The 70925-nt window shown below is 37.9% G+C and overlaps 5 protein-coding genes across 8 annotated transcripts; 1 reads left to right on the top strand and 4 right to left on the bottom strand.

Moving 5' to 3' along the window:
* Positions 1 to 28968: 28968 nt before the first annotated feature.
* On the top strand, positions 28969 to 32144 carry LOC149380827 (NAD(P)-binding Rossmann-fold superfamily protein). The gene is made up of 9 exons (XM_089601971.1): positions 28969 to 29353; positions 29747 to 29859; positions 29981 to 30034; positions 30113 to 30197; positions 30584 to 30689; positions 30822 to 30908; positions 31008 to 31105; positions 31777 to 31886; positions 32004 to 32144. Exons 1-9 carry the CDS (start codon positions 29044 to 29046, stop codon positions 32064 to 32066), a joined length of 1026 nt encoding a protein of 341 aa, XP_089458097.1. The 5' UTR covers positions 28969 to 29043; the 3' UTR covers positions 32067 to 32144.
* A 665-nt stretch (positions 32145 to 32809) lies between these two features.
* On the bottom strand, positions 32810 to 35273 carry HY2 (phytochromobilin:ferredoxin oxidoreductase, chloroplast / phytochromobilin synthase (HY2)). Of its 2 annotated transcripts, none has more exons than XM_089602150.1 (8): positions 34900 to 35273; positions 34471 to 34587; positions 34093 to 34187; positions 33892 to 33985; positions 33672 to 33803; positions 33500 to 33604; positions 33289 to 33399; positions 32810 to 33206 (listed from the first exon to the last, which is right to left on the bottom strand). In XM_089602150.1, the coding sequence occupies exons 1-8, from the start codon at positions 35131 to 35133 to the stop codon at positions 33018 to 33020; spliced, it is 1077 nt and encodes a 358-aa protein (XP_089458276.1). In that variant the 5' UTR covers positions 35134 to 35273; the 3' UTR covers positions 32810 to 33017. The 2 variants fall into 2 exon arrangements, with proteins under 2 accessions (XP_089458276.1, XP_089458278.1); XM_089602152.1 differs by having other exon boundaries at positions 33289 to 33339; positions 34900 to 35266.
* A 6845-nt stretch (positions 35274 to 42118) lies between these two features.
* On the bottom strand, positions 42119 to 43435 carry LOC149380825 (F-box protein At4g18380-like). The gene has a single exon (XM_089629748.1). The coding sequence runs from the start codon at positions 43336 to 43338 to the stop codon at positions 42274 to 42276; it is 1065 nt and encodes a 354-aa protein (XP_089485874.1). The 5' UTR covers positions 43339 to 43435; the 3' UTR covers positions 42119 to 42273.
* Positions 43436 to 44447: 1012 nt separating this feature from the next.
* AGT (alanine:glyoxylate aminotransferase) lies at positions 44448 to 48557 on the bottom strand. Of its 3 annotated transcripts, none has more exons than XM_089630358.1 (6): positions 48360 to 48557; positions 47797 to 48017; positions 47430 to 47729; positions 46749 to 47115; positions 46110 to 46320; positions 44448 to 44828 (listed from the first exon to the last, which is right to left on the bottom strand). In XM_089630358.1, exons 2-6 carry the CDS (start codon positions 47999 to 48001, stop codon positions 44691 to 44693), a joined length of 1221 nt encoding a protein of 406 aa, XP_089486484.1. In that variant the 5' UTR covers positions 48002 to 48017; positions 48360 to 48557; the 3' UTR covers positions 44448 to 44690. The 3 variants fall into 3 exon arrangements, with proteins under 3 accessions (XP_089486484.1, XP_089486483.1, XP_089486485.1); XM_089630357.1 differs by having other exon boundaries at positions 47797 to 48013; positions 48360 to 48528; XM_089630359.1 differs by having other exon boundaries at positions 47430 to 47714; positions 47797 to 48013; positions 48360 to 48527.
* A 1756-nt stretch (positions 48558 to 50313) lies between these two features.
* Positions 50314 to 64774, bottom strand: CHR5 (chromatin remodeling 5). Its single transcript, XM_089601662.1, has 31 exons — positions 64397 to 64774; positions 62929 to 63765; positions 62718 to 62785; positions 61751 to 62179; positions 60886 to 61122; positions 60665 to 60748; positions 60454 to 60513; positions 60266 to 60369; positions 59652 to 59703; positions 58998 to 59061; positions 58542 to 58635; positions 58357 to 58444; positions 58111 to 58245; positions 57732 to 57920; positions 57591 to 57658; positions 57128 to 57221; positions 56787 to 56911; positions 56655 to 56718; positions 55985 to 56197; positions 54901 to 55143; positions 54656 to 54766; positions 54422 to 54508; positions 53583 to 53765; positions 53342 to 53422; positions 53000 to 53245; positions 52591 to 52746; positions 52296 to 52473; positions 52026 to 52207; positions 51508 to 51858; positions 51306 to 51399; positions 50314 to 51136 (listed from the first exon to the last, which is right to left on the bottom strand). Exons 2-31 carry the CDS (start codon positions 63647 to 63649, stop codon positions 50790 to 50792), a joined length of 5148 nt encoding a protein of 1715 aa, XP_089457788.1. The 5' UTR covers positions 63650 to 63765; positions 64397 to 64774; the 3' UTR covers positions 50314 to 50789.
* Positions 64775 to 70925: the final 6151 nt, after the last annotated feature.

Below are 70925 nucleotides of genomic sequence, written 5' to 3'. Positions count from 1 at the left end.
CCGACGAAAGTCGTCGGCATCACCGCTGTCGGTAGTCTAGCGGCCAACGAACACGTGTTTTTTCGTTTCGCCGTTACTTTTCGTTCGAAAATTGGAGAAACGCAGCATCGTTTCCACCTTAAACAATCGCTGTTTTATTTACTTCATAAAGAACAAATCTCAAAATAAGTCTTGGAAAGTTGGGAAAATTCGGGAGAAACGGAGGCTCTATGGCGATTTTCGGTCAAGGCGGAGGCATCCAAAAACCGGCGACAATCGCTTCCGCCGATGTCGTTTCGGCACACTGTAGTTGAAAAACTTGAATATGTCGGCGAGAATCGATGAAGGTCGGGAATAACATATCGACTTTGTGTTGCGTTGTTTTCAATTTTTTTAGCAGAAGAATAGAAGAGCAATGAAGAAGAAGGGGCTAAGAAGGTTGGCTACAAAATTAAAGTGATAATGATATATTTGGATAAAACATAGACCTATCTTTCTGGTCCATTTCATTTTAAAAAATATGGGCTTTCAAATACATTGGCCGAGAGTATGTATATTTTTAAATATATGGGCTGGATTTTATATATATCAGTAATCAGTGAATGATGGGTAGATATTTTATAGTGGAATTTGCTGCTGAAGTCACAACAACAGCACATTATTTCATTTGTATCACAAATGAGTCTAAATTACATTCGTGTCTTTATTTTGCATATTTGTCACCTATACAATGTCTTAATTACCCTTGCCAACTGAAACACACAGTTAAATCCGTCCCTCTCGTCGCCTTGAGATCTTTCACACAAACACACAGATAACTTTTCTCTATCAGAATTTTCACAAACATTTGATGCGCAATGGTGGATCGGAGAAGATGAGCCGATCGTGCCTGGGAGCGGTGGTGATGGCGGCTCTGGCGGCATCGATGGTGGTCCTTCCGTTGGTGTTGCCGCCGCTACCTCGCCGCCATTGATGCTTCTCTTCTTCCCCGTCGGAAAACAATCACTCCTTCGTCCTCTTCTTCCCCGATTCCTTCTCGATCTGGCTCCCGAGCCTCACCGTCGACCAGAGCCCCGACGTCCTCGCGTTCTCGTCGCCGTCGCCGGTGGTCTCCGCCGGAACCAGGCTCTTCCTCGCCGACGACGCCGATCGGAGAATCCTCTTCTCTAAACTCCCGATTCCTTCTTGATCTACCTCCCGAGCCTCGCCGTCGACCACAGTCCCAATGGCCTCGCGTTCTCGTCGCCGTCACTGGTGGTCTCCGCCGGAACCAACCTCTTCCTCGCCGACGACGACGATCGGAGAATCCTCTTCTCCAAACTCTCGATTCCTTCTCGATCTGCCTCCCGAGCCTCGCCGTCGACCACAGCCCCGACGGCCTCACGTTCTCGTCGCCGTCGCCGGTGGTCTCCGCCGGAACCAGGCTCTTCCTCGCCGACGACGCCGATCGGAGAATCCTCTTCTCTAAACTCCCGATTCATTCTTGATCTGCCTCCCGAGCCTCGCCGTCGACCACAGTCCCGACGGCCTCGCGTTGTCGTCGCCGTCACTGGTGGTCTCCGCCGGAATCAGCCTATTCCTCGCCGACGATGACGATCGGAGAATCCTCTTCTCCAAACTCTCGATTCCTTCTCGATCTGCCTCCCGAGCCTTGCCGTCGACCACAGCCCCGACGGCCTCGCGTTCTCGTCGCCGTCGCCGGTGGTCTCCGCCGGAACCAGGCTCTTCCTCGCCGACGAAGCCGATCGGAGAATCCTCTTCTCTAAACTCCCGATTCATTCTTGATCTGCCTCCCGAGCCTCGCCGTCGACCACAGTCCCGACGGCCTCGCGTTGTCGTCGCCGTCACTAGTGGTCTCCGCCGGAATCAGCCTCTTCCTCGCCGACGATGACGATCGGAGAATCCTTTTCTCCAAACTCTCAATTCCTTCTCAATCTGCCTCCCGAGCCTCGCCGTTGACCACAGCCCCGACGGCCTCGCGTTCTCGTCGCCGTCGCCGGTGGTCTCCGCCGGAACCAACCTCTTCCTCGCCGACGACGACGATCGGAGAATCGTCTTCTCCAAACTCCCGATTCCTTCTCGATCTGCCTCCCGAGCCTCGCCGTCGACCACATCCCCGACGGCCTCGCGTTCTCGTCGCTGTCGCCGGTGGTCTCCGCCGGAACCAGCATTTTCCTTGCCGACGACGCCGATCGGAGAATCATCTTCTCTAAACTTATGATTCCTTCTCGATTTGCCTCTCGAGCCTCGCCGTCGACCACAGCCCCAACGGCCTCGCGTTCTCGTCGTCGTCTCCGGTGGTCTCCAGCGGAACTAGCCTCTTCCTTGCTGACGACGAACTCACAATTGCCGCCTTCGCCGGAGTTCGGGATCGCGGAGATTCTCCGGATCCGGTGGTGGTGCTCGCCGGAGCAGGCGATTTGGTTATGAAAATATTTCATTGAGTCTACTTTGTTCAGATGCTTGATTGACATTCATATCTATTTCTTTAAGTCGGGGGGTCAATAAGCTAATTCCAGTGGATGTTTATTTGCCGGGAGGCTCGTCAATGTGCATTAATATTCATTATTTCTTGAATTACTGGCATTGTATGTGTATATATATAGGGAAAATGGCGGCAAAAAGATCCAATGTTTTCGGGTTATTACACTTATGTACCCAACGTTTAAAATTGGTGGGTAAATTACCCAAACCCAAGAAGTTACTACTCCGTTGGTACATTGGACGTTAAAAATAAACGGAAGGCGACGTGGCTGCATCTTAGGATACTTGTGAGAATTTTTTGTATATTAATTACCTAAAAAATCAAATAAAACATTGTAAAAAAGAAAAGAAAAGAATTAATGGAAATAAAAAAGATTCCTCACGCCCAGGTCCTTCCTCGAGCTCACCAGATAAACCCCGCTCAGCTTCCGGGCCCCGGCGGCGTGGGCCCGCCGCCGGACCCACCGGCGAAGGCGGGCCGTTGCACCAACGCCTACGTGTCCTCTTTCCCTCCGACCCCGACTTACGTCCGCTCATCGCCGCCCCAATACGCGGTCCCCACTTACCACTCGCCGCCGCCGCCGCCTCAGGCGATGTACCAGCCAGCCAACTCGTACGTGTACTCGCCGGAGCCGCAACAGCTCGCCGGAGCTTACCCCGGAGCTCCGATGGGCTACCCGTACGGAATGGTGTATCAGCAGGCTTACTACCGATAAACCCCGCTCAGCTTCCGGGCCCCGGCGGCGCGGGCCCGCCGTCGGACCCACTGGTCCAGCCTCGTTGGCGATATATGGGAAGGCAAAAGATCGACCTTGGTCGCGACGAGGACTATCTTCGGGAGAAGAAGCCTCTTCTTGCTTGCCTCGCTCTCCCCGAGAAGCTTGAAGAGAGACTTGGCAGCCCGTTTCGGGAACGACCCATCGAAATCCACGCAGTCCACGACCACGATGATCACCGCGCTGGCGTTCTCGGCCCGTTTCGTCATCCGGGTCGAGATCAGCCTCTTGAAGTCGAAGTCGGGGATCAGATTCTCGGCCGACTGGTTCTTCACCGCCCCGTAGTTCCTGAGAGAATGACACCTGCCTTCGCCGGTGGATCCAGCGGCGGGCCCACGCCGCCGGGGCCTGGAAGCTGAGCGGGGTTTATCTGGTGAGCTCGAGGAAGGACCTGGGCGTGAGGAATCTTTTTTATTTTCATTAATTCTTTTCTTTTCTTTTTTACAATGTTTTATTTGATTTTTTAGGTAATTAATATACAAAAAATTCTCACAAGTATCATAAGATGCAGCCACGTCGCCTTCCGTTTATTTTTAACGTCCAAGGTACCAACGGAGTAGTAACTTCTTGGGTTTGGGTACTTTACCCACCAATTTTAAACGTTGGGTACATAAGTGTAATAACCCGAAAATATTGGGTCTTTTTGCCGCCATTTTCCCATATATATATATATATATATATATATATATATATTGTGCTGTTAGTCCACTTCAAACTGTTTGAAATTTGTTCATTGAGTCTACGTTATAGTGTTTAAATAAATCTATATTAGTGCCTTATGAATTTTTATGTAATTTGACACGTGAGCCTACTTTGGTTATGAAAATATTCCATTGAGTCTACTTTGTTCAGATGCTTGATTGGCATTCATATCTATTACTTTAATATATATATATATATATATATATATATATATATATATATATATTGTGTTGTTAGTCTATTTCAAACTGTTTGAAATTTGTTTCTTAAGTCTACTTTTTGGTGTTTAAATAAATCTACATTCGTCCCTTATGAATTTTTATGTAGTTTGATACGTGAGTCTACTTTGATTACGAAAATATTACATTGAGTCTACTTTGTTCAGATTCTTGATTGACATTCATATCTGTTAGTTTAAAACATATATATTTTGTGTTGTTAATCCACTTCAAACTGTTTGAAATTTGTTCATTGAGTCTACTTTTTGGTGTTTAAATAAATCTATATTAGTCCCTTATGAATTTTTTATGTAATTTGATACGTGAGTGTACTTTGGTTAAGAAAATATTCCATTGAGTCTACCTTATTCAGATGCTTGATTGACATTCATATCAATGAGTCTACTTTGGTTATGAAAAATACCGTTGTGTCTACATTGATCATGTGTCCAAAATCTAGCCAGAACTCCTAGGATAATACTTTTCATGCAAAATATATATTCGACATTCAGCTATAGTCCACCAAATTGTTCACAAAAAAAGAAAGAGAAATGAGTACTTATAAACTTGATAATTCATAAATAGTTTTGTCAATTCCCTCCCAAACCTTAATCTATCATCAAATTCCCTCCCAAACCCTAATCTCTATAGCTTAAGCTCCGACTACCGCGCCGATCGCCGCTCCGACTAGGCCACCGCCGCCGTAACCCTCGCCGGAGCTCTCGCCGGAATCACAGATTCAGCCTTCTAGTCTACTTTTGTTTTTTTAAAAATTTAACTGTGGTTCTACTTTCTTCTTCTAGTCTACTTTTGCTTTGTAAATATTTAACTGTGGTTCTACTTTCTTCTTCTAGTCCATTTTTGTTTTGTAAATATTTAACTATGGTTCTACTTTAAGGGTATTTTGGTCTAATAATAAATGAAAGTGACTTATTTGCAACACGTTTTTTGGTGGTGACATAGATGCAATTTTGTTCATAATAAGTGACTTTGGTGCAAATCAAATGTGGTGTACTTATATATATTTACACATGTATTCCTGATATATTTTTAGTGATGGTTACGATTTTTATATATGATACTGATAATATCTCTTAGAAAATTGATACAATATATATATACACAATTTTTCAAAGAAATAAAAGTTATATACAATGTATTCTTTTTATATACGTATAAATTGAAAAATATATGTATGTATATATTATATGTATATTTTTTTAATATATTCTGCAATATTATTTCCGTTCGGTTTTCCATCGACACTTCAGTTTTCCATCGAAAACGGCATTTCATTTTCTCTTTTCCACATTTTTTCGTTTGGTTTTTCATCGTTGTGTCGATTTTTCGTAAGTCAGAAGCCTTGAAACAACATCGAAAACGGCATTTAAATCCTTTATTTTAACACAACAAAAATAATGAATTATAATAAATAAAATAAGAAAATGAGCAAAATAGCCAACTTAAACATTTGACATTGCTAAATAGTCAATATTTCGTAAATCTTAGGTAAATAGCCACATTTATGAAGTGGCCCAATCAGAAAATTTTATGCTTTTCAGGTTTGTCCTTTTATTTTATTTCCAAATTTTCTTTTAAAATTAAAAAAAATCGTTTACTTTCAAAATTTAAACGAGATTCGGTTATTTAAAAAAAATTGTTTACTTTAAAAAAAAATTGCAACTGAATTTTCATTGTGTAATCAATTGTAAATAGTTGTAAATGGTAGTGTATTCGACTATACATAGTTGTAAAAAAAAAATCAGTTGTAAAATAAGAGTAACTGTAATAAAGATTAGAATAGACAATTTTTTTTTCTGTTAGATTGAATTTTAGTTTCGGCAACTTTGTTTGATTATCAATTTATTTTTTTTGCAATAAATAAGATTAATATTTAAGGTATTTCAGTTTTAAATTTGAATTATAAGTTAATCTAAAAAATAAATCTCTATTGATTAGCATTTAGTTATGGGATTTCGTGGATTTAGTCTTTAATGATATATGATATTTGGTTGAATATTGGAGTATACGTAGTTAAGTCATACAAATCTTTTTATTTTAGGCAGTTTAGTTTCAAAATTGAATAATTCGATCAATTTAAAAAATAAATCTCTATTTATTAGCATTTAGTTATGGAATTACGTGGATTTATATTACTAAATGTTATAGATTGACACAACTTTCCAAAAGTTGGGATTACGTTTTTTTTAAAAGTGGTAATTTTAAAGTAAATAACTATAAATGAGTGTTAATTATTTGAATCTTTTGAGTATTTAGAATATATTGAATTTTTCATTGAAAAATAAACAAATATTTACACTATTATGTCGAACTATTTATATAAACTTACAACTATTTAAAGAGGACGCAAAATTTTTTAAAGAGACTCAATGGGCCTATTCTGGGAAGATCGAAACTAATCTCCGCCGTTTGCTCGATGGAGGTGTGCCTCTCCTCAATGAGTCTATGCAAAGAATACCGTAACTGGCCTCGACCTCATCGGATCCCGCAGTCATCGCCCTCCATCTCGGCCTCGTCGGATCCCGAAGTCTTCGCCTCAGTCATATGTCGAGAAGACCACCGGCCTCGTCGGATCCTACAATCCTTGCCCTTCACCTCAGCCCTCAACTTCGGCCTCATCGGATCCTGCATTCTTTGCCGCCGTCTACAAGTGGTACAGCATTAACACAAACAAATTTCACATGCATTCAAATTTTTTTGACAAGTTCTAAACAATTTTTTTGATTACCTGTGCTTTTTTTTCTTGGTGACTGTAGAACTTCATCGTCTCTAAGATTCTCGTCAACGGTGAGTAATCTTTGTCTTCTTGTTCTTTCTCTTTTTTTTTAAATGTAATGAAGTCGAGTGAGGAAATCGCACGTGGTTAGGGGTGTACAAAAATTGACCGAAAATTGGTTAAACCGATAACCGAACCGATCCGGAACCTAAATTCGGTGCCACGTCATCAAACCGAAAATTCGGTTCGGTTAACCGAAACCGAATTTAAGAATCGGTTCGGTTATCGGTTTTGAAAATCCAAAAATTCGGTTATCGGTTATTTAACCGATTTTTTTTATCCAGTTTTGAAACCGGATAACCAGTTTTAAACCGGATAACCGATTTGAACCGGATAACAGATTTGGATAATTATAACATCTTTAAAACTGGTTAACCAGTTTTGAAATCGGTTAACCGATTTTGTTTAAAACGGTTATAAAATCGGTTATCGGTTTTACAAAACCGGTTAACCGAATTTTCGGTTAACCGATTTTCGGTTTTTGACCAATTCGGTTCGGTCATTGGTCCAAAATTTTCAAAACCGAAAATTCGATTTTGGTTTTCAAATTGGTCCAAAACCGAACCGAACCGAACCGATTTCACCCCTACACGTGGTAATTGATTTAGTCAATTTTATTTCCTCAATTTGCGCGATATTTACCGCTCGATTCGGTGGTTTTTTAATTTAAAATTAAAACAAATTATGTTTGAGCGGGAATGATATGTGTGGGTGTTTTTGTCAATTTACGCTTGTAAATAAAATAAAGTTGCTATTTACTTAAAATTTACGAAATGTTGATTATTTAGCAATGTCAAACGTTTAAGTTGGTTATATACCTAATAGACCCTAAAAAAAATTAAATTAATTTTAGGCCTGAAGTGTAATGTATGTCTCCATTTAATTTTTAATATTTCCCAAGAAATTAGTAAGCCTATCAAGCTGAATAATTAAAGGTATTATCTATACATATGAAGCATACATGCTTGAATTAAATGTAGAGGTGATGAGATGAGCAGTATTTTTTGCAAGTGTAATTTCGATAATTTTTTTTTTTTTTTTAAATGAATTAAGTTTTAGGCCTCAAAATGAACTATGTCCCAAACCACGAAATACCAAATTGACTAAGGTGTGTACATGGTATGCAACTGGTTTAGAACTAAACAAGAATAATAACACAAAAAGGAATATGTATATATATATATATGCAATGTTCTTCTCATATGAAAAATAAACAGCGGCGATCGATCGAGCCAGTACTGAGTTGGAAAATTAGTACTGGTGCAACAAAAACAATAGATATAAACATATACGCGCAGAAGTTAGTGGACGAAATACGGGCAATGGCGATTGAGGTTGACGAGGGCGAAGCCGAGTTGGGAATTGCGTCGGAAGGACCAGAGCTGAACGACGTCGTTTGGGTGGAGGGTGTTGTGTTGGACGACGGAGTTCCAAGCCTTGGTGAGGTTGCAGATACGGTTGTTTCCCATCTTCCACTGCTTGAGTCGGAGCGAGTACTCTCTGAGGTCCTCGTCGACGACCAGAACCTCGAGCCCTTCCTTGCGGTCTCTGACCCGAGAGGCCTCGTCTTCCCTCAGAACCAGCCCCGGCAGCGAGAGCCGCCCGTGGCCTCGGCTCACGTCCGTCTCCCTCAGCGCCTTCTCCATCGCCAGTCTCACCTCGTCTCCCCCGAGCCCCCCAACCACTCTCTCCCTCAGACCCGCCGGCATTTCCATTCTGTTGTCCTTTCTTCTCCGGCGACGCTTTCTCGACATCGTCGTCCTCCTCTTCTTCGGAATCATTTCTGGTACAATCGCCATTTCTGGTTTCCTCTTCTTCTCATTGTCAGAAAGTACTGAGCACGCGACTTCTGCAAGTAGGCACAGGTTTCCCCAATCGTTTTCCATCGACACGACCGGAATAGAGAGAGAGAGAGAGGGAGAGAGAGAGAGAGAGAGAGAGAGAGAGTGAGAGAGATGTATTGAATTGAAGAAGGAACGGTGAATTAAGTTGCTGCTGTTGTTTGTGTGTATGTGTGTATATATATCTTGGGGTTTTAGGCTTTAGCTTTATCTCCAAGTTTCTTAACTTTCTTAGTTTTTATTTCTTCACTTTCCTGATTTGTTTCGGGAAGATCTCTCTTTACTAAATTAACGGAAATAAATAAAACAGGAAATGAAATAGCTGTCTCCAAAAACCCATCCTCTCTCTTTCCTATCAGCCAAACAACATAAAATCAAATAGAAAAGGAAACAAAATATATGTATCGATCGCTTCATTTCAAGAAAATCGGTGATTATATGCCCTTGTAATCTATTTCGACATGTTTCTCTCGGTTGTTAGATTAGTGGGCTTGTTATTTTTAAGTTTTTCCTTTTTGTAAGTTTTTCTTTCCTATTATGTAACTTGATGTTTCGTTTATGTAACTCGAGAAGTGTATTTTGGCTCTCTATCTCTTACTTCCTTTTGTTGTAGAAATCCTCAACTTCAAAAGTGCTCAGCTCCAAAAACAGTTGTGTCTCCCCAGTTATTTTAATTAAGTTCACCCTTAAATTTCAAATAATTTATTTAGAGCTATAATTTTGATTTTTACATGTCTTAACTATAAAATGATAAGTGCAATCCATTCACACTTATCAAATGATTTTTGAGAGTGAAACGAGACTTGTTCTTGAGGTTTTTGATGTTATTTTTGTAGTTTTTAGTGAATTTTTGGGTTGTTGATCATAGAGAACATTTGGAGCTTAATGAAGCAATTTTGGAGTGATTCAAAGACTTACGGACAAGTTCGAGCAAAACAAAAAACGTAGCGCCTTCTTTTGCACGATTTGAAAATTCTTAATTGATGATTTTGGATGAGTTCTTTCCAGAATTTATTAGAGTTTTCTCTTAACTTTCCAACACCCTATTTATTTGGAAAACTTGGAGTTCGGAGCAAGAAGTTATGGCCAATTCAAGTTTGTTGCGCATTTTTGGACAAAAGGTCAGCGCGCTGGGTGCGCTTCAACGGCGCTCTGCACCAGTGCATTTTTTCTCAATGGCACAGTGCGCCACATCACAGACCATCAATTTTTCCTCCACATTTTGACATGTCCTTGGATCAAATCTAATGGCTAGATGGCTCCGAAAACACTCATATACTTTAGGTTTATGTTCATTTGGGTCTAGACTTGATTATGGGGAGATTTGAGAAAGAAAAGCCTAGAACTAAGGAAGGCTTGGAGAGAGAAGAAGAAGCCATTGAAGGAGATTAAAGTTTTTGGAGAGAAGAAGATGAGGAAGGAGAAGAGCTTGTGGCACTCTCACCAATCAAGTTCCTCATCAACATCAATCCCATAGTTTTATCTTCCAATCCGTTACTCTCTTTCTTTGTTCTCTTGAACTCTAGTTGTTTATCATTTTCATTTCTTGTTTGAAGCCTAATTAGTTGATTTGAGATAACCTTAGTTGATCTTGATTGAGACTTGGATTTGTTTATTTGAATTTGATTGCTGTTATTGAATGACTATGTCACTCTTTGTGTTTATGCTCATGCTCATTTTTATATTGCTTTGTTTAATCATAATATTTATGAGTGGCTAAATACATAAGAGGGGTGCAATGTAGTTGGGTGAATTGATGTTAGGAATATTTCCCACTGAAGATAATAAAATAAACATGAATGATTACTGAATATAATCAGAAGGTTACTTTATTATCATTATTGATTAGTGGGTTGTTTTCTCATTAGAATCAATAACAACTATCATCCATATCCTCCATATTAAAATGAATTAAATGTTGGGCATCTAAGTTTGGGCGGTGAGCTAAAACGTGATTGGTGATTGATCCATGCCAAGATAGCTGTATCTACAAATGGAACGCAAATAAAAGTTGATCACTTTTAGGGAGCATTCTACACGTTTGGTAAGTGTACGGCTTGGACAGACTTTGGTTATTGATGTGTCGTTTAAATACTGTTAAGACACACTAACCAAGGTCGCTATGATGGTCACAGTGAGACTTAATTTAAATCATGAAGTTGTCACCGACTTCTAGGTTGTATTACCGAGTTTTGTGACTTATTCGTTAATGGCTAGTTGAAGATGCCTAAATACTTATGCCTTGAGAATTCGGGATATAATATGAGCGGGAAGTGATTCACAGATACGGAATCCAACGTTGTTGAAAGAAGGTCAATGTTCACTCACCTAAGGGTTGATTCTAGAGCCGATTGATTGTGCACACTTTCGTAGTAAGCATGTACGAAAGAATCTTTCGTTGGGGAAACAACAATACTTAGGGCTCATATGTATCGAGAAATGTATAACAGAATAATTGACCTTTTTCGATACGAGTTGAACCTAGAGGATTAAGCTCATGAGCTGATTATATCAATGGACACTCTTACGATGAGTAAAACATAATTTTATTAATAAGAATAGTGCAGTCTCGGCTCATGTTGTGGAGTGACGCCGAGATTGACGAATCGTTTAAATATGAGGAAGGAATTTTTCGTCTATTTACTCAGATTTATAGGAGCTTCTATTACTAGGTCCATAGTCCCCGAGTCTGCTTTGATAAAAATGAATAAGAACTCTCAAGTAATAATAAGAATTATTGTTTACAATCTCACGACTGTAAATTGTCTAGCAACATTATTTCGGAAAATTTTATTTTTGCCAAATTAATTATTTATTTTTAGATCAAGTATTTAATTAATTGAATTTTAAGTCATACCTATTGGACACTGTAAAATTCGAAATTCCTAGACCCAACACTAGCTAAATTAGGCGCCTAATTTAGAGTTTTAATACCCAATATTCTCTCTTTAATTAGTTGCTAGATTTGTTGAAAAGAAATCAAGTAACTAAATAATGATGAGAGAAAGATATTCTCTCTCCATTAAATAAAGAAATAATATAGTGTCTTTATTATTCTATCATAATCAGTTTCCTAATAATCTATGAGAGAATAATGGTTGATATATTCTCTCTCTATTAAATAAGAAAATAAGATTTTGTCTTTATTAATTAGTTTCATAATATCTAGCACTACTACAAATTCACATTTCTGGTGCGGAAATGTATTATGTGCGACATGTCGCACCTAAATGTCGCACCTAAGCACATATTAGGTGCGACATGTCGCACCGAAAACTCATCCAGATGACTAAAAATAAGAATAATTGTTGATATATTCTCTCACTATTATATAAGAAAATAATATATTATCTTTATTATTCTCTCATAACTAGTTTCCTTAAATCTATGAGGAAAATAAGGAAATATAATATCTTAGGTTTTGATATGATGGTTGAGAGAAAAAGTAAGATTAATAGTCAAAGATCTAATGGTTCATAATTGACTACATGATAAGAATGAGTTTATGAGATTAAGGAAACCAAACGCTTTCCTAAAATATCTCTTTGCTACCACTATAAATAGGAGCAAGGGAGAACACCAAAAACATACGAAACAAAGCTAAATTTTCGCCTCCTCTCTCTCTCCTTGATGGTCGAATTTTTTTCTCTCTCTATCTCCCTTGGAATTCATGATTCCAATCCCAAAAACACGACCACAATCCGAACTCCTAATTCGGTGATCGTTGTGAGATAACGAGTGAGCCCACACTGTTTTCTTTATTCATCTGGAAATTATGGCTTGGAAGACTACTGTGTCATCCTTGGAGATCCAATCGACGAAAGTCCTATCGTCGTTCCTCAAGTCTCAGAATAAAAAGGTGATCTAAATTCAGAAAAATCGAAGACTCAAGATTGAAGATCAAAACTTGAAGATCGAGTAATTGGAGCTCAGAATTGGTTCATGAAGAACTCGAAGAAAGTTTTCAGTAGCTGAATACCAAACACTTAAGTATTCTGAAAATTCCTTCGTCTTTTATGCATCACTTGGTTAAAATTGCTCTCTACTTGTTAGTACTCAATTAGCATATCTAGATCGTTTATATAATTGTTTAATTAATTAGCTCTAGTAGCGTAATTAAATATATTCCGCACGATTATAGGGATAATAAATTCCCAACAATTGATTCACTTTGTATTATTCTAGGTTTATGCTTAATTGCGGTTTGTTTGTGATAATCAAGAGAATTGTGGTGGTTAATATTATTGTTTGTCTTAGCTAACTAGATAATGAATCTCTATACCCATTTATACACCGAGAAGTAATAATCGAGTGTTCTCAACTGTTGGAATAGATCTAGGATTAAGAATAATTTATCGCTTCTAGCAAGCGGCGGAATATAAAAAATTCTTTAAAACACGTAAAATGATTTTACTACCTAGACAAAGTGCATGAACATATAATTTAAAATTAATAACTATAAAGAGTTTGCATTCGGTACAAACCTCGCTTGAAGCTTGAGCGTTGAGAAGCCTTTGAAAAGGTTGAATCGCTCGTCTCCCCACTTAGCTTGTCTCCTCCGTCTCTTCTTGAATCCTGAGTAACCACGATAGTTTCTACCACTAGAGTCTTTTAGTTTAGAAAGGATTTAGTGTGTGGGCACTATTAAACACAATGACTCAAGAACTAGTCTTAGAGCCAAAGAGCTAATACAAAACGCTAGGTCTAATGAGGACATAGCTGCCAAAACAAAAGAGAAAAGAGAGAGAGAGAGAGAGAGGATGGGCGGCCAAGCTAGAGAGAGAAGCTCTCAATCTAAAAAACTTGTGTGTTCAACATTGTGAATGAGGTGTAGTATTTATAGGAGGATGGATTTCCTTGAAGAGGTAGTTTCCTCTTTTCTATTGAATATCACATATTCATGAGCACAATCTCTATTTTCCATAATAATACCAAAGGTTGGAAATAGTTTCCATTTTCCTCTATGGCTTGGACGTCCACTTCAATTTGGCATGTGCCATAAATTTGTTTTCTCATTTCCTTTCCGGCAAATGTCTTCATACATCAATACACAAAATAATTTTCCTTTCTCTTGATTGATGGAGGGACACGAAATTTGTCTTCTAGAACAAGCTTCTAGATGTTTCTTTATTTGTTCATGACAATATAAGAAAAGTCCATGTAGAATTTTCACATAAAATTCCATAAAATGAAATTCAATCCTCAAGGCCCAATTCTTAATGTTGGCCGTGTGGACTTATTTCATTGTCATCATATGACAATGTCCAAAATCTTATTTTGACATTTATACCACCTTATGTCCTTATGGACAAAATTACCCTTTAGACAATTTTCGAAAAATTCGTCTAGTTCAAAACTTGAACTTGTTTTGACTTAGCTACTAGTTTAACATATCCTACTCTAATGACTTGTGGTAGTGACCTCATGGATCCAAATGAACAAAGCTTGAGCTAGCATACTTGGACACAAAAGTTCACAAACATTTTCCAAGTTCTAGCTTAATGTCAACTAACTCCACTAAATAGTTGACACTGAAAATCTCTTGGTTCAAATGAATATATTTTCTACTAAAAAATTCTATTTAATTGTGATGAGTGGATCCATTGAATATTATCTATGTTTACCCTTCATGAATATCATCAACTAGATGAGATTTATAAAATTACCAGTTTACCCTTCTAGTTGTTATCTCCTCAACTCTTTTGTCACTTGTGAATAAGTTAGAAACAATGTATTGACGAGGAGCTAACAAGTCACATTGATTCATCCAAAAGAGTCATGACTCAATTTGGACACTGGCCAGTTTATTTATTCACATTCCAAGGAACAAAGCATTATGTGATATACATTGCATTTCAGCAATCTTGTACATGAATTTCATATATATGAGATCTTCACAAAGTTGTTCATGACATCTTCATAACTTAGTACTTCATCAATAAGTCTTTTCTATATCACATAGTGAATCTAGAACTCTGACTTTCTTAAATGAGAGTACATAAGCTATGAAATGACATGTCTCATTTCAGGATTGAGGTAAGCATGATGCAATTCATACATAGTGACTTTGAGACAGAAGAGGTTAAATGGTTTGTTCTTACAATGTCTCTAGAAGTGCACTGGTCAATTCAGTATCTTCAGAAGATACCTAGGAAGAACTATAGAGTCTCCAACTCTCTATGTCTCATAACAAGACATCATAGGTTCTCCTAACAATCATATTGAGATCAATAGCCATTTGATCCTTAGATTGTGAATATGCTGTTTTAAGCAAACCATGAAAAGCTTGTTCATGCAAATCTATATTGGACTCTTCATTTGTTGTTAGGTTTGTTTAAGGACTAAAGACTAAGGTTTATCATAAAACTTCAAACAAACAAGGAAGAATGAATGAAAGTTTCAACTCTTTATTAATTATTCAGCAGTTACAAGCAAGAGCCTTCGTAAGACTTTATTACATCAAATGTATATAAGTTATGACTACTACTATTCTTGTGGGCACCAATGCCAACATCAACCCGTTCTCTCATCCACCCACTTAGCTCTATAGAAAGTCTAGAGGGTTTGTGTAGTTGTTTGAATTTCCATAGCAAATGCAATTTTTTGTTTTAATAGGATCTAAGCTGAGGGATGTAAATTCGTCAAACAATTAAGCCCGTTTCTACTCGAGAGAGAGATTAATGGGTATTCAAAAGGGGTTTAGATTAGGTTTACCCAAATAATTTTCGTTACTAGAATTCTTAGAACTGACCGAATCGAGGAATCCATGAAGTTGCACCCATTCGTTGAATTTATAAAGTTGTAATGTATAATTATATATGTTGTTGTTTATATTTAATTTATTAATTAAGTTGATTCAGAAAGTAATTTAATTAATTGAACTGAGCATAATCCTAACTATCAGTTTAGGCTTATTTAGAATATTAGTTTGAGTTTAATTAATGTAAAGCTAAGCTAAGCATATGTTCAGTTTAATTGGAGAACTAAGCTAGATTCGGCTAGCTTATAATTGATCTAAGAGTGGTTTAATTACATAAAAACAATCTAATCTAATTATCGGCGTCAATCTTAGGAAACGTCTTCCTTTTGTCCCGAACCTTAGGACCCGATCCTAAGTTGAGCTTGGACGACTAATGATTAGACGTTGAGTGGTCATAAATTCCTATATTTTTCTTATTCACATCTCTTTTTTTCGAAGAAAGTAACGATCACATCCTTGCACCTCGATTTTAACTTCTTTCGTCCTATCTATTCTCTCCAGATTTGTTTTGTGATCTACGTTTCTTTAGTTTGAGAGTGTGAAAAGTGTAAGACGGATTGGGAATCTGAATACGGTTATTATCGATATTGTTTTGACATTGGGGCTCGTGGAGTAGAACGATCAACCCACTATTGGCCTAGTATTTGGGACACAGAGTTCCCTTTCCCGTGTCACGGAGTGCACGTTTGATTATACCAACATTGTTCTAAAGAAGATCGTACTATTAGAGGATCTCAGACAAGTAATTAAAACTTTAAGTCGTCAAAAGACTAAAATGCTTGGGTCTGAGGTTGGCTTCTTGATGTCCGGAAGGTCGTCGCTGACGAAAGTGTGGCGACTTGAGAACGGACGTCAAGTGATAGGTAGATTACTCCGGAGCGTGTTGTTTGTTATTATTATTAGCAATATAACTGATATGCATAAACACGTTAACTTCTTTCTCTATTTTCTTGGCTTTCACGTCACATGGATATCTGGCATCTAGTCGTTTTCAATTCTAGATAAACTCCCACTTGCTGAGTCTCGCGACTCATGAATTATGACCCTTCATAATGCAGATAAAGGAAAGCTTGTCTTTCAGTAGAACATAAACCAAGAGACAGCCGGTAGCGTGCTCGTCGACTTTATGGGCTTAGTAAAAGTTTAGTAAACCAGAGACAAGCATCTTTTGAATAAGTTTGATATAAGCCTTGTCTCAAACTTGGATTTCTATTTTGTCATATCTTTTAAATTATTTACAAAATATATCCTAGACGCATGAACGTCCTTATACTCCGGTCGCTGTTGATGTCGGTTTTTGGATCGATCAACAATCACAAATAAAAGGTGAAATGATAAAATAATTTTGAAAGGGTTTAGAAAGACGTCGTATAAGAAACAATTTAATAATAAAGAACTATAATAATATATGAATATTAATTAATATTCATTAATTTAGAGGAGGTTACAGTGGGACGAGGTGACGAACTCAACAGGTCGAGCTCACGATCACAAACATAAGAATACAAAGGAAATATTAATTGGAAACTGAGACTGAGATCTTGCGTGTGTGAAAATCGTCCTTTCCTCTTCTATTTATAGACGAGATGGAACCTTCTGGCCGAAGACACGTGTTCCCCAATCCACTCTCCTCGCCGAGGTCGTAGTCGTCCGAGATCCGGTCTTCGCGGCGTAGTCTCCTCTTTGATTGATCCTTCTGATTAGGAAGACGTGGACGAACTGGAGTCTATCGAACTGGGAAGTGTTGCTGGACTTAGGCCGACCTGCGGAGAGCGAGTCAGGTCCAAAATTGATTTCGCGGGCCGCTTCTCAAATGGATCGTGGGCTTCAATCGGGCCTCAGCCCATCTGAAATGATATTTTAATATTTGAGTTTTTATACCCCACAATTAGCCCCCAAATATTTTGAAAATATTACGAATATTTTGAAAATATTTAACGCGGGGAATTCGAATTGTTCCGAATAAAAAGGGGAAATCGAGGATTTGGGACCACGTGGCGTCACGCGAGAGCACGTCTTCTTTACACGTGGAGTGTTGTAACCGTATTTCGTAGGTCGAAGTCGAAGAGTCGGAGAATCTGTTATCTTTTGCAGATATCGAGGGAAATATCTTAGATTTGATTCGATTTGATTTCCGAAATCATTAGATTTTTTCGGGATTTTGGGTAATTATGAAACGTATAAATAAGCGGACCGAAGAGTCGCTTCTTTTCATTTATATTCTCGTCATCCGCGGTTAAAAAGGTAATTCTTCTTCTCAGACTTCTCGCTTTCTTTCTGACTTCAAGATCTCTCTCTAAGTTCTTTAGCTTTCTTGCATTTCGGCTATTATCAACTGTCAGTTCGACTAGCGAACTCAAACGTATTCATAGATTTAAACACTTCGTCCATAGAACATTAGAACTAGATGCCGAACTCAGGACTTCGTCCATCGGGGTCTCAACCCCTAGGGAACGAGGATATTTTATTACCCTCTGCTGTGACCTCGACCGACCTTAGGAGGATCCGTGAAAAATACCAGATCCCCCTAGAAATTAATATCCTTCTTCCTCCTCTTGGGGCTACAGCCGATATCGTAGTGGAGGGTTTCTGCTGCGTATATGAGATCTGGCTAGAGAAATGTGGGCTGAGGTTTCCTATTCACCCTCTCATGTTCGACTTCGCCGAGACTCTAGGGTTGACCCTTCCCCAAATGTATCCAAACTTCGTTAGGATGGTAATGGGCCTGATAGTTGTGGCCTACGAGGAAAAGATCGAACTCACTTTAGTTCGTCTTTGTGTGGTTAAGGCAAATTCGAAACACGATCCGAAGTGTTTCTACCTTTCGAAAGCCGCATGCAAGGGTGTGATCTCGGGTCTACCCTCGAAGGACAAATTTTGGGGGAGGCGATACTTTTACTTCGCCGTGAATGAGCATTCACTCGGGGACCGAGCTCGTTCTTTCTCGTCAAAATAGGCGAGCTCGCCGAGTATGCATAAGAATTTAGTTCGCCTGCATTTATATATTCTGCAGTGAAATATATACTCATTATTTATTTATTTATATATATATATATATATATATATATTTGTAGAGAAAATCAAAGCGCCATCTCAGGGGGTCGAGTTCGCCGAGAAGTTGACGCTGCTGCAATTAGGTGAAACAGAGTGGTCGAGCTTCACTCCATTCAGATTCATATCGGCCAGAGTTTGGCCTTTCCCACCAAATTTCTCAGAGCACCAGGAAGAAGGTTAGTTCGACGATTTGACATTATCTTCTCTGTTATTAATTTTGATTATTATTATTTATTATTCTTTTAGTCGTTGGAGACAATATGAACACTCCGATCAGTGCCCGGGATGCGAGGAAACAGAGGAAGGGGGGTGCTGCCTCGACTTCGGCCCCGATTCCTCTTCAAGCGGATACTCCCGAGGTCGAAGTGACTGGGGTTCGTCTCGTATTCGACATCCCGGTCGTCTTGGTGCCTTCCGACGAGGTAACCGAGATGGCCGAGGACGCTCCAACAGGCATTCAGGAAGCTGGGGTTCCTGAGGCCGAGGAAGATCAAGCCCCCGGGATTGAGGATGACTCCCCTGAGGGGGGCGAGAGAGTTCGGGTCCCCGAGAGGGCCGAGGTCACTGGCGCGGCCAAAAAAAGGAAGACGTCGGCGAACCGAGTCCCTGAGGGGGGCGCTCCTGGAGAAAGGAAGAAGAAGAGGAAAGAGCCGGCTCCTGACCTCGTCGGCCGGGATGGGGAAGAACCCACCCCCGAGGCACCCGTGTCCGTAGCGACTAGGGCGGACAAAGGCAAAGCCGCCGCTGAAGGAAGCAAGTCTTCCTCGAAGTCAAAGTCTGGGGGCCGAGGTGACTCCGCCCCATCCGCGACCCGGAAGAAGAAACATGTCGTCAACTTCCACTATGCCCGGGATCACCTGCTGTGTGACGATATTTATTCCTCGGCGGGACTTCTTCGTCAGGTAACGTGTTTTGGGATGGACATGCCAAAGGTTCCTGATCTCGCCGAAGCGGACTGGTACAGGATGATGGGATCGGCCATAACAGGGGTGAGTTTAACTCTTTTTTTTTTCATATAACCGATATGTTATACTTGTGAAAAAATGATTATTTTCTGTTGTGGTCGAACTGATGAGAGTTGGGTTGATTTCAGTTGTCCACCCAACTGAACCGAGGTGTTTTTCGCTATGAAAAGCGCCTTCATGACGCCAAGGTCGAGCAGGAGAAGCTCGCCGAGGTTCAGAAGGGGTCGGAGTCTCTGCAGGCCGAACTCCAGGGGATGAATGACAAAATCGCCACTCTCCAGGACGATCTTCTGGCGAAGGACGCCCTACTGGAGAAGTCGTACCGCAAGATCGAGCGCCTCAATGGTAAATGCCAATTCTTGTCCGTCGACCTCGACGACAAGAAGGAGAAGATATTAATTAATATTCATTAATTTAGAGGAGGTTACAGCGGGACGAGGTGACGAACTCTACAGGTCGAGCTCACGATCACAAACATAAGAATACAAATGAAATATTAATTGGAAACTGAGACTGAGATCTTGCGTGTGTGAAAATCGTCTTTTCCTCTTCTATTTATAGACGAGATGGAACCTTCTAGCCGAAGACACGTGTTCCCCGATCCACTCTCCTCGCCGAGGTCGTAGTCGTCCGAGATCCGGTCTTCGCGGCGTAGTCTCCTCTTTGACTGATCCTTCTGACTAGGAAGACGTGGACGAACTGGAGTCTATCGAACCGGGAAGTGTTGCTGGACTTGGGCCGACCTGCGGAGAGCGAGTCAAGTCCAAAATTGATTTCGCGGGCCGCTTCTCAAATGGATCGTGGGCTTCAATCGGGCCCAAGCCCATCTGAAACGAAATTTTAATATTTGAGTTTTTATACCCCCACAATTAGTTCCCACAGACGGCGCCAAATTGTTGATGTCGGTTTTTGGATCGATCAACAATCACAAATAAAAGGTGAAATGATAAAAAAAAATTTAAAGGGTTTAGAAAGACGTCGTATAAGAAACAATTTAATAATAAAGAACTATAATAATATATGAATATTAATTAATATTCATTAATTTAGAGGAGGTTACAGCGGGACGAGGTGACGAACTCAACATGTCGAGCTCACGATCACAAACATAAGAATACAAAGGAAATATTAATTGGAAACTGAGACTGAGATCTTGCGTGTGTGAAAATCATCCTTTCCTCTTCTATTTATAGACGAGATGGAACCTTCTGGCCGAAGACACGTGTTCCCCGATCCACTCTCCTCGCCGAGGTCGTAGTCGTCCGAGATCCGGTCTTCGCGGCGTAGTCTCCTCTTTGACTGATCCTTCTGATTAGGAAGACGTGGACGAACTGGAGTCTATCGAACCGGGAAGTGTTGCTGGACTTGGGCCGACCTGCGGAGAGCGAGTCGGGTCCAAAATTGATTTCGCGGGCCGCTTCTCAAATGGATCGTGGGCTTCAATCGGGCCTAAGCCCATCTAAAACGATATTTTAATATTTGAGTTTTTATACCCCCACAGTCGCTATAAGACCAAATCGCGTATGTTATAAAGCAAAAAAATTCCCATAGTTTTATGAACTACGTTTATTATGTAGCTATTAAATACAAATTATCTTTAAAAGTGTTTTATGTTGAGAATAAGCTTTGCGGTCACGGCTCTCGGGCGAGCTGCCGTTCGCGGGTCGTGATATAATTATTTTAATTCTCTTTCTCTCTCTCACATATCGGTCTTCATCAAATTTCATGTTAAATAATAATTTAGATTTTGTAGCTTATTTATAATGGTTTATAGTGGTTAATTTTAGTAAATAACGAGCAGTATGCATGCACAGATGGATCCATGAATCAACTACAAATTTGCCAAGTATATGTATATATTGATAATATATATATTTTTGAAGGTCAAAACGTTCGCTATAGAAATATTTATAAATAAAAAAAAAAAAAAAAATTCAAACGTTGGCCATTGACGCATTTTCATCCAAATACATTAGCAAGAAAATTATTGTGAATACTGATTAAAAAAGTACTACGTATAAATTATTCTCATATCATTTCCTTACCTGCTAATCGATATTTTCAGGGTTGGTCGATATTTGTTCCCGAAGGGGTCATTGTAGAACATAATTTCAGTTTCTTTGGATCCCTCGAGAAATTCGAGGACGCTGTGGATATGACCGAAGAGGAGAGGTCCTTGTTTAGCAATTCATGTTTTGGCCAGTTGCTTCAACTGCCGAAAATCAACCGATCTTCGAAGATTATCAATCACTTGCTGATGAGGGTTGGTAGGTATGATGGCCAAGAGGAGTGCGAAGATGCATTGTTTATTGAGGTTGCCAGACAACCACGTGCTTTCACGATAAAGCACTTCACAGAAATCACTGGTCTCCGCGTCGTCAACAACTTTGAAGCTCCCGAGTACAATGAATTTGTTGACGGTGGTTTGTACTCGGACATTTTTCAGAATGGCACGCTGAAGTCACGGGCAGTGTTGACTTCTAAACCGAAGGATAGCAAAGGGTGGGACAATCCCGAGAGGCAGGTGAAGTTCTTAATCATTCACTTCATGTGCAACGTCCTCCACAGTGCACCCAGCCACACCAACATGCTCGATTTGTCGTACGTTAAGCTTGTCGAGGACTTAAACCAGTTTAACAAATATCCGTGGGGTAGCGTGGTTTGGAAATTCTTTCACGAAAGCGCCCTCAAGTACGTGAAGAACGTTGGCGGGAAGTCCGACTCAAAATGGAAGATCAACCTTCCCACATTTCTGTATCCACTACAGATTTGGGCATTCGAGACGATGCTTGTGTTCACGTCACTCGCGTTGTGTGACAAAGTGTCGGAAACAACTATTCCACTGATGCGACGCTGTAAATCGGTGACTCATGCCTTGGAAAACACATTCCAAAACATCGATTTTCAATCGGAGGAGTTAGCGTTCAATGCCATCGGTGAGGATCACATTTTTAAGTCAGATGAGAAGAAGAAGAAGAAGAAGAAGAAGAAGAAGAAGAAGAAGAAGAAGAAGAAGAAGAAGAAGAAGAAGAAGAAGAAGAGAAGAAGAAGAAGAAGAAGAAAAACCAGAAAGGCAAAGCAGAGGTAATTATTTTCTTCATTGAGTTTTTTTGAAAGAAATGTTGACATCGGATGTCAACATCTATTGTTGACCTAAGATGTCAACAATATTGACATAGATGTCAACATTGTTGACATCTGATGTCAACAAACAATAGATATATTGTTGACATTATTGATAAATTGTTGACATTTATTGTTGATATTACAGGCTCGGATTGAATCTGTTGGAGACACGTCCCTCCCATCCAAAACTGCTCATGCAGTTCCAAGCACCGACTCCCAGGTATTTAACATGGACTGATCTTTAACATGTAGAGAACATAACATATGGCTTATCAATTACATGTTGTCGCATCTTTAATTTTTCACAGGCTCGGTTGAAGAGTGTCGAAGACACAGTCAACCACATGAAAGGAGATTGGAGCTTTTTAAGATAGACATGAAACATGAATTCAATTAATTCAAGATAAGTATGAATGAACAGTTTATGGAACTGTCTCGCAAGATTGTCGAGCCAGTCCCTCGACAAGTTAAAGAAGAGCCGGTGCCTCGACAAGAAAACGAAGTTGACGAAGAGGAAGAAGACGAAGAAGAAAAGAAAGATGAAGAGAAAAAAATGACGATGAGAAGGGAGATGAAGAGAAGCAAGATGAAGAGAAGTGAGACAAAGATGATTCAGAACAGATGGAAGGGGACGGGAAGACACAAACCGATGAAGGTAATTCGAACATGTTTTTCCTTAATGCATCTGCTTTACTCACTTCTCTTTTTTTTATGTCAACATTGTTGACCATAGATGTCAACAATGTTGACCATAGATGTCAACATTGTTGACATCTGATGTCTACAATGTTGACATCTATGGTCAACATTATTTGTTGAAATATGTTTAACGTAATGTCTGCTCTCTTGTTTATAGGCCATGTTCAAGAGTCCCAATGAGGTGACGGAAATGCCATTGAAGAGAGTCAAATAGAAGACAGTCAAGAAGAATTGACTGAATCACAGTCTAAAGTCCGCATGTTACAATTATTGCATCCAAGGATATGAATCATGGCTGAAGTACGAGAACAAGGATCAGTTTGATTGGGCCAATCAGTCCCGAATCGTGGATTACATAACTGTCACCAACAAATCTTTGAAGCACTCGTGGTCGTGGGTGGACGTCGATGTCGTATACGTTCCCGTTTGTTTCGCGGATAGGTCGCACTGGCTTCTTCTACTTGTGAACATTCGGGAGCGGGAGCGGTCTATTACGATCTACGATTCAATGTCCGAGAACAAACATCATAGGAAAATGGTGACAGCCCACGTGCAAAAACTTGCTTAATTCATCCCGTTAGCTCTGTGTTTTCTTCATGCGTTCGATAGATTGGGTATTGAAGACACGAGTTCAGCCAAGTTCAATGTCGGAACTGCTGCCAACATGCCACAACAGGGAAATGGGTACGTACATGGTTACATATTGTTTAATATTACCAGTAATACACAAATTTGTCTAATACTATATTTTTGTAAAACAGCGGCGACTGTGGCATGTTTGTTGTGTAGGCCATTGAGTTTATGACTCACGGGTTTGACGTGTCGGCGATCAAACAAAAAGACATGACCATGTACTGATAGAAGTTCACCATCGACCTATACCGACACGGGACGGTGAAAATTGCAAATTGAGGCGGAATCGGACAACGACATGGATGAATGAAGAAAATTGATGCATGAACTCTTATTTATTTTATTTAGTTTTTGTTAAAATTATGGTACTTTAATGATTATGGTATGTAAAACTTTAACTTAATCTCAGTTTAATTATATATGTAATTTATTATGATATTGTTGATTAACGGCAAATACAATCTCCTCTCTGTCTACTACTTCAAACTCGTTGACTGAAGATGGTCTCACCTAGTATATAAAAAAGGTTCATTAGATATAGTTATCAACAATGATGTGAACAACGTATATATGTCAACAATATAGACATCAGATGTATTTTAACAAAATATTTTAAATGAATTTTTGTGGCAAGAATAGCATATAGATAACAAAAAAAAAAAAAAAAAGAAGCTCAGATTAAGGTACAAATAAAATATTGAACCAAAACAATTAGTTTACGTTGCCCTTTTGAATAAAGAACTGTAGTTCCTTACCAGTATAAATTTGTTTATTTAATATTTTCTACGAAGGAGCAATAGTTACCAAATAAGTTACTTCAGTAGATATATATATATATATATATATATATATATATATATATATATATTACACAATCGTCCATTAAGTACCCGGCGCATATTTATGTCAGTTGTGGCCATTATCCCATTTAATTACGTATAAAAACCCAAAGTCAAGCGACTGAATTTGCAAGGAACAAAATATTGGTAGAATAAGTTAATAAGGAAAGCAGGTATAGAAATCTAAGTAGCTTACCCAAAACATATTTGGTACCGATTCAAATGTTGCAAATTGAAAAACCTGACTGAAATATTATAGAAATGCATATAGGATAACTTACATGATTTGTCTTGTTTGTTAGACCTGCAGTAATTAAAGAAAATATTTTAGAAAAATCAATATTTGTGGCAATGATAGCGTACAGATAGAAATTACTTGAAACAAAAAATAAACCTGATGATTATAGTAGTAATGGTAAGAAGAGAGAGATAAATATGTCAGATGAACAACATTTATGTATAGAAGAAATAATGTACGGTTAAATGTTGTGACCTGATAATTTTTCGTTGCTAGTAGTTACAAATATATTTGCACGAACTTGGATATATATAAGTGAAAGTGGCGAACCAAACGTGTGCTTTGCATGTAGTATATACGTGTTGTTAAAGAAATACGTGTAAACAAATGCATGTCTAGCTACTAATCAATGGCGAGAAGAAAAAAAATTTGAGAGGGAAATAAACATGAGAAAAAAAATCAATTAAATTAAAATAAACTTGAGAAAAAATTAATTAAACTAAACTTTAAGTAAATAGGACTAAAGTAGTTCTCTCCCACGACTCTGAAAAAATTGATGCCTATATACAAAGTACAAACTGTAAAATTTGGTTACCAAAATATAATTTAATAGTTCTTTAATATGTAGTTATATTTGTAGCGAATTATTTTAAGAGATTTGTAACTCACGAAACTTCTTCAGACGTAAAAATTTCATTTTGTCACACGTTTGAGATTTTTTTATTTATTTATAGTCATTATGCTTACGTGGCCTTGATTATAGTAGGTTGACATTTCCATTTTATCTTTCTTTAATTAATCGGTTCAGTTTCAAACATGCATTCTTTTTTTTTTTCTTCTTCTTTTTTACTGTTACGTGTGTTGTTTAATAATTATTATTTAATTATTGACTTCTTTTCCTTTTTTATAGGATTTGGTTACCATTTGATGCACACATTTCTTTTACACGTTTTTTTAGATACACAATTAGTTTTTCTATTTGAGATACACGCTTATTGAATAAGCCTTTTTAATAGGGATTCGGTTACAATTTATATTATTCACAAGGTCAGCATGACCTAATTATATTAAATTATAAATAAGCTATTTTTAGTCAATTTCGAAGTTCATAAGAAAAAAGAGAAATTGCCCCATTTGCCACCAATTTCATAACATTTTCCCATTTTCCACCAAAACACTAATTTGTCCCAAAATGCCACCGAGATCTATGTCAATAATGTTGACATCTCATAATGAAGGGAAAAAATAGATGTCAACATTGTTGACATAGATGATGACATTTTGGGAAAAATTAGCATTTTGGTGGAAAGTGGGAAAATGTTATGAAATTGGTGGCAAATGAGGCAATTTCTCAAGAAAAAAAGCTTGCGAGTTAAAAAAAAAAAATAGATTTCCATCAATATTTTTTATGGTTTTGTACATAATTAATTATTGTTAATTATCATTTATACGTGGCTTTTATCTTCTCCAAGAACTTTTTCTGTGATTTTAATGTGTTGGGTGGCTTATATGTTTGAGATTTGTAAACAACTAGCCACTTGAGGAGACAAGTTTTAAAATAATAGCCCAACTATTAGTTTATTAGGGAAATAGCCCAAATTATTTTGAGTTTCCAAAATTGTCCTTTACCCCCAACTTTATTTACAATTCGTATGTTCATTTTCTCCAGACCCATCTATTCTTCTTCTTCGTCTTCTACGCAGCCTAACCCTAAACCTGCAACAAACTCCAGCCTAACCCTAAACCACCATAACCAAAATCCTTACGATTCCTCTTCATTCCTCTTCCCTCGCAAAGTCGCCGATCGCTCACATCCGAATCTTGTGGTCGTGTGGTATCATGCTTCGCGTAGCTGTTCTCCGTCGTGACTCCGACGAGATAGAGCCTGGCGGGAGAGTCTTGGTGCTCAGCCTCGGCGGTGCCGGAGAGATCGGCGACGCTCAATGGCAGAGGATCGCTTACGGTTCCGTCTCTCGGTTGCCGATCGCTCGCATTGGAATCTCGTGGTCGCGTGGTAACACGCTTCACGTCGGTGTGGTATCACGCTTCGCGTAGCGCGACTCCGACGAGATAGAGCCTGGCGGGAGAGTCTTGGAGCTCAGCTTCGGCGCTGCCGGAGAGATCGGCGACGCTCAATCGCGGAGGATCGCTTACGGTTCCGTCTCTCGGAGCGACGAAGACGACGATTGATTTGCCTGGGTTTGAAGAGAAGGAAGGTCTTCCCATGGAAGCATTTGCTAAAGTTCAGGAGATGTTTAGCAATGTGGATTGGCTAGATGTTTAGTTAATCTAGTTTACTAAGTAAGTTAATATGATTAACTAACCTATAATTAAGCTAATGTTCACAGTTTGTTGGGAATTCTGTTAGGTAATCTAGTTTACTAAGTAAGTTTATCTGATTAACTATCAGATTTGAACATACATTAAATCTGAATTAGTTGGTGAAATCTGTTGAATGTTAGTTAATACAAAAACCTAACTAAGTTAATCTGATTTACTAACAAAAAATTGAATCTAGAAGTTGTAATTTGTGATGAATCAACGACAAAAATTAGTTAATTGGATTAACTAACCAATTTTGAACAATTGATTAATTAATCATACTAACTAACTGACATAGTTAATCTGATTACCTAACTTAGTTAATCAAATTAACTAATAGACATAGTTAATTCGAAAAAAATCAAGAAAAAAAATTAGTTAATCAGATTAACTAACATTCATGGTTAATCAGATTAACTAACTTGATTAATTAGATTAACTTAAAAAAAAAAAAAAAAATTCCTAAAAAAAAAATTAGTTAATTTGATTAACCAACTTGGTTAACCAGATTAACTCCGAAATTAACTTAAAAAAAAAATTCCTAAAATTTTTTTTTTTTGAAAAAAAAATTAGTTAATCTGATTAACCAACTTGGTTAACCAGATTAACTCCGAAATTAACTTTAAAAAAAAATTCTAAAAAAATTTTTTCCTAAAAAAAAAAATAGTTAATCTGATTAACCAACTTGGTTAATCAGATTAACTTCGAAATTGGAAGGGTAATGTTGGAATTTTGAAATTATTTGGGCTAGATACCAAATTTATTAATAATTGGGCTATTATTTTAAAACCAATCTCCTCAAGCGGCTACTTCTCTACCTGCCCCTATATGTTTTGATTTTCCTTTTTAAATTGTGTAATTGGTTACGTGTATCCTTAATTATGCCTTCTTAATCGCATCATTAATTTTTGTTCTTTATTTTTCGTTTTTTTAAGGGTATTTTTCGTTTTTTATTATGAATTAATACACTTGATGAAATTTAAATTAAAAGATAATTTAGTCTTTATCCGATACGAAATAATGTTGTGTGGCTAATAAATAATAATTATTCAAACAGTTGGCTATTTTACAATTTCAAGTTTGAAAATGATCAAAAATCTACACTGCCCTTATTTTAAAGACTAAATTCGCTTTTGGCGTAAAATCCACAACTCTATTAGACACAATTATAAAAATATTCTTTAATATTTTGACACTATATAGATTTAATTTATTTATGACTTAATTTTACTTATTATTTAATAAATCATAGAAAATAAATATAATTAAAATTCTTTCTCGCACGGAGTGCGAGTTGAATATATATATATATATATATATATATATATATATATATATATATATATATATATATATATATATTATATAGCCTTATCTACGTATATTTCTGGTTGACGTTTTATTCACAAGCGAGAAAAAAAAAAGATCTAAAAAAATGAATATATATATATATATATATATATATATATATATATATATATATATATTTCCATCTTAAAGACAAAAGTACCTCAATGTTTTATTACATAAATAAACTTACATTCTCAGGGGTACTTTCGGCACCTCGGAACATCAATAAAACTGATTTCACTGGGCGTCTCTAGCTCTCTATGCTCTCAGTCATGGCTTCCCAAGTCTCGTCGTCGTCATTCAAGCCAATTCAAGAAATCTCAGTTGAAACTTTCCCGATAAGCCCTCGACCAGTCACTCTCTCCGCTGTTCCGCTACTGGGTTTGCGCTCAAGAAACCACGCATATAACTGTACCGTTTCTGTCTCCAGAAGGCACGTTTCGCGTTCATTTTGCGCTTTGAGAGAAGATGTTCTCGAAACTTCGGATTCAGAATCGACTCAAGATTCCAAAACTACCCCTCACTCCTCTTCTAAGCTTGTGCTCGTCGTTGGCGGCACAGGCGGTGTTGGTATGGCCTTACAGTCTTTTCTCTCTCAACATTGCTCTCGTACTTATCCAATGGTATAATCATATAATTATTACTGTGTTGGTTAAGTTGCTGGTTCGAATTACACTATTTTTTGGGATTTTGCCAATATTTATTCAATGTATTCTGAACATGTTCGACTCCTTCAAATTAATTTGGAATATTCCCAACATTAATTTGGGAATTCTCGTGAGCAACCGGAAGTTTTCGGGTATTATTATTATCCTTCATACACATTTGTTGACTTTGTGCTGGGTGTGAACTTTTCTTGGTTGAATTTGCGAAAGAAGCAGACTGTTTTAAGTACTTCATGTTTGTTAGGAAACTTGAAAAATGAAATTAATAAAGTTGGTGTTTTGATTTGTAACTTTTCAGGGCAATTGGTGGTGGCATCATTGCTCAGCCGGAAGATTAAGTCGCGCCTCTTACTGCGGGACCCACAGAAAGCTCTTACGTTGTTTGGCAAACAAGATGAAGAGTTGCTACAGGTTAACAATAAAAAAAAAAAAATTTGCTTCTTGTATTTGTAAGAGAGGTTAACTAGCAATTTAATTTTTTTTCTTGGAATCTCATGTTTTTTCAAGCATGTTGAATTTCTAAACTTAACAGGTATTCACAGGAGACACAAGGAAACCTGGAGATATAGATCCAGCTATTTTTGAGGTTTGTACTTTGTGCTTCTTTCAGCGGAATGTATCAATTGTATATGCGATTCTGACAATGAGTTTGATCATATTTCAGGGAGCCACACATGTGATATGTTGTACAGGAACGACGGCGTTTCCTTCGAAGCGTTGGGAAGGAGAAAATTCTCCAGAAAAAGTAGGTGAGTTTGTTTAATTATGTAGCAAAAAAAGTTATTTGACCATAGATGTCAATGTTCTCAGTTGTCAAAGATCTCATATCAGAAAGATGAATGGAACTAACAAAACATATGGAGTCATTGATCGATCCTCCTCTTATGGTTAATTGATTTTTAGATGGAATAAGCTCAAAAGCTGAGTGATTCTCAAAGAGTCACACCCAGACATATTATAAGATAACGGATCGTGGCTTGGCTTGTCAGTTGGTTTTGATATGAAGCCTCATGATATATTTAGCACGATTGTCGTTTATGAAACAAAATGCGTACATCTGGATATGAGTCGACTCAATTTCACGCACGCATTCCTTCCATATCAACACTGACAAGATTTCTTTGTTAATTTGAAGATTGGGAGGGCGTGAGGAATCTTATATCTGCAATCCCTTCGACGGTGAAGAGGGTTGTTCTTGTTTCATCAATCGGTGTGACCAAGTTCAATGAATTGCCTTGGAGGTAAGACTCGTGGTGAGTCCCTATTTTTTAGTCTCTGGCTCGTGCGAATGATCGTTTCGTGGTTCTTACCCGAATTCTCTCTCTCTCTCTCTCTCTCTCTCTCTCTCTCTCTCTCTCTCTCTCTCTCATTAGCATCATGAATCTTTTTGGCGTTCTCAAGTTCAAGAAGAAGGGTGAAGAATATCTTCAAAACTCTGGCTTACCATACACAATAATCAGGTTAATTTGTTATGCCACTTTCATCATAAAAAAGAGCATAAAGTTACTCGTCCTAAATCTCGGATCTTGTTTTTTGTTTTGTTTTGTGCGTTTGTAAAGACCTGGTAGACTGACAGACGGGCCTTACACATCATATGATCTAAACACTTTGCTCAAAGCTACCGCCGGGGAACGGCGTTCGGTTGTTATGGGTCAAGGTACACTCTTTTTAGCTAATACATTCTATGGTGTCACATAGATTTAGCTGAAAAGAAAACGTTCCCTGAAAAAAGTATTAAGATGGACTTATTTTGAATTAGTTTTTATATTCAAATTTTAGATAACCTTTCCCGAATATGCTGAATTTAGGTAAAGAACTGATAGGACCAGACACACGATTGTTTAAAAAAAAAAAAAAAAAAAAAAAAAAAAACACAAAGGATTCTTTTTCACATTTTGAAAATGTGAATCAGTTTAACCAATTATACTATATTACTAGTAAAAAAAAAAGTAAATTAATAGACAATCTTCTCATTATTAAGGATCATATATCGGAAAGATGCACATCTTATGGGTTACGTTGTTCATTGTCAGTTGGTTTTGAGTCGTAATTTCATGATACTTAGCACGGTGTCATAAGCCGCAACTCAATAACGATAATGTAATTCCATAATAAAAACTTGTTTCCTAATTATATAAAAAATCAAGAACAAACTAAGTTTCCTTATTTGTTTATAAGTCCAGCAGAAACCTTATTGGAGTCTAGAACTTCGAAATCGTTGAGAGAGATCAGTGTTCCCGGTGGTTGAAAAAAAAGTACTTATAATATAAAATATAAAATGGCGGTTTTTGTCTCATCTGATTTGGTGTTTTGGAATGTGGTTCTCAGGAGATAAACTAGTTGGCGAAGTTAGCAGACTCGTTGTAGCCGAGGCTTGTATACAAGCACTGGACATAGAATTCACGGAAGGAAAAATATATGAAATCAACTCAGTTGAGGTGATACTATATTCAACATAAATTATTAATGCCAGAGAAAAATCCAGTTTTTGTTGTTATGGTCATTTTTTGTGTTCGAAAGCAAGCATGTTAGCTAAAAGGCTAGCATTTGTGCAGGGAGAAGGACCCGGAAGTGATCAGCAAAAATGGCGGGAATTGTTCCAAATGGCACAGAACTAGATTTTCCCTAGTTTTGTTTTGCCCTTCCATGTAAATGTTAAAAAAAAAAAAAAAAAAAAAAAAAAAAAAACACAACAACATCAACACAGAACAAACCAAAAATAGTTGCATGTATAATTATTAGCTATGTGAAAGACCTAAGATGGCATGGCTGTGTATATATCCGTGGCATCAGGTAGTTATGAAGATCCAGGATTACAATTGTTATGAACTTGGGATTAGAAGAACACCAGAGTTTCTCAATTCTTGGATTCTTTTGGGGTTTCTGCTTAAAATACTTTCTATGTTCAAGTTCAAAATGGCACGTTTCAAGCTCTCGCGCGAACTCATCTCCATTCCATTTAAAAGAGAAAAAAAAATAATAATAATTTGGATATCTACGCCAAATCCTCAATCGGTGTGAACAAGTCTCTCTCCAACAGTGCTACGTAATCCTGGCCTAACGGTAGCGGGACGGGACAGAATCCCCGCTACCATTAGGCACAATCTCTCTCCATTCTTCTTTATTATTTTTTTCAACCCATTTACTTTCAAATCTTTTCAATTAAGTTTCTTGTATATAATTATTTAAATCATTTTTTTTTAAAAAATTTTTTTTACGCCTAACGGGGTCCGAATCCCGTTGGGCGGGACTCCCGTTTGGCCAAGTAACAGGAGTCCGGGCTTGGCGGGAGCGGGAGACGCGGTATCTCCCGCCAAGCCAGGTTTAGTGCTACGTCATGTCATGTTCCGACAAAAATATGTTATGGAATAAAGGCTTTAGATTACTCTGGCTATTATCCAAACAACGAAGAATGAAGCTGAAGCTAGAATTCTTACAGCGTGAGAATCCATTAGGGGCATAATAAACAAATAAATAATACTACTACACACCTTGCCATTTCATAAGATTACCAGTTCATGATCAAGTGGAAAGGAAAAAGTATACGAAAGTTGAGAAAATGCGGGAACTTAGTCCATGGAATCATTACCGATGAACTCTCCTTTTGCATCCCAAGGGCGATGCTCAAAGGACTTCCCGGCCATGCTGCGTCGCTCAATCACTGCCCCGTCTTCGGAGCGATATTCCGGGAAGTAATCCACAAAACTTTTGCTTCCCAACTCATTGATTCCATTGAAGAGGAAGTTCCTCAGCAAGTCCTATCATATAGATTCCAAGAAAGAATTCAGAAATTGGGTCCCAGATCCCCGGGCAAAATCGTAGTACTAAATTCTAATATACCTTTGCTGCTACGTTGCCAATAAGTTTCTTCAAAATAGCGTGACCGGGATCCTGTTTTTTCCAGAAAAAAGCCAAACCCAGTGACTGCTTTATAAAACCAATATTTATTTTCTGTCATTTGAATGGAACAAGAAAGGTATTATCCAGAATATAGTATGTTCAGTTCAAACTAACTGCATTTCAGTAAGATATTTTCAGTGTATATGCTCACCTTTTCTGCTCTCCATGTTAGATATCTATGCTGAGCTTCAAGGTTGCATAAAATTCTCGATCCATTGGTTTCCTCTGATGCGTTGTCCACCAGTTCAAGCCATGCCTTGTAATGACCAGGAAATACATAAGATAATTCAATTTGCAAAAAAATTCGGCTGAAAATATTCTACCTTGTAAAAATCGACAAACGCAGAGTACAAGACATCGTGTTTTTCTTGGCTCGGAGCGAATTTGGTCCATATAACGATTGGTGAGAAAAATTTCAAAGACTCGCTCGTAAGCTTCCCTCCCCATGGCAAAAGCTGCATGAAATCTGTTGTGCTCAAGTCACACTCTTTCAGAATATAATACAATTAAGTTTTTTTTTTTTTTTTTTTTTTTTGCACCTACCTCGCTATATTTAACTCCGAGATGCATTAAACTGCTGTAGTATTTTTCTCTGTAAGATGTTTGAATGATGACATCATGCAAAGGATTAAGATCCCTGTACATAATAAAAATTGAGTATAAATTTTTATTCTGCATTAAATCAGCAATATAATGAGGATGAACAGAAGTTCATCAGCAAGGATAGAATTTCATTTGACTCACAGCAAAACTATATTCATGCTTGCATTTGAAAAGAAATTGGCGCAGAAAATCGGTAAGTCATATTCTGGTTTTGGGAAGACACCAATGTCCAAAACCTGTGGCAAATGAAATGAAACAAAATCAGAACGTGTAAAGAGAAATCTGGCGAGGCACACACAACACAGAGCTTGTCTAATTCGGACAAACATTATTTTGGAAGAGAGTCTTAAAGGGGCATTTGATCACCTGTTCAACAGGACACCCCACTTCGAACTCTCCTTGATATTTCTACTGTGTGTCGGTGGTCCAACACTATTCTCTCGGTATAAGATCATGAAAAAGACCCTCAATGCAATACGTGTTTAAATCTTTATCCCTTAACAATCACAATGTTTTTACCTGCATTGTTTCAGTCTCGATACTGAGACTTCTCAGAAGCCTAATCTTCGGAGCTTGGAATGCTTGCATTTGAAGCTCAACGCTTCCATCCATAGATGTCATGGAATTATATCTTTCCTGGTAAAAAAAAATCGTCGACATTATTTCAAACAACCGATTGGAATTCAATTCCCGACTGAAGAAATAGCTCGGATTTGTAATGTTTTAGTACTAGATTCCATATACTAGCTTTTCAAAAAGAAACACTTTTTTGTTATCCAAAAAATAAATATTTGATGCCTAAAGTCTAGCCTCACGTACACGCAATTTTCTGGAATCTCATCTAGTAGCCAGTTATCAGAAATACTTCTCAATAAACCCGAAATTAAAAAAAAAAAAAAAAAAAAAAAAAACCCTTAAAGGATGAAAGGGCATTGATAAGGGTCGAACCTGAAGAGGAGATGTGTCCAAATTGGTGTGTCGCGAGGTCTCATCCAAAGCAAAGTGAATGAATTTCTGGTAAGAGATTGGTGAGAGTTGCAGAGACGATGAGCCCTTTTGCTTTGTGGAACAACAGTTCACACTACTAGTAGTGAGTGAAACCACAGTACAAGTGTTGCTCAGAGGTTTAGGCATTTTTGCTGGGAAAGAGCGCACAAGAGCATAAACACGAGAGGACTCCATGGAACAAAGTTGAGAGAGGTTTCGATTGATCCCTTGCGCTCGTGAAATTCTAGCTATCCACGCCTTTAGTAACACGAGCAGTGAAAAAATTAAAGTAATAACGGATGTTCCTCTACAAAACCGACAAGCCTTCTTATTAGCGCCATATATCCTCAGCAATTTAGTGTATTAATACTTTTCTTTAGATTGAATAAATAATTAAGTTAAATACCAACCTTTTTATTTTAAAGGAAAGACTTTGATCGAGTGTGTGGAGTTCCTCCTTACTTAGCTATCTCTTGGTTCCACTTTTATGTTTCATTAAATTTGATGTTTGTGATTATTTAACTAATACAGTTATTTTTAATTAGTATAAAATGTCATTGTCAATACTTTTATTTTCTTGATTTCATTGTCTATACTAACACTACTACAAATTAACATATTGGGTGCGGAAGGGTATTAGGTGCGACATGTCGCACCTAAATGTCGCACCTAAGAACATATTAGGTGCGACATGTCGCACCCGATAGTCTTCCATGCGCCTAAAAATTTCGCTGATGATTATGGCTATCAGGTGCGACAGCGTCGCATCTGATATGAAATTGTCTCACCGGATACTATTAGGTGCGACATCTGTCGCACCTAATGGTATTGGGTGCGACTGGTGTCGCACCTAATGGGTTTAAAAATTTAAAACGGTCAGAAGTTCCCCCCGAATGTTTTGGGTTCTGGAATTTCACATTGGGTGCGACAGTGTCGCACCTAAAAGTCATATTAGGTGCGACACTTATGACTATTAGGTGCGACAATGTCGCACCTAATAGTTTTAGGGTATTTATATACCCGAGCGTCTTCTTCTTCGCCCAACCTCACTCTCTCACTCTCTAACTCTCTCTTCTCTCTCTCTCTCCGACCAGCCTCCACTCCGGCGACTTGCGTCCTCTCCGCCGTGAATCTCACCGTCCTCCAAGGTACGCCTATCTCTATCTCTCTCTCTCTCTCTCTCTCTCTCTCTCTCTCTCTCTCTCTCTCTCTCTCTCTTTCTGTCTCACCCTCTCTCTCTCAATCTCATTCTGTCTCTCTCCGACCAGGCCCGTCCCGCCGTCCGCGACCATCTCCGCCCCGCCGCTCGTGACCATCTCTGCTGAACCCGCTTCCGAGTCTCCTCCGACAGCCCCCTGCGACGCACCACCACTTTTCCCCTGTTGAACTCCGAGCCGTGAGTCCTCTCCGCCGTGAATCTCACCGTCCTCCAAGGTACGCCTATCTCTATCTCTCTCTCTCTCTCTCTCTCTCTCTCTCTCTCTCTCTCTCTCTCTCTCTCTCTCTTTCTGTCTCACCCTCTCTCTCTCAATCTGTCTCTCTCCGACCAGGCCCGTCCCGCCGTCCGCGACCATCTCCGCCCCGCCGCTCGTGACCATCTCTGCTGAACGCGACCATCTCCGCCCCGCCTACAATATATACAAGTATACAATCAATTGTCGTAATTTGAATTGCTCTGAAATATATCCAGATCCATGGAGTAGTATGATTGACTGATTAGCTATATAGATGAGACGTTCACTATTGAATCGGTATTAATGTTATCACTTTCAGTTTCAAACAATATTGTCTTTTAGGGAAAGGAAAAAAAAAACTTCTGTACTAGAGAAATGTGAGCTTTCTAGTAATAGTGAAAAAAAAACGAGTCACCAGATTCTAAATTGCTGATCGTATACTATCTTCTATGAAATTGGGTGTTAGATATATTTTGCTAGTGTTGTAGTTTTGAATTAAATATTGAAAATGAAAAAAGGACAAATATAAAGAATATATCAATAAATGAACTATATAAAAAAATCGAATAATTAAGCACCTAAAATAACTTGATTGAGATTTGTGAGTATTCTTATTAATTTATTTCACGATGTATGTTGCCGCAGCTCGTCCCCGACTTGCCGCAGCCCATCCCCGACCTCGCCGCAGCTTGGTCACTCGCAGCCCCGCGTCGTATCTCGTTGCCTCGTCGTCGCCTCGGAAAAGGTTAGTTATTTGTAATTAGTAATATTTTTACATTATTTAATATTTTTAGATTATTTCATATAGATTAATTAGTAATATATATGTAAATAGTAACATGTTAGATTAGATGAAAATATAACTTTGATGAAAATAGTAACGTATAGTAATTGTCAAATTTTTTAATAATATGTAACATGTTAGATTAGATTAATTAAGTTAAAAGTAATATATTAAATTAATTAGTAACATGTTTAGTGTAATTTAATGTAATTGTAACATGTTTTGTTTAAGTTGATTGCAATTTGTTGAAAATTTGGTTAATTAATTAATCTAATATTTTTTTAGTTAGATTAATTAGTAATATATATGAATATATTTTAAAATGAATTAGTAACATGTTAAATTTAATTTAAACTCAGTTTAGTATTTATTATGTTAATAGGATAACAAATTCGCTCTCGAATCTTTCAAATATTAACGATCCACTATCAATTTCCTAACAATTCATCACTCTCAATTTCATAATAATTCACTCTAAATTTCAAATATTAACGATTCACTCTCAATTTCCTAATAATTCAATCCTACAAAATGAATTCTAACGATTCGGTTTTATCCCCCAATTTCCCGTCTCATTCAGAAGAATGTCAAATCCAAGTAGGGACTGGATTACCGAGAACAATCGGTTGAGTTTGCAATATAAAACAGGGGTTAACGAGTTTATCCGCGTTGCAAGCAGACTCCCGAACGAAAACGGTCATTATCGTTGTCCTTGTAAGTCTTGCAATAACGTGAGATGTCTGGACATCGGGGTCGTAAAGAATCACCTTTTGAACAAGGGGTTTACTCCGGGATACACCGAATGGTATCATCACGGCGAACGTCGAATGATAGAAGCTGCCAGCGAGACTAACCAAAGAGGAGTCGGTGGATTGCACGATGCTCTCCATGATATAATGGATCACGAGGACTTTGACGATTTTACGGATCCGACTCCGAGTGAAGTGCGTGCAGATGAGCAAGTGGAAGATTTGTTCGCTGAGTTGGAAGCAGAATTGTACCCTGGGTGCAAAGAGTTTTCGTCTTTGTCGTTCTTGGTTTCGTTGATGCACATCAAAGTCACGAACCATTGGACGAACAAGTCGTTTACAGAATTGTTGCAGCTCTTGAGGAAGTCTCACCCAATTGGTAATCGAATTCCGGAAAAACACTACGAGGCAAAGGCGAAGCTGAAGCGTTTCGGCATGGGATACGATATGATTGACGCGTGCATCAACAATTGTGTGTTATTTCGAAAAGATCTCGAGAAAGCTGAAGTGTGCCCAATTTGCAATGAGAGCAGATGGAAGCCAACGGGGAAGAATGTATCACAAAAGATATTACGATACTTTCCCTTGAAAGATCGATTGAAGCGATTGTACGCTTCTCGACACACGTCGCTTGAGATGCAGTGGCATGAACGAGATCGCGTCAAAGAAGAAGGCGTTTTGCGACATCCGGCAGATAGTTCGACGTGGAAGAATCTAGATGAGAGACACCCAAATTTCGCTGCAGAGCCTCGTAACGTACGTCTGGGACTAGCTTCTGATGGGTTCAACCCGTTTGGGGAAATGAGTCTAGCGTATAGTATGTGGCCCGTGGTACTAATTACTTTATTTCTTCTTATCTTATAAGTTTTTTGTGGTTTTATTTTGAAGGATCAAGTCACCGCCCAGACGATAGATATTTTGCGGCAAGCGGAGGAGCAAAACATCGTGATCTCCCAAGAAGATGCGGAGATGTACGCGATGCGCGATGTTTTGGGAGTGCGCAGAGACTGGGAAGTCGGTTTAGGGCCTTCGATCCCAAGGTCATCGTTGGGTGTTGCCCAAACGCTAGATGGAGGCTCGTCAAGTTCGTCATCTCAGACCGATCCATTGGTTGCCGAGATGCGAGCTCAGATGGATGCCCAACAAGCCGAGCTGCAACTGATGCGGCAACAGATCGCCTTCCTCAGCCAGCAGCACAACCAGCCTCCCACGACTCCTCAACCTCCGCCTGCATCGCAACCAGGTGGGACGGATCAGCAGACGCTAGGTTCCACGCCAGGTTCCACGCCAGGTTCTATGGATTACTTGCGAGATCGTCCTTACGGAAGCGGCGGAACGAGCGGCAGCGCGTCAGGCAGCGGTGGACGAGGACGAGGAAGCGGTTCTCGAAGTTCTGGCAACTTATTCGGCAGAGGAAATTCTACTATCGATAAGTTTTATAAGAAAAAAAATAGGAATTCATTTTTTTCGTTTTTTGTAAAGAATTTGTATTTTTAATTAAGAATTCTATTTTTAGAATATTATTTCTAATTCATTTAGAATTTTGTTTAATTAATATTATTTTGTTAATTTACTTTTTTTAATTTTGTATTTTTTTTTTAATTAAACAAACGTATTGGGTGCGACATTGTCGCACCGAATACCATGGCGCGAAAACTTTCAGGTGCGACATGTCGCACCCGATATGCCATTACCCGCCAATTCTATAAAATTTGGCAGGAAAATAACTTGGGCATTAGGTGCGATTAGTCGCACCTGAAAATGTCGCACCTAATGGGGTACCTATTAGGTGCGACATGTCGCACCCAATACCTTCTGCGACGGGTTATCAGGTGCGACAGTGTCGCACCTATTGTCGCACCTAATAAACCATTAGGTGCGACATTTGAGGCATTAGGTGCGACATTCGTCGCACCGGATAACGTCTTTTGTCCATTTATAAATCGCTATAAAATGGATTTTTCTTTATATAAATATGAAATTGAAAATTGTAAGATCCTAATCATGTGAATAAAAGCCTTTTAATATAGCTAACTAATTGGTGCTATAGCTAACTAGTCAACAACAAGTTTAAGTTTTGCTAAACAATCAAAATTTTGTTAATTTTGTAAAATAACAATTAATAGAAATTAATAAAGATCAAATATCTAAAATACATTTCATTAAACATTTTAAAATTTAAAAATTAATAAATAACGAATCATTAAATTAATTGATTGTATTCATTCATTCCTACTCTCTCTCTCTCTCTCTCTCTCTCTCTCTCTCTCTCTCTCTCTCCATAAACGATGACTTGGTCTCTATGCTCCAATTTTTACTCTTTAGTATAACGTCTGAAGACTGCGTAGTAATCTCCGTCACTATTCGGGCTGTGTTTTTGCAGTAAATGTATCGATATTAACAAATATAAACACAAATATACATAATAAATTAATTATAATTAACTGCAAAAACCTAGAAAAAAAAATGTAGAAGAATATGAACACAACGGCCAATCAACAAAAATTAACTATTATTAACAAAAATTTAAAGTAATTAATTTTTCAAGATTCAGGATTAACCTTGTTTTTTCTTCTTCCAAGTTCAAAATACTGACGATATGTCCCAATATATAGTCGATATCAAGAAAAAATGGGAAGTTCGGTATAAAGATTACTATAACAGTTTAAATGTCATTTTTATTCCTCAAATACCGACATTTATGAAAAAATGACTATAACAGCAAAAATAGAAAAATTATTCCTTAAATACCGATTTTTATGGATCTAAACAGGCTCAAAATTTAAACTTGAGTTCTTGGCCTGATGAAGGCCCATCGTTGCTTCTGAAAGTTCATATCACATAGGTTTATATAGAGTGATTTCTTTCAATTTTTTAATTTTACAATAAGGTGAAATTTATTTGTTAACTAAATAACATCAAAGTTATTTTATTTTTTATTTTTGCATTCCCTTGTTTCAAGTTAAAATCAAGTGGTTCAAAATTGAAATAAATATTATATATTCATTCATTAAGCGTATTTATAGATATAAATATATATAGATATGTTATATATACATATATATTTAAAATATAATTATTATATGTATCATTAAATGATATACACGTGGTACCTATTTGTTATAAGATTTTTGTGAAATGCATGTTTGCATGCTAGCACCTTGTGAAATGCACAACCAGGCATGAATCACCTCATTGTGCAACGCTCCTTTAGAATGTTACTTAGTGCACGCACTGTGCTGAAAGCTTAGTGTGACGCGCCTTCTATTGATTATTTGAATAAGATTAAAGTCGCTTTGATATTCAATTTGATTTGTTAGCAACCCGGGAGAGGTAACCAGTTAGTATTTTGTTAATTTGGTTGGAACCATAGGAAACAAGATAATGATGTTTTAATTAGAGATTATCTTAAGTAGCCAGTATGTAATGAAACCATGACCTTGCTTCACCGTTTTAATTTATTTATACAACTAATCACTCTCAATATTGTGGATTCAATATGTTAACTTACTAAAGTAGTTGGTAAGTAGGAAACTAGTCCTCGTAAGTTTGATATTATATTATAAAATCTATAGTACTTGAATTATACATGCACTAATTGCAAGTAGAAATATCATGATAAATGGGTGAAAGCCTAGTGTGACGCGCCTTTTGTTGATTATTTGAATAGGCTTATAGACGAGAAAGCAATATTACGAAGTAAATCTGATTTGTTAGCGACTCGCGAGAAGTTAGCAATTAGCACTATTTGAATTTGTTAATTAGAAACATGGTAAATAAGAGAATGATGTTTTAATTAAGAATAATCTTAGCCAATCCATGATGAAGTTAATTATGACCTTAATTTTTCTCATATTATATAACTATTTTTATTTTTACAATTAATCACTCTCTCAAAATCATGGATTCAAATCATAAATTTACTAGAGTAGTTCGTAAATAGTAAACTTAATACTCCTCGTAGATTTTACACTATTATAGAACTCTGAAGTACTTGAATGATACATGCCGCAATATAGGGGGGTGAAATCTACAATTATCGATATATAAATAAGACAACATATAGAACATTTTTATAACCCCTAATTAGGGTTTCTATATGCAATTGGGTATTCGTCATAGTCACAGACATCCAAAAACCAATATTTAACAGTAACACTTAAAAAAAAATCAATATTTCACCAAATCGATGCTGAACAGTAAAGAACCAGAATATATTTTTTGATAAAAAAAAATAATAATTCATTTAGTTTACATTCATGTTGCGTAAAATAAAATTTACATTCATGTAAAATAAAAAAATTTAAAAAAATCAAAAAAATATATGTTTACATATATTTTGTAGGGATTAAAATGCGGTCATTTCCATGACGTATGTTTTCTTCATCTTGACAATCTCTCTGATCGCTTCGCCCACTATATTCAACTCATCTTCGTCCCCGTCAAACCCGTCGTCGACACCTCTCAACGACTCGCCATCTCCACCGTTCGATCGCTTCGTCCCAGCGTTGTGATCAAGCGGCCTGATCACGACAAGTGTCGCTCCCTCCACAACGCACCCGGACTGCTTCAAAACCATCCTTGGAACGTACCAAAGCCTGATTTCCAGGTCAGGAATTAAACTCCTCTCCATAGATGACTCGGCCGCCACGTCGGATGACTCGGCCTTGAACCCACCGAGTTCGTCCCCGCGCGTGGAGACTCTACCTCGCTTGTCGCTGTCAGACACGACGACGTTTTTAAGAGCCGGAAACGACGAAACGACGCGTTTCGTGAGGTAATGCCTCGCGGACGCGGCGATGAGGCTGGAAATCACCCACACGATTCTCTTCTTCATATCTTCGTCGTTTAACGCACTTTGAGCGTCGTTTCCCTTGTCTTTGGTGTCGTTTTCAGTCCCCGTATCTTTCCTCACGGAATTCGCTCCGAGAATCACGCAGCTCTCGAGGCTCGCGCCGAACTCGGCTTTCCACTTCAACATCGAGTCCTTTCCGTCCATTACTCCCATCGCTCCCTTGGAACACGGAAGCTCGATGTGGAGAGACTTCAATGAGCCGAAACCTTTGAGGATTTCCGTCGGAGAATGGTACAGCGCGTTTCGGCGCTTCTCGTTTTTCTGTTTCCCGGCGGCGATGCTCTGGAGGAATCGAACGAGGTTGTTGAACAGCTTCGTGGTCTTCGAGACCGAGACTCTTTGGCGAGGAAGACGAAGGAAAACGTAGTCGATTAGCGGGATTATGGACTTGAATCGCTTCGAGACGGAGACACATCGGACGAGAGATTTGGCATCCACAACCTTGCTGAAGATCTCGAGAATAATTTCATCGGGTAGTTGGTCGAAGAAATCTCGAGTGTTGGTCAGAGAACCATTGTTTCCGTCGCTGCGAAGATTATTTTCTCGGGAGAATTTCATTGAAGGAATGTTCGGCTGATCAGATTCAGAGAGCGTTAGAAGAGACACAATGTGGGGTTGTGGGAATGTGGTGTTGTGGTTTTCTAGTGCAATAATAAATTTTCAATTGGTTTTATTATTACTTATAACTTAAGAACATGCTTTTATTGCCGTTTGGGTGTGTACGCGGTTTTTGACTAGGCATTGCGAGACACGTTTATGGTACGCAACAACCGAATACGTGGAAAAATTGACTTTGAATTTATATAGAATAACATTTTTAACGTCATGTCGGTAATTCTGATACTATTTAATCTGAGGTTCCTAGCAAGGTACCGTTAGCGTGCTGGGTTTCTGAGAACCCGGGATTTATTATTCCTTTTTCTATTTTATTTCTTTAGTTTCTTGAAATGGTATGCCGTAAAAAAAAATGAATGATGTAGTTAAATTGGCAATTTAAAGTTATGAATTTGTAAAACAGTCAAAGTTTATCTTAATTTAGTGAAATAGTCAAAATGTGTAAGTAATCTGAGTTCAAATTTTTTTTTATCCCCAAGAGTAATTTTTTTTAAAAGTGATTTGCCTGTTAAAAAATTTTAAAAAACGTAAATTTTGTTATTTTGATAAATAAAAAATTGAAATTTTGACTGTCTTTTTAATCAATAAATTTCAAATTGTTATTTTGTATAATTTTTCCAAAAAATAAATACATTTTTAATAAATTCTCAATTTGTCAGCGCTAAAAGATTTGTACTAAATTTAGAAATATTAAGTGTGAATTCATCTGGTGTAAGCAAAATCAATTAGGAAATGACGAGTATTATTAAATTACTAGCGGAGCATGAGGTGTCAAGCTTATCAAAAAAAAAAAAAAAAAAATTGGGGTTGTACTTTCTTTTCTTCGTAAAGAAGACAGTTGGAGAGTATGTGTCGCAGTAATGACTATGAGCATTCTTTTTAATATCCAAGAAACTTATTTGCAGTGTTGTGTTTAGCCATCTGTTGATTGAGTCAAACTTAGACTTCATTTCTTTAATAATAAATTTAAATACGGAGAGAGAGGTGTCTTTCTTAGAAATTAGAATCACTATCACCATACGTCTGGCACATTCTTTGTCACACCATCATAATAACTAGGTCTTGAAAGTTCATTGACTTTTGAATTAAAATACCAATCAAGTATAGAATTACAAGGCAACCCAAGAGAGTCCATGTAATTGTAATATTGAATAGAAGTAGGGAAATTAGGTAGAGGGCTTCAAAGGAGTCCGGGGTAGAGAGATAGAGAGATATAGATTTCGCATCTATATACAGAGTTTGAGCAAATAACATTCCTTTTCTTCTTCTTCTTCTTCTTCTTTTTGGGGTGAAAGTCAAACCCTTGATTGGATGAGAGGAATGGTGTTCTGAAAGTAGGCACAAGCAGCTGCGACTCCGCTGCCGAGCTTCACAGGATAACCGACGTCCTTGAGTATCATTTCAACCCCAGCAAGACACCCAAGCAATTGTAGCTGTTACAATCCAACAAAACTCACTCAATCACTAGTCTAGTCTAGTCTATGAAAATAAAGTTAAAGCGTCATTAAAAGCTCTTTCTCAAGCTTTACGAGTGTTGCCATAACTATGCTATGCTGGCCCCCTACGAAATAAACTTTCGATAAATTCAAATTTAAAAATAGTTCCAGAAACTTACATTCTGGTGAATCGTCGCGGGTTTTATTTGTTTATAGAAAATAAGAAAATTTGTTGAAATTCGTATGAAATATACAAATCCAAATTTTAAATCCCTTATCTAATTTATGTCGACATTTTCATCCACAAATATCATTTCAATATTAATCATGGTTTTGAATATGGTGTGATTCTTGCAAGGTTTGGACTTGGAAAATGAGAGAGAGAGAGAGAGAGAGAGAGAGAGAGAGAGAGAGAGAGAGAATATATTTCTTGTGTTGTTTGTATGGAAGAAAAATAAAAAGAAAACCGAAGTAAAATAGAAAGTACAAGCGAAAATGTATAACGAATGATGGATTCTATTTTTCATAAAAAAAAATGAGTGAAAAAAAGAAGGGATATTAAGCTATATAGCCATATATGCTATAGTGTTTTGTAATATAGCCCACGTTTTGTAAATATCTTGTAAATAGTCAAGACACCTTATTTACGGGATAGAAAAATACTCTTATAACCCAACCAATTCCCGCGCCATTATTTTCAGCCCATTAATTAAAAAGGAAATCAAATTTTCGGCCATAACTGCAATCTGCTGGAAAATTTCAAATTCCCACGTTTGAAACCTTCTAATCGGTTTCAATATTTAATTCAAATATTAAAAAAATAACTGCATAATTTGAAACACTTGGCCGAAATTAATAAAGGGCAAACATGTAAAAAAAAATAAGCAGTTAATAGGATGCCACATATGCAGCTTGGCTATTTACAAAGAATTTACAAAAGTTTGGCTAATTTACAATTTCTACAGTTTAAGTGGCTTACGTAGCTAATTTTTCGTTAAAAAGAATCCATCCAAATTTATAGACGTGAGAATCACGTTTATGTCTATTTGCTCATTTTCTCCTCTCTTTTTTTTTAAAAAAAATTTTCCATGACTTCCAAACACAATATAGAATTTTGATATTCTCTCTTATTTTTGATTTGTCCTCATATTTTTAATTTCCATCGCATTTTTTCGGGTTCCAAAGGAACAAAACCTAAAGGATTGTGGAGAATTAGGTATATGCGACATGTCATAGGAAATATAAGAGCATTAAGATTTGTAGTTGACAAAATGTTACCTCATTGAGGTGGCCAAGATGGCCTATTCTGAAAACCTTGCCAGCAACCTTGTTGAGGCCGAGACCCAAGCTCATGTTGTAGCGCTTCCACGCCCTTCTAACGATCTCCGAGCTGTCGATATAAGGAGGGACCATAACAGCCGTCACTGTGTCGCTAAACCACTCCTCGCTCTGAGTGCAGTTCTTTAAACCCCAAGCCTCAATAGCAAGCCTTAACAACAACACATATCAAAGGCCTTCAATAACCGAAAAATACATTCATGGACCCTTTATTTTACATCTATTTCAACTACTTAAGATACTTGGGCCCTATAATAGATTAACAAAAAAAATGAAGTAAATAGCCAACTAAAAGTTTGAAATTGCTATATAGCGAACGTTTCGTAAATTTTAGATAAATAATCATAAAGATGACGTGGCCTAATAAATAGAAGTGAATATTTATCTAAGATTTACGTCTGTAAATATATGAAAATGATTATTTACCTAAAATTTATGAAACGTTGGCTATTTAGCAATATCAAACTGTAAATGTAGCTATTTATCTAATGGACCCATAGATTAATTTATGTGGTAGTACTTTTTAAGCTAATCGCAGGAATAACATGTCAAAAATAGTATTTGAAAATATTTGATTACCTGGTGGCTCTTCCCAAGCGTTGGTGCCTGGAGATGACGTTATCGAGTCCCTCCTCGAAGAGGAGATCGAGGGCTGCCCTGAGGCCGTAGAGGAGCTGGATGGAAGGAGTGTAGGGCCAATATGTGCCGAGCTTGTAGAACTTCAAGTAGTCGCTCCAGTCGAAGAACACTCTCAGCGACTTTGCGGTTTTGGTTGCCTCTAGAGCCTTTGGGCTTGCACAAATGATGCCGAAACCGGTCGGAAGCGAGAGAGCTTTCTGAGAGCCGGTCAAGGCCACGTCGACGCCCCACTCGTCCATGCGGAAATCGAGGGCACAGATCGACGAAACCCCGTCCACGAGTAACAGCGCTGGGTGGCTATAGTCATCTGCCATTATATTTTGGGTAATTTAGCAAAATAGCTCATTTAAACGTTGAGAATTGCTAAATAGCCAAGGTTTGGTAAATATTAGGTAAATAACCAATTTTTTATATTTACAAATGTAAATATTAAGTAAATAACCACTGCCATATTAAGTCATGTCATCATTTATGGCTATTTACTTAATATTTACCAAACCTTGGCTATTTAGCAATATCAAACGTTTAAGTTTGCTATTTTTCTAATTTTTTGTTATATTTTTTATTTCATAGTTAGATTAATTAGCAATCAATCATTGTTTTGTAATTGACGGAACTCACCGAGTAGCTTCCTAACTTTAGCCAAGTCGTTGGTGACGCCGGTGGAAGTCTCGTTGTGGACGATGCAGATGGCTTTGATGGTGTGGTTGGAATCGGAGGCGAGCTTGGATTCGAGAACGTCAAGGTCGGCTCCGCGGCCCCACTCGCTCTCGACCACGTCGACGTTGAACTTGAGGCGCTGCTGCTGATCGATCCAAAGGAGGCTGAACTGCCCGATGAGGAACGACACGATGCGATCCCCGGGGGACAGTGTGTTGGTCAGCGCGCTCTCCCACGCACCCGTGCCTATGAACCACCAAACTCAAAAAAAATCATTAATTTGAAGATCGATCGATCGATAAGAGAGACGAGGAGAACGGATCATCACCGGTGGTTGGGATGAGAAAAGGGGTTCCCGAGGAGGACTTGAAGATCTTCTTGATGTCTTCGAGGAGGATCTTGGTCATGGCGGGGATGGCGGGGGAACGGTAATCCTCGTTGTTGCGGTGCATGGCTCGCAGGACTTGATCCGGAATGTTCACCGGCCCCGGCACAAACAGGTGACTCCTCCCCGGCGCATTTACGTAGTCCATGTCCCCTCTTATCTATCTTATACATTTTTTTAATTAATATGAGATCCTTGATATAATATCACAGGGCTCTTGTTAACGAGCTTTGTGGGCTCTGATACCATGGTTTATCTCAAAATAAACTCATAGTTATACCATGGCAATTAAGTATATCTCATATGACTTTTTAAGTAAATCCATATCTTAGTCAACTGTCAACCTGCCTTAAAATTTCCTATAAAAAAATCCTCAACTCAGAACCATCTGTAGTATGGCAAAAGAAAAAAACACCAGAGTTTGCCCATACTTCCACAAGTTGAATACATAAATACATGCTACGTCATAAAAATATGGCAGAAATTTAATAGAAGTAAAGAAATACCCGGATAGAGAATATCTGTGTCTCTCAAATAGGTTGGTGTGATTAAGTTATGCTGCCACAGCCCGCAGAGAACAACGCAAATAAAAGGGTCACACAAGCACAGCCTTTCTAAGACGTTTGAAAAATACAACTGTCTAACAGCTTTATATTTGTGAAACAGGAGAGAGAGAGATAGACCTTGATCAACCAGTAAGCTTCGACGTGGGACCCACTTTTGAACACGTGGCAGATAAGAAGCTACACAAAAGGGCTGCCTCATCTTGCGGCTAAGAACGTATGAGTCATGACATACAAACAAAGCCATATGGACTTCCAACTCATAATATATCTATCATAATTATTTTTTTTTTTAAATCATCATCGTTATTTTGGTGGTGTATTAGCAAAATATCGAACTCATCCATGTATATTTGCTAATATTCAATTAATCATCTTTTAGGTATATGAATATTAAACTATATTAACTGGATGATCTTCTTATCCAAATTAGAGTAGATACTTACAACATGAACAAAAAATTATATAAAAAAGATTGAACGTCCAAAATGTGTGACGAAGTAGCAGGAATGAAATCCATAAACGAATGGACAGAAAAAAAAAATAAGTAGAGACAAATCACGTTCGACGGCTTGTGGTTTTGGAGGTTGAGAAAAGCAATGTGAAGGATAAAGTGATAATGGGTTGTCAACCACACCTCTTTCTTTGGGGCCAACACCACACACACACCACTCTTCAAATCACTTACTTCTTCTCCTTTTTTTTTTGTCCATTTGGCTATAACAGCTTTTGTTTTTATGCCTAGATTATTTGACACCCGTCATATAAATTGGAGTGATTAACTTCCCAATAGGTGGTGTGGTCTCATTATTACCATGCTTTTGTTTCTGTTTTCTTCCTTTATATTATAGCATTATTATGTAGCTAGAGCACAATAATTGTATTTGACTAGGCTGTTGATAACAATTGTCATCTATAACCCCCTCACCTCAATTTTTTAGGATCAAAATTCACTAATTCAAAAATTATCCAAAAATATGACTTTTATAAAATGTAATGATATAAAAATATTTTAATAAAATATCATTTTATTTTATTTTGTATTTACTTTTGTTATTTAGTTAATGATCACAAAAAAATAGTTAGAGATCATTTTTTGTTTGATCTGTCAAGTTAAAAAAAATGGATAAATCTTCAAAAAAATTTCAGAATCGTTTGAAGATTTATTGACATTCATGTCAACAAAAAGATAAAATGTCAAACGAATTTTCAAATTTAGCTAAGGTGATTTTTCTTGAAGTCATTCTAGAGAGAGAAAGAGTGAGTCGAAGAGAGAAGCGAAGAATTTGAATCTGAGGGAGAGAGATCGTCAGTCAAATTTGGGGAAAATGACATTTTAGTGAATCTGATTAGTGTTGGTTATTTGCCTAAATAAATTCATAACTTGGCTAATATTTTAATTTCCGCCATTTAAAGTGGCTAGATACTAACAAATTTCAAATATAAAAAAAAAATAAAAAAAAATTCTATCATCATAGCTATTTGTTTTTTTATTTTATAATATAACATTTTTAATTAAATTTAGCTGTATTGTAATTTTATATTTAATATGTTCTTTGATAATAATTTTATGATAGATTGTTTTATTTTGAAATTAATCTAAATATAATTATAAAAGGCTTATTCTATAATATAAACCAACATAACAGAAGTACAATTTTTATAAGACAACTCACATAGAATTACGATTTTCAAAGATTGCTCATCGTTTTCATTGGAATAAAAACACCCGTTGAAAAGCTTCACACAATTGGAATGTTCATAAATACTAGGAGCGAGCCAGAATCGATTGAATTAATAAAATATTCATTAAAAAAAATGCAGACAAATTGATAAGACCACGGTGATTCGACGTGAGGGAAAAATTATACAGGCGTAGAAGAAATGAGTAGCCATATGAAGAATGAAAAATAACCAAAATTATTGCAAAATTGATAATGTACAATTTTTCCCTTGGAACCTAATACACATAATGTTCTTTCTCAATGTACGTATACATCAGATGAGTAACGAGTATTCCTCTTCCTAAACTTTCACTATACATGTAAACAAATTACCAACTAAGCTCATCTTAATCATAACAAAAAAGTTAAAAGAGGGGCGTAAAAAAAGGCAGCTATGGCAAGGGGATTTTGAAGCACTTGACCATCGCCACTTGGGGGTCTCTGACAAATGTTTACTCGACGCTTATCCCTCAATTGACTCGGATCATCCTCGAAACGCCCCCGAGTCTACAAATATTCGCTTTATGATTCCCATGGTTGAAAAAAATCTCCAGAGAATATAAGGGCTGAGGCGATCGTGGAAGCAAAAGGGTGAGAGCCGTTTCGCCTTCAATCTCCTTCTTTCAGCCATTTTCCTCTTCTAATTCCCTCATAAGAAGCCTTGTCTCGGCGGTGCTCCGGTCTGCCGCGTTTTGAAAGGTCTTTTATTACCGGCACGGTTATCTTCAAACGGCGCCGCCCCAAGAATTCCCATGGAATTAGGGTCGGTTGTTCGGGTCGGAGGAGGTTGAATCTCGGGTTCCCCTCTTTTCCTCCGTTTCCATGCTTCAAACTTGGCTGGATCATGAACCTTTGAAAAGGGATCTCTTGATGCACCGACGCCATTAGCGCTCGACGATCCCCTCTCTACTCTAAGTTTGGAATATATCTGATTTAGTCTCTCCCCAGATAAGTTTGAATACGTGGATACATAATTCCACAACCGCGTCGTCATTCCTACACAGAAGACATTTTTCTGGTTAAACAAACGACTTCAACAATATATGTAACGGATACGTCAGTGAACTTGAATCATTATCTAAACAATAATATATTTTATTTACATGAGAAAGAACGAGGACTAAAAAGTATTAGTTTGATCGAATAAAGTAGAGGAAGGACATACTTTCTTGTCTGTACAGCTCTTCTTCATGCTCCATGACAATTAGATCTATCTTTCGTCCCAGAAGCTGTAAATAATTTCGAATTTTCGAAAGTACCTGAGGGGCAAAAAAAAAAATCAAAGCAAGTCAATTTTTTTTTTTTTTTTATGTATAATGGGATAAGGAGGTTTAAGAGAAATTAGTGCACAGAGAAAAAAAACTTACCTTTTCTTTTGGAAGATCGGCACTAGTTGTTTGCAATTTCTCGAGACGTCCCAGGGTTTTCATTTGATCCATCATAACATCTTGACACCATTCCATCCATTTTTCTTCTTTGAACTTCTCGTACACTTCTTCATTATCCGACATCTCGCCCTCCTCTTTGACTAAAGGTTCAACTTTAAGGGGTTTTGGAGGTCTATCCCTGTAAATTTGATCAGACACTGTTGCAGCACCTGCTTTTCCTTTCTTGACCCGAGACTGAGGCATAGGCGCACTGAAGGCATTGTCCTCCTTTTTAGCAGCCTTTCGAGCTACTTTTGTGCCTGAGCTCTTGCCACCAAGAGCAGTGATTTCCTAGCAAGCAATAAAAATCAGTCCATCCAACGAAGACAGAGAAAAATCATACAATTTGGTAGTCGTCACCATCGCTCCCAAAGTTCAAAAAAACGATATTTAAGACTCTTTTCATGCACATTAGATTGGCAAAGTTATTAATGTGTCGATAACAAGTGGTTGCATACCATTTCAAGGAGAGCATTAGCCCGGTCTCTCAAATTGGGAGCACGAGGCAAAAAAGTTTCATGATGTTGAAGTTCTGCTGGAGCAATCTTTTTCGTAAGCCCGAGTGTTTCGTCTAGCCTAATCTTTTCCCAATTGCCAAACCCATGGTAGTATATTCCCAAAAGCAATCTTGCATCATCAACTATACAGCATAGAAACAAGAAAAGTAATGAGAAAAATAACTACAGAGGAGTGGGCAAAACCGAACTACTAGGAAAGAGCATGCATACCTTGATTCCATCCACAACCTTTAGACCAATTTGAAGGTTTCAGATAGGATAAAGCACGAAACTGAGCAACGGGGTCATCATAACGACTTATGCGCTTTGCTAGAAGCTGAAGCTCTTGAACACGTGTGAATATATCACTAGCCTTGACAGGGACTCCAAAGAAATCCAGCAAGGGGCCCTAGATCAGGTAGCACAAATCTTAAAATGAGTTTGTAGAAATTTACATTTATTTCAAATTAAGGATTCCAAAAAAATTGCCGCTAGCAAAATTAATCCAATTGTTCACATAACCAACCTTTGGGTCGAAGCTTCCTATTTCCACCGCTTCTTTACAACCATCAATCAGGGTGTTAAGAAGCTCAATCTGTGCACCAGGCTGAGCTGCTGCGACTGCACCTCCCACCTCCTCTGCTATTAAGCTAATTTGGCTCTCATTTGCATATTTCATTACCTGAATTCAAGTTGACAACGAGTTTATTAACAGAATTTACAGGACATGCCATGATGTCCACCACAGGAGAGTTGCATTCTAAAAGGATAAATAATATGATATTTATGTATATATACATCGCTCAAACCCAGATAAAGTTTATCCAACAAGAAAATTTTAAATTATTCGGCTGACAACTATATGGAAAATTACGAGTTTTCAAAACTTCTATGGAAAGATTACGGATACTATACAAGCGGGATTAGAAACTTACCGTACGAGAAAACCGTAATGCGTCCCTCTTGGGCAAATTACCAGCTGACCAACTTCTTACTTGTGCAGATGCACCTTCAATCATTGGCACCGAGGGGAGTGAGTAGTCTCCTCCTTTGCGACGCTTCTGGGCTCTCTCCTGAGGCTCAGGTTCTTTCTTCTTCCTTTTACTACTTCTCTCAGGCTCATACTGAGCCATTTCTGCATAGCTCTTAGTGTTCCGGGCAGCACGAGGGACTACAGCTTCCTAAACAATGGGAGAAAGGAATAGAAGAGACAAAAACGAAATTAGTTATAGATTCAATACTACTTCAAATTTCGACAAATAAAAAGGAAATCCTACTTCAGCTTGAGCAACTGCTTCTGGCTTTATCATACGACTCCAGAAACTTCCATCGTCTTCAGCACTCCCAAAATTGGCAACCTAAATATTATCCAAAGGAAACAGGCTCAAAAAACACATCGTATACAATACTGCTAGCCTACAAAATATTAGATGCACATCTCTTTCATATTATGGGAAGTGAAAATTACTGAGAATGTTAAGTGATCAGATCATTTATGTAGTAAAATAATTATTTCACCTTAAAAGCACCCAGCAACTCATTTCCAGGCTCTTCCTGGACGTCTTTTTCTTCAACCTTCTCTGCTCTTTCAAGAATCTCATCAATGTCCATGCCCAAAAGTCTTTTCTTGCTTTCTTCGTCATTTTTTTCTTCTTTAAAGAGTTCCTCTGCGCCAAATCTTAAGATGGCTGACAGCTCATTCTGCAACCAGGAAAAGAAAATCAGTTAAAAGCACTGATGTGATTATAATACTGCGAGACATCCTGCACTGCATAATGTATAAGGCAACTAATTAGAAAACTAGGATCTCGCTTAATTAGCTGTCAATAAACTGACACAAATTTGAAGTCTTCTCATTCCCGATCAAGCTGTTTCCATTCTTTCATATACTACAAGATTTGCTTGGAAAATAAAAAGTTCCAATAATGGATTTGGGAGATAACCACAGGTCTATAAAGTACGAGATCTTCCATTACATACCAATAAGGTCCCGTCTATTCATATAACAAAGAAGAACTCAACAATCCCCTAAAAAGATCGGTTCAGGGTCAAGGGAATGGGATAAATTTCTATCAGACATAAAGGAACGTTGCACCAAATGTACTTGTAACTAATTACATATATCCAAAAGAAGTTATTGTGTAATGAGATGATAAAATAATTTTTTTTAAATATATATATATACACATTATCGAAATAGGCTTATTATCCAGATATCATGTTCATAAACATCATTTGTTTCCACTTTTTATAAGTTTTCTTGAGTAGATTACATTAATATATATACGAAAAAAAGAAACTTGTATAAAAGCATGTCAGGTGCTGTTTCAAATAAAGGAATCCACACATTCCCATACCTTATCAAAATAACCCCCTTTCTTTGTTTCTTTTTTCTCCAATCTACCTTCTGCATTTAGTTTCTGGATCACCAAGTGGTCAAGAACCTAAAATATACACGCCAACGAGTACAACTTAGACCGTTGAAACAGTTAACTACAGAATAAACGAGCAGATAAATGACAAATACGTTTGTACAAGCGCAAAAAGCTGGAATACAGTAAACTTTATGTATACATAGAGATACGACTGACCATCTTTTTTTTAGCTCGCTCCAAGATATCCTCCTCAACACTTTTGCAAGTGACAAATCTATAGATATTAACAACATCTTGCTGGCCAATTCGATGAGCTCTACTCATAGCCTGTCACAATGTTCAAAACCAATAAGATTTTTTTTATTGCAATTAGCCACATTTCTCCTACAATTTAGAATCACAAAGCCTATAACAAAAGTTACAGGAAAAGAAAATGGAAATCATCGAAATCCAAGTCCGACCTGTAAGTCATTTTGAGGATTCCAGTCCGAATCAAATATAATGACTGTATCTGCTGTTGCAAGGTTGATACCCAGGCCACCTGCCCTCGTTGAAAGAAGGAAGCAAAAATCTTCACTACCAGGTGCATTAAAGTGATCCATTGCCTGATGACGCAATTCAGCCTTTGTACTTCCATCAAGTCTCTGAAACTGAAACCCTCTAAATGACATATATTCGGCTAGTATATCCAACATTCTTACCATCTGCAATGCACCAAAAAAACGAAAAATCGAACGCACCCCATCAGTAACGAGCATAACGAGAAGAAAAAAAAATGGAACATATTAACATATAGATCATAGCGTGTTTCGTTCTGTAATCCTTACTCCCCAAGGTCTACTATACCAGATAGTAACCCGGCCACTCTTATCTACAGAACTCGTCAAGAGGAACCAAAATTGTTGCTTCCTACCATTCTCGAGTACAAAAATACCACCAATGGAAACACCATGTCCTTGCTCTAGCTACTTTGTTGCAACAAACACTCGAAAATCCTCTAAACAAATGTCATATTTCAAAAAACAAAACTGACTCCTGTACTAAATATCAGAGCAATTTGCAATAATTCTATACCTACAAGTCCAAGAATGTGGCCAGCAAGGTTACAGCTTTCTCATGTAAACAACCAATTTTCTTGCAGCTCTTTTTTTAATTTTTTTTAAATTCCACTCTTTTCGAGAGAAAAAAAAACAAATAAATAAATAAATAATTTATACTGGGGAAAGTGTTTCAGAACCTAAAAAATTTGAGACAGATGCGAAAATTGACAAGGAACAACTTCATTATATATATAATGACCAATGTCATGGTGGGAAAAAGTTGACCACAACAAAAAAAAATCAAATTCCTATATGGGACTTGATTGCTTATTAAAAGAATACAACAAAAAAATCTAATCATTCTATAACTTCAGTAGAATTGAACATAGATATCAATTGGAAGAAAACCCCATAAAATTACACATACAAAGAACAGAGCTTGAAACCCACTTTGCACACACAGTAATCTCATATAGCACACACTAAAAATGAATACCCAACCTACCTGAGAAAAAATTAGAACACGATGCTTCGTCTGATGCAATCTAACAAGCAGCTTATCAAGTATTACCAACTTTCCACTACTCCAAATAATTCTGTCCAGTTTGCTGCTATCGTTAATTATAGAATCTCCACCATAACCATGATCTGCACTCTCAAACAGAAAGGGATGGTTGCAGCACTTCTTCAACTCAACCACGATATTTAAAAGTGACACCTGAAAATAATAAAAAATAATAGCTTCAATATAATGTCTCAAAATCCCAAAAGGATTTCCAGTTCACTATGCTTTAAGACACTAGTTGTGGCACACACGCAATGCACGTGCTTGAATAAATTCTGTTTGAACTACAGTACGCGGTGTGGACAGTTATAAGGTACTGTAGTAGGCTGGCATGATTAATAATAAAGTAAAACATGTTTGTGACAATAAAGAGAGAACGAGTTTCAAGTATACAAACTAACACGATTATATCTTATAGATAAGAAGTAAAGATGACAAACTATAAATTCGGCAGTAAACAAGTATATTACATAATACTTATAGATAGGAGGTAAAATGACGAACTAACATGATAGCAAACACAGTTTAGGAACATCAATGACATATCAACCTTTAAAAAGGAACATTATATACAGGAAAATTCCCAAGGATAGTAGGGATAGATAATAACCTGATTCCCGCGAACACCTTTATTTAAATCACGGAAGTTCCGTTCCAATATCCACTTATAGTACCTATAAAAAGAATATAGCTTCAGATGTTAATAACAGCTTTTTGATATCATACTAAAACTGCTACTTACTGTTTCTGAAGAGGAGACATCTCAACCCTAAGGATTCGCTCAATTTTTGGAGGCAAGGACTTCTCAACATCCTTGATAACTCTACGGAGAATGTGAGGTCTTAACTCCATATGAAGATTAGCAAGCTATACATAACCGCAGAGAATATATTAATGCCAGACCACAGACTTTAACACAACAAAGAGAAGTCCAAGTAAAATGATCAGGTTTAAGAAACTATGATGAACACTTAATGTTAAGTGTGTATGTATATGTGTGTGTGTGTGTGTGTGTGTGTGTGAGAGAGAGAGAGAGAGATGGAGAGAGAGAAAAGTTTAAAAAAATATATACGAAAATGCTACCTCATTTTCATTGAATGAGCTGAGATTCTTATAATTCTGAACAAAATCATCTTTACTGCTGAACTTAGCTGGATCTAGGAAGTGTAGCAGAGCCCTACCAAAAAGAGGAAGCAACAAATCAATTGAAAAATAAAAAAGCATGGAGGCAAGGACGTGTTAAGGTTTTCTTTACCATAAGATAAAAACTAAAATAAAAAATTATGTATTTACTATTATTTGACTACAAGATTAAATACTTCACAGAAAATAAAATAAGTAGTTCTTTACTACTTTCAGACACATCAGTTTATATTTTTTTAACAAAAAGTAGAACTCAATTTCTTTCTAAAAAAGTAAATTTAGAGAGGTCATAATTCATCCAGTAACAAGGGTTTGGAAAGCCATGGACACCTAATCCAGCTCAGCAGGTTTATACATAACAAGGCCCATATGATCATTGAATCATAAGAGTGATGTCATTTACCATAATTCTTCCACACTGTTCTGTAAAGGAGTACCAGTAATAAGCAATTTGTTCTTGGTGCTAAATTCCTGCCAATCAACAACACCAGTTAACAATACCCCAAAAAAAAAAAAAAAAAATTGATTAGTATTGTTCACTTACCAAAAGAGCTGTGTACAACTGTGCTTCACTGTTCTTTAATCTGTGGGCTTCATCAACCATGAGATAATTCCACTTGATCTTTGATAGGACAGCTTTATCCTTCAGAACTACCTCATATGTTGTCAACAACGCATTGAACTTAATAGGCCTCCCAGCTCTCCTGTTATAAAATTCGAACTGCTGACAAACCTGAGTGTAAAACAAAATATTAGAAAAGCGTTTGTAATAATGGAACATAGTGTTAACGTATAAACAAGGCAACTACAATTCTCTATGCAGTTGTATTTGAAAGGTTAATTAGAGATCTAGAATATGTAAATTGCTCACTGAATCTGTCACTCAGCAAGCTTCTACGCATATATAAAAAATCATGACCCACCTCTCTACTTGCACGGGTACCAACATAGACAATAATGTTCATATCAGGGAGCCACTTCCTAAACTCCTTTGCCCAGTTAGACAAGGTAGACAACGGAACAACAACAAGAAATGGCCCATGGATCTGCTGAGCATTCTGTGAAAAGGAATTATGTTATTCTACTATTTGTGACCACCAAAGTAATAAGAATTCTCGAAAGAATATTATAGGAACTTCTTTTAAAAATTCTCAAAATGAGAGCCCCACCTGCAAAAAACCAAGCATGGAAACTGATTGAACAGTTTTACCAAGACCCATTTCATCGGCTAAAATAACATTAGTATCATTTCTCCAACTGCAAAGCAAGAAGAGATTTTAATGAGAAACACTGACAAGATAATTTCAATATCATTTAAGCTCAGATATAAAAAGTTCAAATAAATACACCATACCTATTGACAAGGAAATTCAGACCTTCAAGCTGATAATCACGCAGCTTTCCACCCCCCAACCATTCAGGCTGCTCATCAAGCTTCCGTAAACTTGCTAAAAGTTATAAAAAATATATATATTAAAAAAAACCTCAAATTAGGTGAAAGTGATTATAAATAGAAGGCCAATCTTCTATTTTAACTTACTCTTTCAAGAGACTTGCATCATCTAATCGCATGAAAAGACAAATGTGAAGGAAATTTAACATGGTGTTTACGATCGATAATTCGTAGCAGTAAGGTAAACTCAACATCACCTGGTAACTCGGTAGTCAGTTCTTTTAGCTTAAAAATAGCATTCTATTCCTACCTTTTGTTTTTTTTATTAAGAGAGCATGACACTGAGCTTAGCTTCAGCTAACAGTTAAATTGTGCTTGTACCAATACCTTATCATAAGTTCTAAGTAAATTACAGACCTTTGCTCTTCCTGCGCTGGGGATCCACCGTTTTCCCCTGTACAGCTATTTCAGCCTCACGAGCCTGCATATAAATAAAAGACCACACAGCATTTTTAAAGTGAATAAATGTATGTCAAGCTTCTCCAATGGCTTGGCTAACTCTTGCTTCTACATCTTTCAGATGCTGGTTAAATAACCAAGGCTCTTCCAAATTCAAGAAACATCCCATCAACCTCTTATGTGTATCAATATCTTATTGAGACTCTTATAGACATATATCAAGACATCAATTTTCTGAACCATTAATTTTTTTTGGCGTCCGGGTTAGACCCAACTAAAATCCACGAGGCTCTGAAATTAATTTTTTTTTTACAAGAAACTCAATTAAAATATAAAGGGAAAAGAAAGGTTTTACTATGAAAAAGCAAGATACAAACTAAAGGGCACTAGCCTCTGAAATTATTGACCAGGAGGCTACCCCACTTGCCCCAATTGTTGCGTCCAGGGGGATCAAACCAGGGACAGACAAGGTCCCAAGAATTGCCCTTACCACTAGAACAACCCGTTAAGGGATCGTTAGGGCTTTCTCGGAATCTTTAAGAGCATTGTCCTACAGTCTTGTACTTTTTATCATGGGTCCCTAGGAGAATGACATTTTAATTGGACACATACCTTATACTCATCAATGGCTTCTTGGGCAAATGCAATATCAACGTCCCTCTCCCTAATTCCACATTTCAATGGTAAGTAGTGTTCATCCTCATAAGAAGTCAACAGCATAGGCACAGAATACAAGAAAAAAAGGGTAATGTGCAAAAGAGGTGATTCGTGTTTGTTCCTTGGAAATGGACCAAGTGCTAAACCAACATGCCAGCCCAAACCAAGGAAACAAGGAGGCTACATTTTTTAAAAAAAAAAAAATAAGCAAAGAATAGAAGAGGCAAAGCAAAGATGAAACTAGATGATACAATGACAGATTCCTAGGTCAAAATCTTCAATTTGCTTTATAGTGTATAGTTTATACACTATGACCTAAGAGAGAATGAAAAATGAGCAATGAAAAATCCTAATTTAAGACCAGAAAGCATTTCATTAAAAAATAAATTGTTGTTTGGATAAATGAATAAATAAATAAATTTATTTGTACTCTTATAGAAGGTATATAAAACCAGCGAGGATTCAATGTTAACAAAATTTTAATCATATAAACCTAGGAAAAACCTGCAACTTCGGCAACTACTATTCAATGCAGATGATACAAGCAGTAACGTGGGAAACTGATATACCATGTTGCTTCCGCATAAGATAATCCTTGCCACTTGACCAGATATTCGGGTATTACATCTTCTGTACTATCCTTACCAATACGGTCTGCAATTACCCTTTCCACCTGAGACGAGTATTTTGGACCAGTTACAAGGAGTAAACAATATCGAGGGATACGTGCCAACCAAAAAGAATCATAAACACAGACCTGACTGTTTTGCTTTATGAGGTCCAAGTCCATTTCCTTGCTCACATCATTAACCTCGATCTTCCATTTCCAAATGCAGAAAATAAATTAAAAGGCCAAAAAAAATGAGGTACAATTGTTTCCAAGTGCTTCTAATGAAGCAGCAGTGAAATCACACTAATGTAAAATTAACTGATCTGATTCTAGCATGCACTCAGAAATTGAGCATTACCTCCTCTCGGGTTAGTGTCTTCCTATGGCGGACATCCTCTGTTACCTTTTTAGTGTAATTTATTACCTTCTTAAATCCACTAAGCTGCAAAATACATGTACAGAATCAACAAATAATTGATATATAAGAAAAACAAAAAACTTCACAACGATTTAAATTTTTTGGCCAACTGTGTATGAATTGAAAACTACAATGCTCAGCAAACGAAATATAAAGCATACATTCTGCAGCTCAGAAAATGATTTCCACTGACAGTGCAGATGGGAAAGCCCTTTCCATTTTATCAAGAACTCCATATCATTCCAGTCTGGCATAGAGTCAAACAAGCGGCTCAACAGAACTGGCTCAGTAGATTCATTTTTGCTAATAGCGTCCTCAGCCGTGCCTTTTGGTTGATGCCACAGCACCCTCTCAATATAATCACCATCTTCCTCTTCAATTTCTTCCTGGAAAGGTAACTGCAATTCAACAGTAGAATAAGACAATGCCTGAAACTTTGTTCTGCTTTGTAGGACATAAACCCGAATCATAAATTAATTCACTGACAGAACTCGCATCAGAGTCATCACTGTATGAAATGACATGACAGAAACACATAAATACATCAAGTAGCCAATTTATCCCAATTCAACACCAGAAAATCTATCACTTAACACGCTGGATTTGGTACAACAGTGGATCACTGACAGAACTCGCATCAGAGTTATCACTGTGTGAAATGACATGACAGAAACACAAATACATCAAGTAGCCAACTAATCCCAATTCAACACCAGAAAATTTATCACTTAAACACGCTGGATTTGGTACAACAGTGGATCACTCGAAACCTATCTAACACACGCGGGAGCGGGAGTAAGAGCAGTTAAAGTAAAAGATCAAGTCAATGTTTAGGATGCATAAAACCGGTAGTTTCTTTTATGTCAGGCCTATATAAGCAATCTTCTTTAATATACAATAGCAAGAATGAACTATTATTCAGACGTGATAACAATACAAGACTCAGGGCGCTACTATCTCAAGTACGAACAAACGCAAACAAATGAGTAAATACTATTTAGAATTGGTTCATCAAGTAAAACGCACCTTTTGAGATTTTTTCTTCTTGGCTTCGTCATCATCTTCACTCTCTTCACTTTCAACGTACGAAACCTTTCGAGTAGATCTACTAGAGCTGCGTACTTCGTTGTTTCCTCTAGACACCTTTGTTGATAACGTAGATCGACTACTAGTTTTGCGTGGATGCACACCTTTCCTCCTGGTTCTTTTTAAATCCCCGTCACTATCACTTTCGGAATCCTCAGCTGACGATTCCTCATCTTCGAATGATGGCTTTCCTCGTCGCCTCCCAATCCCCTGATAAGATTTGCGTTCTCTTGCAGAATTCATGGTACGGCCACTTTTAGCATGTTGATTGCTCTTGTATTTTTTTGCATAAAAGGCATCATCTTCATCAGATATGTCAACCTCATTTTCACTTTCTTCTTCAAAGTCTTCACCTTCCCAATCTTTATCCTGGGGTTCACTAAAATTCTAATTAGAATGCAGAAAAAAAATATTACAAAATTTGCATCTGCACCTAGGGACTGAAGCAGTAGGTAAACTCGCCACAACTTATCTTATTCGCTACCGGAAACGAGACAGTAAAACAGACGATTTCCCAACAGAAACTGGGAACAGCCCCCTTCACTTAAAGTTGCAAGATCTCGATGTTACCCAAATCACAATCGAGAACCAGGTGTATATTAAGCATTATTTACATCAGATGTTCATGCAAGTAAAACACTTCCACAATTTTCTCTCCTTTGGATGGAAGCGAAATTAACTGAAATGCCACTAATACTATAATCTGAATTCAGGAAACACAAAGAAAGTTCTAAAAAAACTGATCCAAAACTACCAGACTTAAAGTCAGAAGATCAAACACTCCCCCCTATCTACACCTTGCTAGATATTGGTCTAACATGATAAATGTTTGACTTGTAAAATTTTGTTGAGACATTATCTAAAACAATGAAATTTACACCAGCAAACTAGTGAAATAATTGCAAACCTTCTTCAGAGTGCGACCACTTGTGACGCCAAATTCAGGTTCGAAGTCTGCATCGTCCGGATCATCTTCTGCAGTAAAAACATAATTCAGTCTTAAAGTCTTATTTGTAAATAGAAACAACAAAATAAGAGTCTATAAAATTTGTTGGCAAGCACTTATAAACTGAACAAGCACCTATCACCTAAAAATAATGGATAATAAAAAAAATTACCGTCTTCATCTTCATCATCATAATCTGCGTCATCATTGTTGTTGGCTTCGTCGCCATCATCAAAATCGTCTTCGTCATCATCATCGATCACTCTAGAAGCTCTAGCAGCATTCTTATTGAATGCAGAGGGTTTTGACGGTGGCCTAGAATTAGACACTGGAGCGTTATAAAATCCATTCAATTGAACCATCTCATTCTGCTCCTGTCCGTCTTGCTCGTAATACTCATCAGACAGCATCTCATCTGCAGGGACGTCAGAAGGGCCTTGTTGACCCTTGCCTGAATCTTTTGTCTCCTCGTCATCTTCAAAATCTGATCTTTGCTCTCTGCCATCTGAATAATTATACTCTGCTATTCTACAATCGGAATCTTGTGCAGACTCGGAGCCATTTTGAGAGTGCATAGGCTGGCAGTCCTTCCAAAAGTTGGAACCCCATTTCCCACCCACCACATTTTTCTTCCCAGAAGGTTGCAAATTTGCTACTCTAATGCCACCATTGTTAAGAGTCGCCTCATCCGGTGATCTACGAGCATCATCGTGTTCACCTTCACTCTGATCTTGTGCATCCATGTTTATGTCAAAGTCCTTCTCACTCGAGGTCACATCTACATACCCGTTGCCTACTGAACTGTGATCTATGTTTACACTCTTTCCTCGACTGTTTTCTTCTACTACACTGCGTGACACTGTTTCATCAGATAAGTTCCTAAAAAAGGCCATCTTTCACATAGGAAACTCCAAGCGTTTTACTTAAAGGACCCTAAAAGTAGAGAAAAAAATGAAGCCTCAATAGTTCCACCAGTGTCCTGTTGGTCTTCAAGAGTCTCCCAAATAGTCTAGAGTAACAACCAAGAAAAAGTGATCAGTTCCACATTTTAAAAGCAACCCAAAACCTTGTAAGAGCTTAAAGAAAGCCAAGACCTTTTTAGACACTTAAACAAAGATCGTCAAACCTAATATACAATGTTCCTTAATGTTTAGCATTGCCTTGGAAATTAAAATATATAAATAAAAGGAAATTCTTCATACTAATGCTGTGAATGATAACAACAACATCAATACTAAATAACCTCAGTATGCTCAAACTAAGCATCAATAGTTAGTCTCAACAGAAAACAGTAAAACAAAACAAAAGCATGACCATTGGACTCTAAACAGCCATCAATCCAATTCTCAGACAATAAAAACAGCAAGTTCAATTCACAATAGACAATACACTCAATGCCCTGATAGTAAATCACACAAGCAAAATTATGCAGAGTAAACAATAGATCAACAAGCATACTCAAGACTAAAAACATAAATAATCAAACTGCTAAACCCCTCTCCGAACTTCCATAACCAAACCCTAAAGCCAAATCGCGAAGAACGAACCCTAGCCACGAAATCTAAATACGTAAACTATCGATCGAACGACGCGAACACACAATATTTTACAGAGAGGCAGAGATAGAGAAAAAGACCAACCGAGGAGAAAGAACGAGGCTAGCTACTCAGGTCAATAGCATTAGAAGCCAAAAAGACACTGTGTAAGTTAACAATCGTGCGCGTCGGACATAAGAATCGCTGAGATACGAATCGCCGCCGGAGAAGGCGCGTTTGATATTTTCAGACGTTGGCTTCAACGGCGATTGTATATATATAGAGAGAGAGAGTGACCGAAAATCTTCGGCGGCGGCGAAATTATCGTACGCCGGGTACGCAAATTAAACGTCCGATTCAGAGAGTCGTGAGTCTCTCTTTAATTTTTGGATTAATCGTCGACGACGAAGATGGGTGGTGGTGAGACCAAAAATTGAATTTTTAGAGAGAGATGCAAAAAAGGTATTTTCTAGAGAGAGAGGGCAGGGTAAGGAAATTAGAAGAGATATTAGAGGATTTTAAGCTTCTTTATTTTCTTTTTATTTTTATTTTTATTTTAATTTTTATCTTTGGAGAAACGTGTTTGTAGAGACACTTCTCTCTCTCTCTGTAAGTGTGATTTTATTCTTATTTTTTATTAAACTTGACCAAAAAATTGTGAGTGGCATGGTGCTAAAGTGGACCAATGAGTGGAAGCCATGTGGACGAGCAGTTGCTTGTGATAATCCTGAGTATTGAGGATCGGACGGCTAATAATGGTTTAGAGCGTCTCACGCGGTTTTGTTAGTGCTTGTACCCGGGGTCCGGTTCAGCCCAGCCCATCACGACTCAAACCAAGAGAAGTACACCCAACGGAATGCCAATGGCCAATACTGAATTTACTCGTATTAAACAAAAATAATAATAATAAAAACACTTTACTCGTATTTTTATCATCAAGGAATCTCAATAATCCCGTAAAATTACTCAGGGAAAAGTTAGAAGAAAACTCAAAGCATATTGTGAAGAGGGGAAGCTTAAGAGGACAATGAAAAGATGGATATGCTTGCGCGTAGAGCTCCCATTCGATTAATGTAAAAGTCTTTTTTATATACCATATCACAAAATAAAAATCATTTTTTAATAATAAAAAACTAAAATGTTATTGTTATGTTTATGTAACAACAAGAGCACCGCGCGTTGCTGCAGAATAATTAATATATTTTAGATTGGAAAAATAAATATATAGAGACATGTCCAAAAATATTTAGTTTTGAAAAAAAAAAAAAGATTTGTTAATAACTAGCCTATAGTTAGAAGGGATATTAAAATAGTAGCCAATCTATTAGTTTATTTAGCTAAATAGCCAATATTTCACGTAGTACCAAAAATGCTCTTTTCTCTAATTCACCCTTAAACAGCCAACATTTTTTTCTCCGCCTGATCTCGCTGGAGATCTCATCCGATGACAGTGTTGACGAAATCGCCGCCGAAGAGCTCCGGCGAAGGACGAAAACTCACCGGGTCTGGGGAGCGCCGGCTCTCGTCGCACAGATCTGGAAAGGCCCGAAGAGGAAGCTCGGCGAGCGCCGACGAAGGAACGCCGGGTGACGGAGACTAGTCGCGTGAATCAGGGGCGGCGATTGCAGGTCCGAGTCGTCATCTGTTTGACGGAGACCACAGTGCTCGCTGGGGAGTCTCCGAGCTCTCTGTTTGTCGGAAAGAGGGAGGCTGAAGAAGGAGTCCATGAATCGGTGCGCGGCGGCGATGAGGTCGGAGCTCACGCCATGGTTTCCGACGAGGAAGAAACCGTGGTGACGACAGGCCTCGCCGACGAGGCGGGAGGCTTCGGCGGCGGAGGCGGGGTCGCCGGAGAGGAATCTGGCGAGGTCGACGAGGGGGACGGCGAGCTACGCGCTGGAGGCGGAAGAGATCTACGCGCTGGGAAAACAAAAACCTTAGGTTAGGGTTTAAGCTCCGCTGTTCGGGATCTGAGAATTTGGGGCTTTCTCTCTTCGCATCTTACACGGTGGCCTAGGCCGAGTCTGAACCAGAGCCGGAATCTGAGTCGGAGGCCGAGCCAAGGCCGAGATTTCTCCCGGAAGAGCTCTCGAGAAGCGTGGTGGTTCTCGAGTGCGAGTCGTCGGCGCTCGGCGGAACTTGCGATGTCCACATCATCGGAACCGCTCACGTCTCCTCGGTATTTTTTCATCCCAGTGTTTTGATTCCGATTGGTTCTTGAGGAAATTAGGATTTTTGTGATTCCAAATTCAAGTCTTTATGGTTTCTTGTTTGTCTTATAGGAGTCTTGCAGAGAGGTTGAGGCTATTATCCGGTATTTGAAACCTGAGGTGATTTTTGTTAAGTCACTTTATTTATTTATTTATTATAGACTCGTAGTGTTTGAAGTTTGTTTCTTGAAGATCTGTGATCGCAAATGAAAGTCTTTCTGTTTTCAGTGGTTGAATAACACTTCAATTGGAAATAGGATTTACTGTTATATTTACCATAAAAACGAATGATTTACTTAATGATTAATATGATTTACTATCGGATTTACTGTACTCGATTGTCGCGAAAATAATTAGTAAATCGTATTTACTGCTAGATTAACTAGTCTTCATCTCTGATGTGAAAATGAAATAGATGAGCGATATAAAGAGAAGAGCGATATAACAGTAAATCGGATTTACTATTATATTTACCATAGAAACGAATGATTTACTCAATGGTTAATATGATTTACTGTCGGATTTTTAGTCCTCGATTGTTCATGGAAATAATTAGTAAATCGTATTTACTGTTAGATTAACTAGTCATATTTACCATAGAAACGAATGATTTACTCAATGGTTAATATGATTACTGTCGGATTGTTAGTCCTCGGTTGTTCACGGAAATAATTAGTAAATCGTATTTACTGTTAGATTAACCAAGTCCTGCTCATCTCTAATACTTTTCCAGTTAGATTAACTACAAAATGTAACGGTAAATAAAATTTACTTTTGTTCTTGTTACGGTAAATAATAATTACTGTTGTTCTTATTACGGTAAATAAAATTTATTGTTTTCTGGTTACGGTAAATAATATTTACTATTGTTCTTGTTACGGTAAATAATATTTACTATTATTCTTGTTACGATAAATATGATTTAATATAGTTTTTGTTATTGTTAATTAGATTTACTAATTTTTTTGTTATAGATAATATTATTTACTATGATAGTTAATAATATTGACCTAAGGGTATAATTGGAATATTGGAATGTTGTCATGATAAATTGGCTATTTTCCTAAATATGTTAATAGTTTGGCTATAATTTTAAAGTAGGGGTGTCATTTTGGCTAGTTCTTTAGCCGGCCCAAAAAAAAATGTATTTAAAGTTTTTTGAGATATTTTTCTCTTTTTTATTATTAAAAAAAACGGTACGAATGAACATTACCTGCGTAACTAATAGTTGCTCATGTAACATACTCAAGATGCTTCTTGGCAACCTCTTATTTCTTTGATCCTTTCTGGTGTCGGGAAACGAGTGCATTGATGGTAGGTTGAAGGCACGGCCTTCATACTATGAATCCAATGTCATCTTGAGATTATGTTAGATGGGGATGGGCAATCGAGGACTGCGAACTCAACTATCTGATTTGTTCTAGCCACTTGGATGGTGAGTTTGATCACTCCCATGAATGGGTGACCATATCTTTGAATCCGGTCAGTTAGATGAATTCCCGTTCGATACTGGATTCGTCGATGTTCATCTTCTTCAGGGTACTCACGAAGATTACGTCTACCAAATTCCATTATCGAATAGGATTTGTGCTACCACACAATTTGATACATCCAGTTCGATTACTAGAGCGTCGTCGTGTGGCATGACTAGCCCACTTGCCTCACTTTCCCTTAAGATGATCGTTGATTCTTTATGATCGTTCAGAGTGGTTTGAGGGACTTTTTTAGCCGGCGCTGGTGCGCCTTGGTAGAATTTACGGACTCCCTACAAAATTTTGAACCACCCATTATGAAGTCGATTATATAGGTTTTGTTTTATTCTGAGCATTTTGAGTGCCTTCCTCATTGTTTTTCCCCTATTTCGTGGGAAGAGTTTCCTCTTGGTTAGGAATAAAAGCTTCTTATGTTGGGAGGGGTCTCAAGTCAATACCCTTTAATTCACCCTTAGTTAACTTCTCAGCCAATACTTTTCTCATTGTTTCACAATCAAGGGTGGCGTGCTCGTTGCTTTTGTGAAAATCATAATAGGCCTCTGGGTTTCAGGTCCATGTTTTTACCGAAGCCCCCTGTTTGTTCTCTGTCGTTCACATTGAATGCAAAGCCTGGAGTGGCATTGATTTTCTTAGTGGGACCATGATTCTTCTTTTCCATCTGGTTTTGAGGACATACAGTGTTAGAACTTCCTTGGGGAGTCTTTTGGCGTTGTGCATTTTTTCCAAGATGTTATTTTCTTATTCGGTCCTAGCGAAGTTTGATGCTCGATGAATCGCGTCTTTGATAATGGATGGCATGTTGACAGTCATCTCTTCACGAAATCGGGAGTTATGCCAGAGTCAGTTTTTCAAAGCCGCCAATGCCGAGTCGTTATCGACGTTCGGGATTTTGGCCATGACATTTTTGAAATGTATCATGAATCTCTTAAGGGTCTCGAAGTTAGTTTAATGTGTGTTTCATAGGTCTACCATGCTTGCCTCGTCTTCGACGAGCATGGAATAATGCTTAAGGAAGGCATCATATAATTTCTAAAAACTACTGATCGAGCCCTCATCAAGCCTTGAGAACCAGTCCAATGCGGCTCCAGTCAGATTTTCTGCGAAAAATTAACAGTAGCCCGCTTCTAGTTCGTCTTCTCGGAGATGGGCTCAACCCATCGCAATTCGGAAGGCAGTCATGTGTGACTTTGGATTGGTCATTCCAGAATATTTTGAAAGTATGACATTTCCAGCGACACCGATCTTGACCCTGCTTATATTGTTAGCAAAGGGAGTTCTGAATGCATATTGGAGTGAACAGCTCGAAACCTGTCCTTTACCAACCTACGAAAAGTTTGGAGCTCGGTCATCGTCGGTCTCATGGCGTTGAGCCCGATCCCGCAGTTAGAACAGTGGTGATCATAATGTTTTCACCATAGGCGGGCTGACTCTGAGCTGGGATACCATCAGAGGTCGCTACCAGTCCCTGGGGGGTCGAAAGTTGACCTTGACGAGCTGAAGCTCTAGGCATCGCGTTGGAATTCAATCCGCTAGGGACTTCAATCCTTGGTACGGATGGTTCTGGCACGAGCTGGGATACCGGTCCTCCAGGAGGTGGATGGGGCAAAATGCTTGAGCTCGGCAATATCGTCTGAGTGGAAGGTTCGACCTGGGAGTACATTTCGGGCTGATAGACGGGATAACACGATCCTGCATGTGAGGGAGTGACTTGGATTCCGGAGAAGTCCAAGCGGGTCCCAGGTCGAAGAACTCAACCATCTCTACCATCCCCGGAAGGACGGACTGAGGAGTTCGCCGCAAAGGTTGTGGCCTTGTCGGCCTCATACCTCAACTTGAGGGCAGACTGCTCAGCAGCCAGAGAGTCCAGAATGGTCCAGGTGGATTGCTGGAATTCTCGATTTTCCTCCGATCTAGCGATCAAAGTTTCCAAAAGGGCTTTCATCTCAGAGGTGGCCATCAGATTAAGCTGGATATGCTCGTTTTCATTAGCCATCTCTCGTGGTTGACTTCCTCGGCTAAGCTCCGGTGCGGTGGCTGATCTTCCCAGAAGAGGAACATTCTAACGGTGGCAAGGCAGAGGATTGAGGGATCGAGGATAGGAACCGCTTCTCATATGATTTTTTTTTTGCGTCGGGGATTCAGGTAAGATAGAGAGAGAGAGAGAGAGAGAGAGAGAGATTTATGATCAAATAAAATAAGATGATCCTTCTCGGACTGGTGCGATGTGAGTGACGAGGCCAAGAGGAAGATCGTGAGCAACATTGTCAGAGCTCTATCGGAGCGGCGGCGAAGGAGTCGGCGAAGGGCTCTCCGACGTGTGCGAACATCTCGCCGGAGGGATCGGCGATCTTGGCTCCATTGTAAGAGACTTGCTTGAGAACGACGCCGAGGTCTCCATTGCCAAGGCTCGCAAGCTCACACGAATTTTTATTGTTGTGTCAAGCTACGGTCAAAGGATGAGATGAAGAAAAGAGGGATAGAGAAATTTGTAATAGTTAAAATAAATTGTCGGGGTGTAATCGGGTTGGGTCAGTCGGTTTTTACATGTATTGTCAACCCGAACTGTTATAACTAATTTTTTAGTTTTAAAATCCAAACCAACCTGATTGGAAGGTAAAATCAAACCAAACCAATCCGAAAATAATCGGGTTGGTTTGAGTTGGTTTTTTCGGATTATAATTTTTGACAAATGACTTTATAACTCGAATGAAAATAATATATGTATATTATATCTAGAACGTTTTGTCAAATAAAATAAAAAAAAATTCTTATCTTTAGAAAATTTACATGTTAAAATAAAAATTACGCTTATTTTTAATCACCAAATTTTCATGTAGTCGCAAATAATAAAGTATAATACTGATATTTTTTTTATTTAATTATAATATTATTAGAAAAATGATATTTTTTAAGGGTAATTAAGCTAAATGG

This window comes from Urtica dioica, chromosome 11, assembly GCF_054948205.1.
Source record: "Urtica dioica subsp. dioica isolate 48M chromosome 11, U.dioica_male_clone48M_v1_H2, whole genome shotgun sequence".
Taxonomy (NCBI): domain Eukaryota; kingdom Viridiplantae; phylum Streptophyta; class Magnoliopsida; order Rosales; family Urticaceae; genus Urtica; species Urtica dioica.
The sequence above is the reverse complement of the archived record's forward strand: the minus strand, read 5'-3'. Positions and strand labels throughout refer to the sequence as shown.

What these genes read in the sequence shown, in the direction of transcription:
- HY2 (XM_089602150.1), bottom strand. Translation starts at nt 35,133, where the DNA reads ATGGAGTCCTCTCGTGTTTATGCTCTTGTGCGCTCTTTCCCAGCAAAA. An exon ending in TGGACACATCTCCTCTTCAG is followed by an intron (nt 34,588 to 34,899) that starts GTTCGACCCTTA and finishes TTTTTTTACCAG; the next exon opens with GAAAGATATAATTCCATGAC. An exon ending in AGCATGAATATAGTTTTGCT is followed by an intron (nt 33,986 to 34,092) that starts GTGAGTCAAATG and finishes TATTATGTACAG; the next exon opens with GGATCTTAATCCTTTGCATG.
- LOC149380825 (XM_089629748.1), bottom strand. Translation starts at nt 43,338, where the DNA reads ATGAAATTCTCCCGAGAAAATAATCTTCGCAGCGACGGAAACAATGGT.
- AGT (XM_089630358.1), bottom strand. Translation starts at nt 48,001, where the DNA reads ATGGACTACGTAAATGCGCCGGGGAGGAGTCACCTGTTTGTGCCGGGG. An exon ending in TAAAGTTAGGAAGCTACTCG is followed by an intron (nt 47,116 to 47,429) that starts GTGAGTTCCGTC and finishes ATATAATGGCAG; the next exon opens with ATGACTATAGCCACCCAGCG. An exon ending in CGCTTGGGAAGAGCCACCAG is followed by an intron (nt 46,321 to 46,748) that starts GTAATCAAATAT and finishes GTTGTTGTTAAG; the next exon opens with GCTTGCTATTGAGGCTTGGG.
- CHR5 (XM_089601662.1), bottom strand. Translation starts at nt 63,649, where the DNA reads ATGGCCTTTTTTAGGAACTTATCTGATGAAACAGTGTCACGCAGTGTA. An exon ending in AGACACTAACCCGAGAGGAG is followed by an intron (nt 60,514 to 60,664) that starts GTAATGCTCAAT and finishes TGGAAATGGAAG; the next exon opens with ATCGAGGTTAATGATGTGAG. An exon ending in CTGAATTTCCTTGTCAATAG is followed by an intron (nt 58,445 to 58,541) that starts GTATGGTGTATT and finishes CTTGCTTTGCAG; the next exon opens with TTGGAGAAATGATACTAATG.
- LOC149380827 (XM_089601971.1), top strand. Translation starts at nt 29,044, where the DNA reads ATGCTCTCAGTCATGGCTTCCCAAGTCTCGTCGTCGTCATTCAAGCCA. An exon ending in AAGATGAAGAGTTGCTACAG is followed by an intron (nt 29,860 to 29,980) that starts GTTAACAATAAA and finishes TAAACTTAACAG; the next exon opens with GTATTCACAGGAGACACAAG. An exon ending in ATGAAATCAACTCAGTTGAG is followed by an intron (nt 31,887 to 32,003) that starts GTGATACTATAT and finishes GCATTTGTGCAG; the next exon opens with GGAGAAGGACCCGGAAGTGA.